Source organism: Rutidosis leptorrhynchoides, chromosome 10, assembly GCF_046630445.1.
Source record: "Rutidosis leptorrhynchoides isolate AG116_Rl617_1_P2 chromosome 10, CSIRO_AGI_Rlap_v1, whole genome shotgun sequence".
Lineage (NCBI taxonomy): Eukaryota > Viridiplantae > Streptophyta > Magnoliopsida > Asterales > Asteraceae > Rutidosis > Rutidosis leptorrhynchoides.
In genome coordinates this window covers 48906223-48978311 of record NC_092342.1, presented here as the reverse complement: position 1 = coordinate 48978311, position 72089 = coordinate 48906223, and the positions used below count along the sequence as shown (strand labels likewise).

At 32.4% G+C, this 72089-nt stretch overlaps 3 protein-coding genes, 1 long non-coding RNA gene and 1 other non-coding gene across 5 annotated transcripts; 3 read left to right on the top strand and 2 right to left on the bottom strand.

The window, feature by feature from the left end:
- The first annotated feature begins 30003 nt into the window (after window positions 1-30003).
- Window positions 30004-30110, top strand: LOC139873960 (small nucleolar RNA R71). Its single transcript, XR_011767669.1, has one exon. It is a non-coding gene; the product is annotated as a small nucleolar RNA R71 (small nucleolar RNA).
- A 6624-nt stretch (window positions 30111-36734) lies between these two features.
- LOC139872600 (heat stress transcription factor B-3) lies at window positions 36735-39356 on the top strand. Its single transcript, XM_071860515.1, has 2 exons — window positions 36735-37306; window positions 38788-39356. The coding sequence occupies exons 1-2, from the start codon at window positions 37064-37066 to the stop codon at window positions 39253-39255; spliced, it is 711 nt and encodes a 236-aa protein (XP_071716616.1). The 5' UTR covers window positions 36735-37063; the 3' UTR covers window positions 39256-39356.
- A 14580-nt stretch (window positions 39357-53936) lies between these two features.
- LOC139871534 (AP2-like ethylene-responsive transcription factor At2g41710) lies at window positions 53937-58966 on the bottom strand. The gene is made up of 9 exons (XM_071859235.1): window positions 58654-58966; window positions 57191-57273; window positions 57008-57016; window positions 56829-56917; window positions 56578-56651; window positions 56445-56495; window positions 56126-56190; window positions 54863-55461; window positions 53937-54155 (listed from the first exon to the last, which is right to left on the bottom strand). The coding sequence occupies exons 1-9, from the start codon at window positions 58902-58904 to the stop codon at window positions 54090-54092; spliced, it is 1287 nt and encodes a 428-aa protein (XP_071715336.1). The 5' UTR covers window positions 58905-58966; the 3' UTR covers window positions 53937-54089.
- Window positions 54880-56840, top strand: LOC139871535 (uncharacterized). Its single transcript, XR_011766669.1, has 3 exons — window positions 54880-54988; window positions 55222-55394; window positions 56423-56840. It is a non-coding gene; the product is annotated as an uncharacterized lncRNA (long non-coding RNA).
- A 1975-nt stretch (window positions 58967-60941) lies between the features above and the next one.
- LOC139871533 (pentatricopeptide repeat-containing protein At2g41720) lies at window positions 60942-67544 on the bottom strand. The gene is made up of 10 exons (XM_071859234.1): window positions 67094-67544; window positions 66200-66372; window positions 66024-66129; window positions 64463-65572; window positions 64271-64376; window positions 63122-63326; window positions 62746-62878; window positions 62543-62647; window positions 61767-61884; window positions 60942-61435 (listed from the first exon to the last, which is right to left on the bottom strand). The coding sequence occupies exons 1-10, from the start codon at window positions 67466-67468 to the stop codon at window positions 61407-61409; spliced, it is 2460 nt and encodes an 819-aa protein (XP_071715335.1). The 5' UTR covers window positions 67469-67544; the 3' UTR covers window positions 60942-61406.
- Between the last annotated feature and the right edge of the window lie 4545 nt (window positions 67545-72089).

The window sequence follows — 72089 nt, the reverse complement described above, 5'->3', positions numbered from 1 at the left end:
GAGGGCCATCACCCTCAGGAACATGAAGTTCGGGGCCAAGACAAGGAACTCTATCCTCTGCACCACGAGTAGGAGTGGTGTTTCCCTCAACATGAGGCTCCTTAACCTTCTCGCCCCCATGACGGGCAGTAATTTCGTCAATACTTTCATCTTGAAGCACAGTAATTAGCGGCATCACTGCAAAGATAAACACAGCAAAGTTAGCATGCCCTGTTAATAAATATCCTACATTACAAGTGTAAAGATGATTTGTGTTAGCCATCGTACCCTGCCCTTTGTACAGCAGCACCAGCGCAATGGCAGGATAGGTACATACTTGACCAACACGAAGAATGTCAGTCGCATATGTGCGCACCGGGAGTTTTTTCTTCTTACATATACTAAACATACTCTTCTCATCGGGTGTCATGGGGGGCTTGTCATTCAAATCCTTATTAACATCAGAATGCCATGCGCGGACATTGGCACAAGTATTGGGAATGAATGTGTGGTCAACAAATAAAAAGGAGTTTTTACACTTCTCACGCAGGCCCGCCTTTGTGCGATGGGCAAACCCCTCGTGATCTCGAAATCCAAACCAGGCATTATCATATGCCTAGTAAGAATAGAGGTTCCCGAATAGGTCCGTCGTAGGTCCGAAACCCTACGCCCTACACCATATCTCAAAGAGAGAGAGTTTGCAGGTGCTATAAGGGTGTAGCTGCCCAGTGCCAATACAAAAATGGTGAAGAATAGACAGGAAGAAAGAGGTGGGAGGATATCGAAGATTTCCGTATTGCATCACCTTCGAATAAATAGCCACCTTCTTGGTAGGAGGGTCATGAGCACGTTTCTCGCTATTAGGGGGAATAGAGTTTAAACCACGAAGAAGGGGATAGCCCCTGATGATCCTCTCAAGGTGTTGGAGAGTGATCACGGAGGAAATCTCATCGACGTTCTTGCTTTCGGTAGTAGAAGTAGAAGAAGACATAATTCTTTCGTAAGGGAAAAGGAAGGCGAGTAAAGAAAAACCCTAACCTGATGATCGTTCAAGTGAAAACTGGTAAAATTTGAAAAAGCGTCGAGTTGATTACACAAGGAAGAGAGAAGAAGAAGTTGTATAGGAGATGAGGAAAAAATACATAAAGCTAATGAAGTATTTATAGGGTAAAACCTTCGAAAACGTGGGGAGAAGGAAAACGTGCCATCGCCGTACACGTTTCGCAAATCCAACAAAGAGAAAACTGACACGCAACAGTAACCATGTAAAGGTGACGGTTGAGTTGACGGCCTCCCATTAGTAACAGACCGACAAGCCGAAAAAATGCCTGAGCATTTAATGCACCTCTGCAACACGCTATACATCATGATTAAAACTCCATAATACGCGCGTTTTCTCTGCATTAAACATGACCATTCGACGTCCAAAACGTCATCATTAGAAGTTCTACATCGTGCACAACACTTTGCATTAATACGCATCTTTTTGCGCATTTCATAACATGATTAGAGTTCTACATCACGCACAACAAGTTATGCGCAATATAGAACTGGGGGACTTAATGATGCGCATAGCTGCACATCTATATGCGCTATATCAGATTAGCGCGCATCACCCCACATAATTCGCATGGGGTCATATCTTACATTAACTAGCGCGCAATCACGCCACGCTTTAGCACTGATCTCACGAACATTGATTGCGCATTTGAGCACAGCGCCATACGCAAAAACAGATAAAACTAGAAAGGTACTATGGCGACACAAAAGAAGAAAGGACACCTGTGGTTGTACGATGCGATCCTGACATTGAAGGGCGGACAAAAAAGGACAGCATTTTATCAAGGGGACAGCACTAAGATAATGGCAGCAGTTTTTCAGCTTTTTGGAATAAAAGGACAGAGACAATACGACGTGGAAACAACATATCCCTTTTTTGTCCCCTTGCATGGCACTAAGGGATAAAAGCCAGGCGTAACTAGAATGAATTGGAGGGCGATCATCCAGAATTACATCACATTTCACCTACAAGAATACTAACAAGTATTTTCATTTTCACCTCAGCTAACCCGCGCAACCGGTATAGCACTCACAAAGACTTAGCGATTTCAGGTAGCGCACACCACGTAAATCCTAACATCGCCCTTGGGCCATCAACTCCGGTTAACCCAAATGATGGTGGGTTACGTTTAACCACCCTTTCTGAGATCATCATCTCGTATGAGGGTTATTCACGGTACTCCAGACTGGAGAGTTAAACTGAAAAAAACCCTTAAACCCCTCATTATTGTTGATCTTGCATAAACCGAATCCCTTGGACCATTTTATGCTTGATCAATTACAATAGTGGATACTTCTATTTATAGTAGTCCTTTTATCCATGTAATTAATCTATTATCCATTGGTACATAGGGTATCTGTACTTGTGGGGACAACTGTATCAGAGAGCGTGCTTTCCTCTTTCCTATTTGGTAGCTATGGGAATACCTCAATTCGGTTTGGCACCACTATTTGAATAAACAAATAGAATGTTGGGTTCCCTAGGCATTGACAAAGTATTACACATGTCTACACATGCATTAAACTTTTGCATTCAATGTGGTCTTGTAAGGTCACTTGTCGGCCGCCGACACGTGTCATTTTCTGTTCAACTTTGTCTTCGACTTTTGTTGAATAATATAATTGATGTAGACCACTCAAGAAACTACTATGTTTGTAATGGAGCATAACTGTCTAAATGTTGTTTGCTACTACCAGCCATGCTGGTTCTTCTTTACTGGTTTACTTGATCTTGATGATTTGCTGGGCACACATACTGTGCTGTTTAAAGTATACTGTCTATCTTGTGATGGTAGACGAGGCAATATACTCGAACACTAGATACAGCAACAAATGCTGTCTATACATAAATAAAACTATGCTGGCTGTACATAACATTTTAGTGTACATAATTGCTGTTTTGTCATAATTAAATCCTTAATTATTTTGGGGACTCAACAATCTCCCCCGTTTGATGATGACAAAACCTATGACTTCTAAAGAAAACACTAACGCCAACACTAAAGGACTTAATTAAAATAAGCAGTAAATTTGTCCCTTTTAGGTTTATTTTGAGATCTTTTGCTGAGTTTTCTATATCTTATAAATTGATATGATTTTGAAGATAAACTCATTTCACATTCATTATATGAATGTATGATTACAGACTAGTACAATGAATATGAAACAATAAAAGATACAATTTAAAACAACAGAAGGCTATCTATCTTTATCTTTCTCTTTTTGCCTTTCTTCTTCAGATAGCTCTTCTTCTTTAACTCTCCAGGCTTCAGGAAACAATTCAGGCAGGTCTTCAGGCTTGAAAGCAGGTATTTGAGGAGGTAGAATGATTGGATCTCGTCTGTATGGGCCACAAGTAGATTTCTTCCTCTTCTTCTTTTGAGATAGTACTTCTTCTACTATTACTACTGGTGCATTTCCATACTTAGCTGCTTTGTCAAATAGGTCTTGTAACTCAAGACTCAGTATACCCTTGAGATTACCTTTCACCCTTTCCAATGAAGTATTGCAGCATTTCTATCCATTCATCAAATCCAAAAGTTCTCAGATCTCTATAATCTACCTTCTCATGAACATTATTATCTCTGCTGATACTGAAGGTCCTCTGACTCCCTCTGTGACATTTGATGATCTTACCAGGATCAGATCTTCTGGTCATCATATCAACATATTTGATCCTATAAAACTGATCAAATAATTCTTTTGTTCGTTCAGTCTCCAGTGGAGTTACTTCAAATACTTTCTCATCAGCTTCAAACTTATCTAGAGCCTTGTCCTGAGCTTTGATAATGGCTTTTGCTAATTTGATTGATTTTGCTTCTTGAATCCTATCAGCAGCCAATTTTGCTTATTGTTCTGAAGCCTTACTCTTTCAAGGTACTCAGCATTATCCCTTGCTTTTCGTTCCAGTTGAACACTTGTAATATACTCATTCATTGTAATGTTCAAGGAACGTTCTGAGTGAATCAACTGCCTGCCCTCATTAGTAGCCATGAGGTTGCAATATTGTTCTAAATACATGCCCAGTTGCATGGCTTCATAGAATAATGCCTTTTCCTTACCAGTATGAACTCTCTGGCCATTGTTCTTTAAATACATGCTAATATCAATGTTTCAATCCATAGCTTTAATGTAAAATTGTTGATCAATAGGATGGTACAACATTCTGATTTGGTGTATTCTTTCTGTTCTCCTTGTTGCCTGTATGCTCAGCAATTCATCAACAGTAATTTCGAGCCTGTGAGCCTCCCTTTCATCTGGGTTCATCTTTCTGGGATCAAGCTTCTTTTGTGCAACTAGTTCATCTTCCCAAGTAGTATGTCTGTCATTATTCTTTGGAAAAGATGGAGGATATTCATATGGTAATTATGTTGTGCCAGAAGGACCCACTGGTTCATAGGGATGGTGATGCTGATAAATCAGCATGAATGACTGTAGTTAGTGGAGATAAGACAAAGGTTGAGTTTCCACTACCCCAGATAGTAAAGTTAGCAGCAGCAGTAGAATCATTATCAGATTTAGCTCCCAGCTCATCCTCCTTTGCTGGGTCTTTAACTCTTCTGTCATCCAGCAACACACTTCTGGCTGGGTCTTCAATCACATCACTCCTTGATGTGTCTTCATTACCAGCTGACTGATTAGTATCAGCTGGTACAACACTTACCTCACTACCTTCATTAGCTGCCTCGAATAAGGGCTCTTTCCTAAGGGGTTGGTTATCCCTAGGGGTAGATTTTACCATTTGTTTGATAATAGGCTTGGGTTCAGCTGATGGTTCTTGTGTGAATAAGGGTTCTTGTGTAGGAAAGAGGGGAGTTATAACAAGTTGCTCACCCTCAGTAGCAGACAGATTTGTATCTACTGGCTTCTCTTTATCATCTGAGAGATTAACGATTTCTACTGGTTGTAGTTGAGTTGCTGGCTGAGTAGGAACTGTTGGTTGAGAGAATTTGCTAGTTTGCATCATACCAGCCAACCATTGTAAGACACATTTGTCTTTTCTCTTCTGGACCTTTCAGAATCCATATACTTTTTAAGTCCTTAACCAGTCATGTTTCTTATTCTTTCAGCTCGCTCATCATTCATTTTAGACTTCTTCTTGTCATACTTCACCATAAACTTAACATTTCTTTTTCTTTCAGCCTTCTTGTGCTGGTCAATGCTGAGTATACGGTTGTGAATTTCAAAAAGATCACCAGAGAGACCTCTCCTATGCTCAATTTTCTGCTTCTTCTCTTCAGCATATGCCTTAAACCAGGTGTTAAAGGCATCATTGATTTTCTACTGTTTCTTCTGATGTCTCTCCAATTTTCGTTTAAGTCCTCTTTCAATAGTTTGAGAGACAGCAAAAGATCCAGCCAACTCAGTAGAAACAACTTTGCTGGTCTTACTTCCAGAACCAATATCATCCACAAATGTGGCAGGCATCCTGGGTTGAGATACACCATCACCTTCTTTAGTATGAGCGTTGCTGGGCTTAGGGTCAGATCTTCCTTGGATATTATCACCATCATCGCCACCATCTCTCATATGCTGTTTGGGGGCCTTTTCATGCTCATGCTCTCCCTCTGATTATTTTCTTTTCTTTTGCTTTTTAGATTTCTTCTCCCCTTTTTTGTCATCAGTAGGGGCAGAAGTAGAGCCTGGGGGAACATTAACATCCAGATCACTATCAGATTCAGGCATGGACCAAGCAAAACTATTCCATTCAGCATCAATAGAAGATAGATTGGCACCAGGATCAACACCATGTTGTTGGAGACACATGTTGGATGTTCTCACTTCATTTCTTGCCACACCCATGGCAATTTGATCAACACTAGCTCTAACATCAGCCTGTAGAGCAGCCATTCTGTGCATAGTCTCAACAAGTTAAAGTTAACGGAAACATACCATCTGCTGTTCATATGAATCAACTCTTAAAGAACCATATTTTCTTCATTCAGAAATCGAACTCTTGATCTTTCAAGATCCAACTTTGCTTGAAGTTAGGTGATACGATCAGTATATTCATTGTGAGAGATGATTCATTGCTTAAGTTCTTCTTCCTCTTCATAGTGTTGCCTGATGACATCGACCGCTAAGTCAGCAAATGCATTTGTTTGACACAGTTGGGCTTCAATAGATGAAGTGGTAATACTGCCAGCTCGTCAAATTGCTTCACCAACACAGTCAACAATGGTTTCCCTGATGGTGTTCATCACATCAGGGGTAATTCTGGTAACAGTCCTGTAGACAGCAACGGTAGAAAACCCTTTCATTTTAACAACATCAACTGCACTGGCTGGTGGTAGTGCAGTAGCAGCTTGAATAGGAGTACCACTATGAGGTGGTGGAGGTGGAAGGTCAGAATCTGACGCATCACCATGATCACCATCATTTTTACCTTCACCCAAAGGCTTAGAACCACTAGTATCCATATCAGCAAAATCAACTTCAAGATCTACTGGTTTGTCTTTAGAACCAGTAGTATTATCAGGAACTACTCGCTCATCCTTACCAGCAGCTTTATTAGCATCACCATCAGAAAAAGAAGATGATGAGGAAGAAGCTGAAGAATCAAAAGGTACTGGCGAATCAGGAAGATTTTGCATTATAACTTTACTAGTATCAGGATCATATTGAAACTTGAGAGGCCTCCAAATACCAGGCCATGGAGAAACAGCAGGAGCCATACCAAAGAAATGGTAGTATGGTTGCTCATTGATGTTTTCAAGTGTGGCTAGCCTCTCATAAACCTCCTATCTGGCTGGTTCATCCAGCTGGTGAATCAATTGAGTCGGCTCTTCATCAGGCAGTTTGCTAGCTGCAACTAGAGCACTCTGAGGGTCGATTGTCAGATGCGCTACCAGAAGAGCAATTTTAGGATCAGTGGATACTCCCTTATAAACAAATTTAGGCACAACTTCTTCTGGATCTAGTACTCTTGGAACAAATTCAGGCTTTTTGGCAGGAGCAGCCTTAGGAGTTTCAGATGTAGCAATAGTATTAGTACCAGCATCTACGATTTCATCAATATCAATAAATTCATGGGCAGTATCAGGGGCAGTAGATTGATCAGCAGCACCCAGATCACCAGTATTACCCTGAGGCTCAGTAACCATTGCTCCATCAGGAAAAAATACATCATCATCATCCTTAGTACCACAAGTAATGGTAGTATCAACAACCCGATCAACAACTACTTCAGAAGCAGTAATGGAGTCAGCAATGACCATCTCCTCATCAACAATAGGAACAGTTGAACCTGTATCAACCTCATCACCCGTATTACCAGCAGCAGCAGAATCACTAGGACCAACATTAGTACTAACATCAATAGGCTCACCAATACCAACATTAACACCAGTATAAACAATGGGATTTCTTTCAATAACTTCTTCTTCCCTGTCATCTGCCCTGCTAAGATCTGAAACAATGGAACATTTTATGTTTGGAAAAGCATAACCAAATAAATTTGACTCAACAATTGCATCGGATGTTGGTCTTTGGGGAAAAACTTGTGTTTTAGTTAACCCTTCGATTGAGACAGAGTATGATGTCTGTAAGTGCAGTTGTGACTCTGCTAACTCATTGACAACACATGTTGACTCAGATTGTGTAAGAGTTTTAGCTGGTTTAGATATGTTAATGTGACTCTTATCATGATCTAAGTTGTAAGTAGGCTGTGCAGTAGCTTGAGCTGGTTTAACACGATGAGGAGCTAGCTCAAGCCTGCTTTGGGGGTCAAGTATGTTCTCTGCTGGTTGTACTGTCAGCAGAGGATATTTCTTGAAGTATAGTTTTGAAAAATGTGGAAGTGCCTAGTTAGAGGAATATGGGTTGCTATTCCTCTTAACACTAGTTTTAAAACCAGTCAGCTTGGAAGCAAATGGTATACCTTTAACTCCACTTTCAACATTTAAGTTGGCAGATAAAAGATTTCAAATTACGTTAGTGATTACTGCTGTTTGGTCTAGAGATGCAATAGGTTCCATAGCCATCTCCTTTTCAGGAACAGCTCTTGAGACTGGTGCTTTCTCCCCTTTGGCAAGCTTGGAGCAATCTATTGATCGTTTAGCTTTGCCTGTTACTAAGAAATGGATGAGCAACGGATTTCAAAACTAGAAGTGGGTAGTTAGTATATAAGACTAGGGCTGTTCTTTATGATCAGAGAGCACTAGATTATAACATAACTACTGCTTTACCAGTTTCTAGGATGGTGGCTATTCCAGTTGTGGTAGCTGGACCCTTTTTTTGTGTAGCTGGATTTCGCTGAGGTCCCTCCCCCTCAGCTGGTGCAAGACCAGAGGCAGTCGATTCGGTAGCTCCATCCTTAGTAGCAAGGTACATGAGCATTGCTGGTGATGGACCAGTATGAGGAGCAGCAGGTGCTTCTTTTGTCATCCCCTTATTTTAATTTCAATTCAATTGAGGGGTCAGTGATGCTCCTATAGCCATCACCCAATTCATTTTCAAACACAAGGCTCAAAAACCTTGGAAAAGGTATTAATTCACTCCTAGGTTGTGCAACCACCATTTCCCCTAACCTTAAGAAGATTTCAGCAGCAAAATTGATTTTTCGATTGAAGATTAATGCATGACCTAGTTTTAGTTTAAAGTCAGAACACTGGTCAAAGCTACCGGATTTTTGACTCATGCATTGAGTCAGTACCCCAAAGAAGTAGTACCACGGAGGTGGCATTTGTTTCCTTAGTAAGTTGTGAGCAATTTCACCATCATAGTTGATAAACTCCAGCACCTCCCTCCTAAATTCATCACTAGTTGGTGAATCAATGAATGGTCCACCTGGCAAATGAAGAGCATGTCTGATGGCATCTAAAGTGATGGAACGAGTTAGGGTTTCAGTTACCATGCCTCGAATGCATGGAACACCCTGTTGAGTGGTGGCAAGTCTCGCCGTATACCAGAATCTGCCCAGACATGCAGGAATGAAACGTGAAGGAACACCGATGACAGATCTGGCAATTGGTGATTGCCTCAGATAATCGATAATGGACTCATAGCCTATATTTCCCTTAGCTTTAGGAATTGAGAGGGAGTGAGCAGCATTGCCTCTTGATAGGCGAATTTAATCATGATTTGGTACAGGTTCAACCCTAACAAGGCTTGGATGTAAAGCAAACAATGTTTCAGGTTCATCTTGCTCTTGTGGTTGTAGTTGTGCTGGTTCTTGTTGATATGGTGGTGGTTGTTCTGGTTCCTGTAGTTGCTGTTGTTGTTCCTTAGGTTGATTAACGATGGGCTGTTGTGGTTGTTCTGCCCTTGTTGATTGAAGAAAAAGATGAATGTTTGAAGATATGAAGATTTGGGGATTTTTGGTAGGGAATGGGAATTTTGAAAGTTGAATAACCGAAGGGTAAAATGGAAAATGGATCACCCTATTTAACCTTTTGGATTGGTGGAAAAGTGCTGGAGAAAGAAAATGGCAACGGTCATCTGCAGGCGCGTGGGCAGATGTGATAGTCTGGCACATTTTTGAGGGACATCAGACTGTTGACATGACGTTTAATCGGCTTGGACACTCATGTCTTCCATTAAGCATTAAATGCAGTAGGTTTTTAATTCAAATTGAAGTTAAAAACCATAAGAGTATTTTTGTATTCAATACAAAATTCCTTTGTTATATATAATATGTCGTGAGTTAAATTTAAATCATTGGAATTAAATGAGGTCCATTTTAAGGTATCAATTTAATGTTGTGAGCTATTTATTACTTCATTTTACAAGTTTTTAACCAACTTAAAAGACCTTGTTGTGCTGGGTGTTCTGCATATAGGCAGTAGACTGTGAAATGTGTCATACTGGTTTGCCCTATATGCTGTTGAACCAGCACACCAACAAAGTTGTCTTTTTTTTTAAGTTCAAGCATATCCAGCTCATAGATGAGATAGGTAAAATGTTTTTCATCTAAAGGCTTTATGAAAAGATCTGATAACTGTTGATCTGTTGATATGAAGTGCAGCTCCACATTTCCTTTTGAACATGATCCCTTATGAAATGATATCGAACGTCAATGTACTTTTTCTCTAAGTGCATCACATGATTGTTGGTAATGGCAATTGCACTGGTGTTGTCACAGTAGATTGGAGTTTTTATAACATGAATACCATATTCCTTTAGCTGACTTTGCATCCATAGTACTTGAGTAGTACAACTACCAGCAGAAATGTATTCTGCTTCAGCAGTAAAAGTGGACACAATATTTTGCTTTTTGCTTATCCAGCTGACTAGCCTTTCAACTATTAAATGGAAACCACCAGTAGTACTTTTCCTGTTTATTTTACACCCTGCAAAGTCAGCATCTGAATATCCAATTAGTTCAAAATCCTGGTCTTTGAGATACCAAAGACCACATTTGGCAGTATCTTTAAGATACCTAAATATCCTTTTTACTGCCAGCATGTGTGACTCTTTAGGATCAGCTTGATATCTGGCACAAAGACATGTGGAAAACATAATATCTGGTCTGTTGGCTGTAAGATAAAGTAGGGACCCAATCATACCTCTGTATTCAGTGATATTGACTGGTTCACCAATGGAATCAGCATCTATTTTAATGGATGCTGCCATTGGAGTCCCTATGTCTTTTAAACAAGTTAGACCAAATTACTTTAACATATCATTGATATATTTATCTTGACTTATAAAAATTCCATCATCCAGTTGTTTAATTTGCAATCCAAGAAAGTATTTCAAATCTCTTTGTAAACTCATTTCATATGTCTTTGACATAAGTTTTTAAAACTTTTGACAATGTTTTTCATTTTTAGAACCATAAATAATATCATCCACATATATTTGTATCAGCAAGAGATCACCATCTATCTCTTTTGAGAATAGAGTGGTATCAATTGTTCTAACTTTAAAACTTAAACCAGTGAGATACACATGAAGTGTCTCATACCATGCTCTTAGTGCCTGTTTCAGACCATAAAGAGCTTTTTCTAACTTGTAGACTTGGTCTGGATATTTACTGCTTACAAAACCAGGTGGCTTCTTGACCTAGACTTCTTCTTACAGCTTCCCATTGAGAAATACAGATTTAACATCCTTCTGGAACACCTTAAAGTTCATCCTAGCAGCATATGCCAAGAATAGTATGATTGCTTCCATCCTAGACGCTGGAGCATAAGTTTCTTTATAATCCAAACCTTCTTCTTGCCTAAACCCTTGAGCTACCAATCTAGCTTTGTTTCTGATCACAATCTCATCTTCATCAATCTTGCTCTTAAAAACTCACTTGGTACCAATGATTTTCTTCTCATCATCATCAAGTTTGGGCACCAATGTCCATACATTGTTCCTATCAAACTAGGAGATCTCTTCTTGCATAGCTCATGCCCAACTAGGATCTTTCATTACTTCTTCAGGACATCTAGGTTTAATGGTTGACATAAAATTAACATGCATACGAAAGTTGCTAGTTGCATGCCTTCTTGTTACCAATAACCTGCTCAACTGGATGCTCCTTTGTCCATCTAGTGTTATGAACATGTGAGATTGTTGTAGAACATACAACATCTTGTTCATCAGTTGGTTCAGCAGTATGCACAATAGTAGAATACTGCTGTACATTATTAGTGGAATCAGTACCAAACTGTGATCCTTCAGAACCAGTAGACCTCTGCTCAAGTTGCAGTACTTCAGTAGAGCTAGTAGGTTCAGTTGGTTTAGACACAGATGGAACAGAGTATTTCATCTCATTTTCAGAGAACCCAGCAGCATGGATTAGTGAGGGAGTTGCTGCTGATTCTTCTTCATCATCAAGAGCTTGCTGAGTAGGCTCTTCAAATAGTAACTCCTTATCTTCTTGACCAGAAGATAAGGTGGGGACAGTTTCATCAAATGTAACATTAATGGATTCTTCAAAAACATCCCCTTCTTTTGTTGTGAACCCTATATGCCTTTGACATGTTAGAAATCCAAGGAATATTCCTTCATCAGCTTTAGCATCAAACTTTCCAAGCTGGTCTCTATTGTTTAGAATGTAACAGGGGGTGCCAAATACATGAAGAAATGAAATTAAGGGTCTTCTTCTTTTGAGAACTTAATAAGCAGTTTTCTGATGTCTTTTCACTATTAAAGATATATTCTGGGTAAAACAGGCAATATTCACAACTTCTGCCTAGTATGAATTTTTTAAACCAGACTCAGCTAACATAGATCTTGCTGCTTTATTGAGTGTTCTGTTTTTCTTTCTGCAACACCATTTTATTGAGGTGTTCTCACAGCAGAAAAGTTTTGTGAAATTCCTTTATTAGCAAAAAATTCTTCCAATATTGCATTTCTGAATTCTGTACCATGATCACTTCTTAGCTGCTTCAGCAGTTTACCATTCAATAACTCTATTCTTTGGATAAAATTGATAATTTCATCATCAACTTCACTCTTTTGCTTCAAAAAGAATACCCAAGTGTATCTGGAATATTCGTTAACAATAACCAGTGTATACCTCTTCCCACTACATCATGCTACATTAACAGGACCAAAAAGATCCATATGAAGTAAGTGAAATGGTTTCTCAACAGATAAAATCTGCTTTGACTTCAATGATGCACGGTGATGCTTCCCTTTTTCACAAACAGGACACAATCTATCCTTTACATAAGACATGGTGGGTAGCCCAGACACTAAACTTTTACTTGAAAGTTTATGAATATCTTTATAATTAAGATGTGAGAGTCTCTTGTGCCATAACCACTTGAGGTTGTCTGATGTCTTTGAATAAAAACAAGTAGCAGTTGTTGTGACTGCTGTGTTCATGTCAATTTGATACATGTTCTCATGTCTTTTTGCTGTCAGCAGTGGCTTCCATGTCTTATCAAAAATAGTACCAATTTCCCTTCTGAATTGGACTATCTTTCTTTTGTTTGTCAATTGGCTTATGCTGAGTAAATTGTGTTTAAGCCCAACGACATATGCCACATTAGTAAATGTAACATTCCCATTTGTTAAAGTACCAAAACCCTTTGTATAACTCAATGAATTATCTCCATATGAAACAATTGGACCATCTTTTTCCTGATAGTCCATCAGTAGGAACTTACATTCGGTCATATGTCTCGAACATCCACTATCGAGATACCAGATTTGCTTGTTTCGAATGCCTTGCACAGTAGCTAAGAGATTAGTTCTTTTTGGGAACCCATCCAAGGATGGGTTCTGGAAGGGTCATTTTTGATGATCTCTTCCTTTCTGCTGGTCTGCTTGAAGAGACAGTAGCAGATGGGGTTAAGGTTTGAGTACCCTGGTGGGATATGTGAGCTTTGCTGCCACATTTATAGCATTTCCTCAATTTTGGTCTTTGTGGCTGGTCATACACAGATCCGATGGGTGCCGTTAACTGTAGCTAGCTTTGGGATATAGCCTGAATAATCATTTCTAGCTTGACAGTCATTATCTTAGTGATAGACAGACCAGCACATGAGTCCACAATTTGGTCCACTGTAGCTTTTCCCTTATGGGCAGCTTTCTTCTTGGAACCAGTACCATAAACATGGTATACTGCTTTGCCTTTGTCATTTGACGAGCTAGTGTGGGAAGTTACTGGCTTTTCTGCTAATACTGGTTGACCAGTATGAATCTTAACTATTGCCTTGGACTTACCAGAATTTGGTTTTACTGGCTTACCTGCAGTTACTGGTTGACCAGTACGATTTTCATCAGCTGACTTAGCATTTGTGGAACTTGAACATGAAGGAGTATTAACTGGTTTTAAGATTCGTTTATTATTTTCAGTAATTTCCTTCTTGATTCTTCTTTCTTTTGGAGTCATGTAGTAGATGCTTGAGGGATCAGTAGTCTCATCAATTGAGGTACTGGCTTCTTTTGCTCTTACTTCATCCTCCATAATCTCTTTCATGGTAGGTGGTGGGGTGTCAGTAGATCTAACAAACTTATTTGTAAAAAACTTTTTACAATTAACTATCTTAGCAAAAGTATTTGGTAAGACATCATCATGATCAGTTTCAAGTACAGGGTCCATGAAAGCAACTTCAGCATGGGCAGCAGCAGCAGCATAGTCACCACCAAAGAAGGCCTCAACCTGGGCAGGCACCTGCTCATTAATGCACTTTGTTGTGCATTGAGCAGATGTACACCAGGAGGCAACAACCTTTTTAAGGTCATTAAGCTGGTTCTGGACTACTGCTGTGTCTGAGTGAAGAGATCTTAAAGCATAATTTTGTTTTTCTAGTTTGGAAATTTAACCAGTTAAGGTCTTAATTTCATCATTTTTGCATTTAAGATTTTCATTTAAAGTTTTAATTTTAGTTTTGAAAACTTCTTCACGCTTGCTGCCTCTGCATAAGTCAATTCTCGGATACTCAAACACTTTAGTTTTTTCATCATCAGTATAAGTTCGAAAGTTATCAACCTTATACAGCATTTCAGATTTCTATTGAGGTCAATCCTTTTTCAGATCAGCTTCCCTCATGTCAGCCAAAAATGTACTACCACTTTCTTCCTCATCAAACTCCTCAACCTCTATGGCCATTAAACACAACTTTTTAACATAAGTATAACTAGCACAATATTCTTCAGTTTCACTATCAGATGATGAAGATGGACTATTTTCATCCCAATCATGATGTTCAGCAACTAGCACCTTTTCTGGTTTCTTTACCTTCTTCTCAACCTTTGAGTTCTCCTTCATCTGGGCCTTCATAGCTTTGTACTTGTTATTGTACTTTTTAGTCTTTGAAAAAGAATTAGCATGTGATGAAGGTTTTCTGAACATGCACTCAGATGCAAAGTGTCCTGCATTCCCACAATTGTAACACTCAAATTTGGGGCCCTTGATTGACTTACTGCCATACCTAGCACTTGGTTTCTTACTCACTTTGTATGGCTTACTGGTCCTACTACGGTTGAATTTCTTGAACTGCCTAGCCAGTAAATCCATACCTTCAGCAAACCCTTCAACATCATCATCATCACTTCTTTCCTCGGACCCAGTACCACTACCCTCATCATCTTCGGCTGCCTCTTCTTCTGCCATCAACTTTTGAACCAGTAAAGTTTTTTAAGCTTTCTTTTTAGCAGCAGCAACAAGAGCAGTATCATCTAACTTTACATATTTGAAGTGGTGCGGGCAGACTTAAAGTTTTCTTTCAAGTAAGTTCAAGTTTTGCTTCTGCCTTCTCATGGTTTCAAAGTGTACCATATGAGATGGAATGTCAAAATTCTTTAAGGTCTGTATGGTTCTTAGTGGGTCAGTGACAGGTTTTCATTTAGCAAGCAATGAGTCAATGAATTTGTTGACCTGTTCAAAAGTAGTATACTTGATTTTCAAACTATACATGTCAGCAATTAGGGAGTTAAATCTAATGAAGGTTTGTTTAAGGGTCTCACTCTTGTAGGCAAAGAACATCTCATATTCTCTTTTCAAAGCAATTATCTTATTTTTCCTAACTTCATCCTTACCATCATAGATGACATCAAGATAGTCTAATATGGCCTTAGCAGTTGGTTTTCCCTTAATCAGTTTGAACACATGGTTAGGTAAAGTTATGGCTATCATGGTTTTGATCTTAGGGTCAAGTCCAATACGACGTTTGTCCTCATCCACCCATCTAGATGGGGAAGAACAACCTCTCTACCAGGAATGAAAGGAGTATCTGTTGTAGCAGGCACACTATCAAGTGTTTCAGTTGGGATGAATGGACCATTTGTAGCAATACTAGCCATTAGTGGGTCAGTAGACTCAAGTTGGAACATAAACCTAGCTTTCCAGGTTTCATATTCATCTTCATCAAATTTAGGTGGTCTATTGGAAGAACCATTTTCAAAGTAAGCTGAGTTAGAGTATCCAGCCATGAGAGAATTCAAGTCCAAGATATGAAATTATCAAGACTAAAGCTCTGATACCAGTTGTTGGTCCCTTGATTAACAACAAGGTATTGTAGGGGGGATTAATACAATTCTTTTAATTATCTTAAGTAATATAGCATTTAAGTATTCAAACAGATAATTTAAATAGTAGTCAAGGGTAATTTTCAACGATTATTCTTTATTGATATAAATCACAAAGAATCATAACTGTTCTTATGCGGATAAACAGCTGGTTGATTATAGGTTACACCTAATTATAGCTAGAGAAGATATCTTAAGCTATTACACGTTTGAACTCTATTTATATAAACCCACACCACTACATCTTACAATAGTGGATACTTCTATTTATAGTAGTCTTTTTATTAATGTAATTGATCTATTGTCCATTTGTACATAGGATGTCTGTACTTATGGGGATAACTGCATCAGAGAGTGTGCTCTCTTCTTTCCTCTTTAGTAGCTATTTGCAGGAACACCTCAATTCAGTTTGGCACCATTATTTGAATAAACAAATAGAATGTTGGGTTCCATAGGCGTTGACAAAGTATTACACATGTCTGCACATGCGTTAAACTTCTGCATTCTCACGTGGTCTTGTAAGGTCACTTGTCAGCCGTCGACACGTATCCTTTTCTGTTCAAATTTGTCTCCGACTTCTGCTGAATAGTACAATTGATGTAGACCACTCAGGAAACTACTATGCTTGTAATTGAGCCTAGCTGTCTAAGTGTTGTATGCTGCTACCAGCCATGCTGGTTCTTCTTTACTGATTCACTTGATCTTGATGATTTGCTGGGCACACATCATGTGTTGTTTAAAGAATAATGTCTACCTTGTGCTAGTAGACAAGGCGGCATACTCGAACACTAGACACAGCAACAAATGCTGCCTATACATAAATAAACCTATGTTGGCTGCACATAACATTTTAGTGTACATAATTAATGTTCTGTCATAATTAAATCCTTAATTATTTTGGGGACTCAACAAAAGATTTGTGGATGGGTGACATATGACTCAAAGTGGCATTTCCACGTTTATACATATTAGAGTTATCTAGCAGTACATCGATCAAAGATATAGCGGATTTTGAACGGTTTCTGGACCTACATATGGTGTTAGTCAGGGAATTAACTGGCAGACTTCATGGTGAACTATTGAACCTTGTATCGATGATTAAAAGTAAAGCTAGAATCAAAGAAGAGTATAGCTCATGGTCGTGCAACCTGAGCGATAAAGGCGAATATATTCAAAAAATTGTTTCTAGAAAAGTTGAGAACTATTTCTACCGGGAAACACTTCATATATGGAAACATTTAGAAACATCTTTTGCCTCAAAAGATAAGTATATTTATTTGGAGAGTATTGAGAGATAGAATTCTAGTTAGATTTGAGCTTAACAAACGGGGCATTGATCTCGGCTAATTATTGTGTCCCATGGTCCACTGTCTCGAGACAGTGGAGACAGTGGACCATGCTAATATTTCATGCAAGCATGCGAAAGAGGTTTGGGATGGCATCTACAAATGGTAGGGTTCCAACACACCTACTAATGCAAATATCAAAAACTCATTCGTGGGTGTTGGCTACAGTGGATTATCAGGGCATTATAAAAATATGTAGCAAGCGGTCGAGTGAGCTATATGATACCTTTTATGGTAAAACAGAAACCTAAAGGACTTTCTTAATGATGTGTGAAATCTAATCTATAAAAGCACAAGTTTTTTATCATTAGTTAACTCACATTAATTAATCAACAACCTATCTAATTTGAATTAAAGTAACAAACAATCACAATAATAGTTTTTTTGATCAAACTCAAATAATATGAATCATACTTGATTAAAATATTGAGATTCAATTTAATTTTACTCACATAATACCTAAATCACAATGATTACTCAAAGTAATTTCACGATTATGTAATTTAGTAAAACATACAATTACCGAATAGACACATAAAACAATCACTGAATTTATATATTTATCCGTCTAGATCACCTAAGTGTTGAAGCATAAATTATATATCAATAACTAATTCACATTAATTAGTCAACAATACATGTAACTGAATTGTAGAAATGAGACATAATAATGGTTCTTTGATTAAACTCAATAAAATTAATCAATTCAAATATTATAATCCATAAGATAATACAATCCAACAATTAAAAGCTTCAGATCTAAGTAAACACGAGATTTTAGCCTACCATGTTCATGAAACAATCAATCAAACAAAGGATAACAAGACAATTTAAAATTGAATCACTAAAATTAATGAAAACTGAAGTACCAATGATGATCTTTGATTTCAATCTTCAATCTTGATGTTAACCCCTTGAAAAGCACTTGAAACGGCCTAAAAACCCTTGAAAATTTGTAAGTAACTCTCCAATTCGTCCTCCAATTCGTGACTTGCTGGCCAATTCGAGACACGATGTGGCACATCCCTATAGATGGTGGCGCTTCTATGTGTTGATATTAATGTGATGCGGAGCATCTTGAATCAACTGTTAAAGAATTGATCTCTTGATGAAGGATGATGTGAAGCATCCTGAATCTGATGTAGAGCATCAATGCTGAAACATGCGTTTTCGTGAAATTTTACACTTTGAAGATGAAATCTTTGACACTTTTGACCACAATGTTTCCTTTTAACATTCTACGCTTGAAATCGACATTTTAACCAAATACTCATCACATATTTTCAAAAGCTTATCAAATACACCAAGATATGAATAGATAACGTGTATAAAAATATGTATAAAAGGCGCATTATCACCTAACGACGGTTAGACGTCTTAAAAAAAGCTTTCGAATGAATTAACAATCGTTCGAAGATAAAATTTCTTAATCGGCAACAATGGCTTCTACATCCAAACAACTTGGGCTTAATATCACTTAAAATTTCAAATTAAATAAAAACTAAAACTAATTAATTTAAAATTAAAACCTAATTAATATTAATATTAATATAATTAAACCCTAATTTCGCATTAAATGAGTACCAGGTTTGACCTGTCAGAGGACCTCCGCGAGTGCGGTATGGTCCAGTTCAAATTCTCTGCGAGTCGCGGAGGGTTCAATTTCAGCTCAGAAGGGTTCGATTTCTATAGGTTCAGTTTTTTTTTTTTAAACTTATATTTTTATAAAAAGAACTTGATAAAAACTTTTATTTTTTTTTAAATATAGCGTTGCGCTTTCGACGTTTATGATCCCCGGCAGCGGCGCCAAAAATACTTGATGTTATGCGAGGCGTATATGAAATAGCTTATATTTTACTAGGAAATACTATTAAATACGATACAATTTTACACAAGATATTTATTTATTTATAGAATGGATATACTTAAACCTTGCTACAACACTTATAGGCAGTGTACCTAATCGTACAGTAGTGTAGTTTTTAGTAAGTCCGGTTCGTTCCACAGGTAAATCTTTTAAACAAAGCTTAACGCTATATTATTTTTAATTTATAAAAATACAAATATATATAAGTAATATTATTATTATAAAAAGGGGGTTTTTACCGTTTAATGACCGGTTTGTCGATTTTAAAACTTTAGTCGCAGTTAAAACCTAATGTAAAATATTAAATATAAATATAACTTAATTTAAAGTGTAAAGTAAATAACGATAATAAAATTGCGAAAAAAATAAAATTACGATAATTAAAGAGTACGAAAATTAAAAGTGCAATTAAATACAATGACAATAAATAAAAGTGCGATAATTAAAAGTGCAATTAAATATGAAAATAAAAGAATTATGCTTATTTAAACTTCCATAATCATGATGTTTGACGTGTTGATTTTAGTTTATTCACATGGGTTAATTGTCCTTTGTCCTGGATTATTCGATATGTCCATACGGATTTATCCATAATAGTCCATCAGTCATAAATATAAAGTGCAAAAGTCTTCGTCAAATTATTCTTATTCCCGAAGTCAAATATTCCAACTAATTGGGGATTCGAATTGTAACAAGGTTTTAATACTTTGTTTAGTGAATACACCAGGTTATCGACTGCGTGTAAACTAAGGTTTTACTACTTTGTTAACAATTACACCAATTACCCTTGAATGTAATCCACCCCTGTTTCAACAAGTCTATTAACTATTAATCCAGTTCCGTGTCCGGTAAAATGAACAATTATTGGTATTTATAGATATCCCGCCCACCGTACCCAGTCAAGCGTATGTGGTTATATATAAATACGTCAAATTATAAGTTTATATATTAAATTAACAAGGTATTGTTTAGTTAATATAAAACCCATTAATAGCCCATAGTCTAATTTCCACAAGTGTCGTTCTTTTGTCCAAACCCCAATTATGGTACAAAGCCCAATTACCTAATTTTAATATTTTTAGCCCAACATCATGATTACTTTGGTATTAAATAAGCATAATAATAACTTAGCTACGAGACATTAAATTAAAAAGGTTGAACATAACTTACAATGATTAAAAATAGCGTAGCGTTACACGGACAGAATTTCGACTTACACCCTTACAACATTCGCTAACATACCCTTATTATTAGAATTTAAAATTAAAATTAAAATTAAAATTAAAATTATAATATATATATATATATATATATATATATATATATATATATATATATATATATATATATATATATATATATATATATATATATATATATTATGAAGGAAGAAGAAAAAGATGTAAATAATCCGTCGAATTGCATGGCCTTTTATAGGCAGATTACTGTTTTTGTGTGCTCCGCGAGTGCGGTGGGTTTTGCCATTATAAGCTCCGCGAGTGCGGAGCTGTGGAATCCAGCTCACATAAGTTTGGCCCCTAGCTTGCCGACGGATTTTATTATATAAATATAATATAAATATATAATTTATATAATTAATTATATACTATATTATATTTATATACATAATTAATTTGTAACTTTCGGTCCGTTGCGTCGTACGTTGAAAGCTGGTTCATGTCTCGGTTCCGGATTTTCGAACCTCCTTTCGTATAATTTAATATCTTGTACTTTGCGTTTTGCGTCTTGTACTCTTGTAATTTTGAGACGTTTCTCATCAATAATTTGAACCACTTTGATTGTACTTTGTACTTTTGAGCTTTTTGGTCGTTTGCGTCTTTAATTCGTCGAATCTGTCTTTTGTCTTCACCTTTTAATTTTTAAACAAATATTCCTTGTAAATAGGACAACTGCAACTAAAAGCTTGTCTTTCTTAAGGGATAATGCGATGAAATATATGTTCGTTTTTAGCATTATCAAATATTCCCACACTTGAGCGTTGCTTGTCCTCAAGCAATATAGTCTTGAATAAAAACATACTAGAATCACTTCTTTATTCTTCACACTTTGTACATCAGTGATTTCATTACGGCGGTATGAACAATGGTAGTAATGTTGTGGTTTACAGCCCCACATGACTATAAAAATTTAGATCCTTTAAGGAAATTGGATCTTTATGAAAACATTTGATCTTTTTGAAAATTCAATCTAGTTTTTACCCTAGATAAGTTTTCCAGAATAACCCATCACCGGTGTTTGCAAATTGTTTTTGTGGGTTTGGTGGGTTTCAGATTTGAAAATTTTAGCTCAACACTTGCGGTTTTGTGTTACCCACTTACTAACCTTGTATTAGGAAAGCAACACGTCCAGTATACTTGCTCCGTATATTACCTTTCGATAAACTACCGTCCGGTTGTAAAGGAAAGCATTGAACAAGCAACTGTTAAGGCAATGTCCCATGACATGCTTTTAATTATGGTCTATAACGTGTCGGATGCAATTACTATCCTTGGTAGGAGCAATAGTAAAGCTCACCCTTATAATTTTCCGGTTTGGCACAAGGTCCTGTCTTTGACCATACTATGCAACCACCGTTCTTACGGTTGACATCCGATTTGGTTCAGGTGACCTAATGAATTCCAGGTGAATTCCTAGGATTTTACGTTCAATGGTAATGAACGCATTAAAAATAGGTTTTCAGAAAATAAATCGATTTGTAATTTTGATCAAAATATTTTCTCGTTCAAGCTCGAGTTTAGATATCATTGAATTCCATGAGTTTGTAATTCTCAATCTTTAAGGTCAATCTCTAGGATTGAGTAATATCAGGCTTAAAAGCTGATTTTTGATCTTTAAGGAGATTATCCTTTCTGGAGATCTGATTCATTAGTCTTATCCAGCTAATTTGCACGGCGTCCTCCCCATTTTACAAGACAGATCCTCTCATGATTAGGATAAGTCTGACCACTTGGCGACCCTGTTTTATGCTGAGGTCCGTGGATTTTCTACTGATTTTAGTGATGATTTTTCTAGATTTTTCGTCAACCTACAGCTGGTCTGGACGACAACTTCATGACCTAAATCAAGAAGCGCGTTTCTTTTTCGGAAGACTTTACTTCCTTTTAATGATGGAATTGATTCATCGTGTAGATCCATCTTTCTTTCAAATATATTAGAGTAAATCGGGTAAAACTGATTAAAATCGTCCAAAACAAAAGTATCTTCAGTTATTTGTCACAAAAATATGTGACTTATGTTTTAAATAACTTGGTAAATTTTCCCACACTTGGCTTTTATTTTCTTTTATTTGCCTTTTTATTGTCCTCTATTCTATTTTAAATGAATTCTAACATTTTGGTTTGTTTCTCAATTTATGTCCTTTCCGAGGTAACAATAATTTCGGTGTTAACACTTAGTTTTATCGTTCATAAATATGTATAAACATGATTTTGAATTCATTTAATTGAAAATTTTGAAAAATTTTATTAGAATTGGGTAGTCAGTATATAAGACTAGGGTTGTTCTTTATTATCAGAGAGCACTAGATTCTAATACAACTACTGCGTTACTAGTATTCTTAAAGGTAACCAAGTGTTTAAATCAAAATTTTTTTAAAATCCGGAAGAATTTAACCCCTTCCCACACTTAAGATCTTGCAATGCCCTCATTTGCAAGAAATCAGTAACAATTTAAATTATTGAGGGTGATTAGCGTAGAAAATTGATTAAATTTTACCAAAGTTTCCAAACATATTGGCGTTTGTTTTAAAAGCAAAGATTTTTGGTTTTTTTTTTTTTAATGTTTTTGGCATACTTTAATTCAATAAGGCTAAAAATAATGATAATAAAAGTTCTCGTCCCTCTCTTGGGTAAAGCAATTTCGGTTCAATGACCTAGTCTTCAACTTACGACGAATTTTAAAAATCATATTTTTAACTTAACGAAATAAAGTAAATTTTGTTTTTAAATTTACACCAAACTTAAATTTAAAATGCATAAAATTAAAAATTCATTTTAAAAATTCACACCAAACTTAAATTATATTTTTATTTTTATATATACAAACTTATATTAAAAATATTAATTTTTCAAATATTTACAAACTAAATATATTGATTTAAAAAGTTTACAATATTATTTTAATATTAATTTTAAAAACAAAGTAAAAATAAAATTAAAAATCTTTTTGGTCTTTTGTCCCACTTTAATTAATCAAATATTATCAAAAATATACGCCCCTCTTTTTGGTAAAGTAATTTCGGTTTCATAACCTAGTTTAACTCATGAAGAATTTTTGAAATATTTTGGGTTGATTGATTAAAGATATTTATACCTTAAGAATAAACGGTAAATTTCGTAGTGATGTAATAAATTTTTGTATGATATCAATAATTTCGGTTACGCATACCTAATTTTATCGAATACCAATTTAATACTTTATAGCGAACAAATTAGCGTTTATTATCAAAAAAATAAAAAAAATAAAAATAAAAACTGTACATACTTACCTGTGAGATAGTATTCTTAGTGATATGCTCTAGCCCACTCATAAGTTAGTCGGACTAATTGATTTTCCATAGCTACATAGGCGTAACCTCGAGCATTCAATTTATTCTAAACATATGAACGGTCCATCTCTGCATAAAGTAACAAATTCGATGTTTGAATAGGTTTGATTATTTGAACATTTACCTTCGTGTGACCATTTTCCGCATTTGTGACATCTTTCAAGGTGTCGAGCTCTCCTTTTCGCTGCGGATTTTGATTTTCCTTTACCAAATTGTAACTTATTATTTTCGTTCCTGGATTCTTTTCTTACTCCGTCCAATTTACCTCTGATTAATGATACTATTTCACTTGGAAGGGTGTCATTATTACGTTTAGTGATCAAAGCGTGTAGCATTAGACCATGGTTTAGTTCACAGGAAGTCTTCATCTCATAAAACCTAAAAAAAATAAAAATTCAGAATGGGGGGAGAAGACTAGTTCTTTAGGGTCTGCTAGGGAAAGACCATTGGGATTCCATTCTCGAGAACTACACGAAAACAGAAAATCTAACTCTAACAGAAATACATATTACCCTAAAAAGATTCGAACCTCCCCACACTTAGTTGAAATTGTGATTAACGTTATTTTCAATTGGATCATCAACAACTTGTATATCTTTGACTTTTACTTCAATCCATTTGTTGATTTCCTCCGTAGCTTTCACAAATTCAACTAACATCCCCTTTTCTTTTGGCGATAAATTGGATACTAATCGGCTACATAACTTAAAGTTTCCCTTAATCTTAGCATCGTGAATCCGTTTATAAAGTTTCTTCATTGAACTGTTAAAAACGGGTTCATCTAATTTCTTATCATCAACGGCATTCTTTGTGATTGGATCATCATTAAGTGTTTCTTCATCTTCCCCACACTTATGCGTTTTTATTGGTTTAACAGTTTTGGTTGGTGGAGATCTAAACTTTCGGTTCACAAAGGTGATCGATGTATCACCATCCCTAAGTGTCATTCTACCTTCTCTTACATCAATGAATGCCTCGGTGGTTGTTAAAAATGGGCGACCTAGAATTAGAGGAATATCAAGGTTTTCCTCCATATTAATCACTATGAAGTTTGCAACAAAGGTCAAACTTCCCACGTTAACAAGTAAATTATTTGCTATTCCAACCGGGTGTTTAATGGTTTGGTCAAATGATTGAACACCTATTTTGGTTGGTTTTAATTTACCCATGCCTAATCTTTTGTATAAGGAAAGAGGCATAATATTTGCACTTGCTCCTAAATCTGCGAGTCCATTATATACAGCACCATCATTAAGCAAGCAAGAAATGATAAATTCACCCGGGTCTCCTACTTTAGTAAGTCGAGTTGGTTTGTAAACCTTTTTCCGGTGTTCTTTTCTTGGTTCTTTCACTTCTATTTGAACTTCTTGTTCACATTTTTCTTCGTTTCTTGGAATGGGAGGTTTGTATAAGAATTCTTCTTCATCACTCAAATTTGAATCCTCCCTATTTTCCAATTTTGATTTTTCATATGTTGTTGATAACATATTTATGTTTTCATTTTGAAGGTTTTCTTGGGTGGTGAAATTATGATTAACTTCATTGTCAACTTCCATCGGACCATGTATGTAATGTTTAACTCTGTAACCATTAACATTAAATTCAATCCCATTTGAATTTATTAATTCTACTGTTCCGTATGGGAAAACTCTTTTGACTATAAATGGTCCAGACCATCTTGATTTCAATTTTCCAGGAAATAGCTTGAATCGTGAATTGAAAAGAAGAACTCTGTCTCCTTCTTTAAATTCTTTTGAACTTCTGATTCTTTTATCATGCCATTTCTTCGTTCTTTCTTTATAGATTAACGAATTTTCGTATGCTTCATGTCTTAATTCTTCTAATTCATTTAATTGACTTAACCGTAGACGTCCAGCTTCATGTAAATCAAGATTACATGTCTTCAAAGCCCAAAATGCTTTGTGTTCAATTTCTACTGGAAGACGACATGCTTTTCCATAAACAAGTTTAAAAGGTGTGGTTCCAATTGGAGTTTTGTGGGCTGTTCTAAAAGCCCAGAGTGCATCCTCCAATTTAATGGACCATTCCTTCGGATTTGATCCTACGGTTTTCTCTAGAATACGTTTTAAAGCTCGGTTGGTATTTTCAACTTGTCCACTTGTTTGTGGATGATAAGCGGTGGAGATTTTATGAGTTACTCCATATCTTTTAAGAACTTTCTCAAGTTGGTTATTACAGAAATGAGTTCCCCGATCACTTATTAAAGCTTTCGGTGTTCCAAACCTTGCAAAAAGACGTTTTAAAAAGTTGACTACAACTCGTGCATCGTTAGTTGGGAGAGCTTGTGCTTCCGCCCATTTAGATACATAATCAATGGCAACGAGAATGTAGAGATTATTATGAGATTTTGGAAATGGACCCATAAATTCAATACCCCAAATGTCAAATACTTCACATACTTGAATGATATTTTGTGGCATTTCATCACGTTGACTTATTTTTCTGGCCCTTTGACATGCATCACAGGATTTGCAAAGAAGGTGTGCGTCTTTGTAAATTGTAGGCCAATAGAATCCAGCATCATAAACTTTTCTTGCTGTAAGTTGAGGCCCATAATACCCTCCTGTTGGTCCTGTGTGACAATGGTTTAAAATTTTACTAGCTTCATCTTCGAATACACATCGGCGTATTATTCCATCGGGACAACTTTTAAACAAATGTGGATCTTCCCAGAAATAGTGTTTTATATCACTAAAGAATTTCTTTCGTTTTTGGTACGACAATCCTTTTTCAAGGAATCCACATACTAAATAGTTTGCATAGTCTGCAAACCATGGAATTTCATTATAATCTATCTTCAATAGATATTCATCAGGAAAGTTGTCTTGTATGGCCGATTCATTTAGAACTTCTAATTCGGGATTTTCAAGACGAGAAAGATGATCAGCGGCGAGATTTTCTGCTCCTCTTTTATCTCGGATTTCAATATCGAACTCTTGTAAGAGTAAGATCCAACGGATTAATCGTGGTTTGGCATCTTGTTTTGAAAATAGGTATCTAAGAGCAGAATGGTCGGTATAGACCACCGTTTTAGCTAGAACGAGATATGAACGAAATTTCTCAAAAGCAAAGACAATAGCAAGGAGTTCTTTTTCAGTAGTTGTATAATTCGTTTGTGCTCCTTGTAATGTCTTACTAGCATAATATATAGGTTGAAATCGTTTTTCAATCCTTTGTCCTAAAAAGGCTCCCATTGCAAAATCACTTGCATCGCACATAAGTTCAAACGGTAGATTCCAATTTGGAGTTATCATGATCGGCGCATTAGTGAGTTTTTCTTTAAGAATATTAAAAGATTTGATACATTCATCTGAAAAGATAAATGGAGCATCCTTTTCTAGGAGTTTATTCATAGGAGTGGCAATTTTAGAAAAATCTTTTATGAAATGTCGGTAAAAACCGGCATGCCCTAGAAAACACCTAACTCCTCTAACATTGGTAGGATGTGGAATTTTAGCAATTACATCTACTTTAGCTCTATCCACTTCAATTCCTTCCTTTGAAATTTTATGTTCAAGAACGATGCCTTCTTTAACCATGAAATGGCATTTCTCCCAATTAAGAACTAGATTTGATTGTTCGCATCTAATAAGCATTCGTTCAAGATTAACTAAACATGATTCAAATGTATCACCGAAGACTGAAAAGTCATCCATGAAAACTTCCATGCATTCTTCTATCATGTCGTGAAAAATCGCCATCATGCACCTTTGAAAGGTTGCAGGGGCGTTGCAAAGTCCAAATGGCATACGCTTGTAAGCAAAAGTACCATAAGGGCACGTGAATGTGGTTTTATCTTGGTCCTTGGGTGCTATTGGAATTTGAAAATATCCGGAAAAACCATCAAGAAAACAATAGTAACTATTTCCGGCTAATCTTTCCAACATTTGATCAATGAAAGGTAAGGGAAAGTGATCTTTTCTGGTGGCGTCATTTAATTTTCTATAATCAATACAAACACGCCATCCTGTTACAGTCCTAGTAGGAATAAGCTCATTTTTCTCATTTGTAATGACAGTCATGCCACCCTTTTTAGGCACGCATTGAACTGGGCTTACCCATGGACTATCAGAAATTGGATAAATTAAACCTGCATCTAGCAGTTTAATAATTTCTTTCTTAACAACATCTTGCATATTTGGATTTAGTCTTCGTTGGCGTTGCACATACGTTTTATGACCTTCTTCCATAAGGATTTTATGTGTGCAATACTAAGGACTTATTCCTTTAATATCATGAATCTTCCATGCAATGGCTGGTTTATGAGCTTTTAACACAGAAATGAGTTGATATTTTTCATTTTCAGTAAGAGAAGACGATATTATTACAGGTAATTCAGATTCACCATGTAAATAAGCATATTCCAAATGGTTTGGAAGTGGCTTTAACTCTAATGTCGGAGGTTCTTATATCGATGATTTGTATCGATATCTGTCTTCTTCTTTTATCATTTGAATTTCTTCTGTTGTTGATTCATATCCATTAGCCATAAGTGTAGCTAACATTTTAGTTTCATCAATTGGTTCAGTTCCTTCTCCTAAAGAACATTCTCCTGTTCCTTGTAATTCTGGAAATTCTTCTAATAATTCTGCATGTGAATCTATAGTTTGAATATAATAACATGTATCATCTGCAGATTGTAGTTGTTGCATGGCTCTATCAACAGAAAAGGTAACACTCTCGTTCTCTATACTTAGGGTCAGTTTCTTACCAAACACGTCTATTAATGCTTTAGCCGTGTTTAAGAATGGTCTTCCTAATATGAGAGGTACTCGAGAATCTTCTTCCATGTCCAGGATAACAAAATCTACTGGAAATACTAAAGTACCAACTTTAACTAGCATGTTCTCCATTATCCCTCTATGATATTTTACTAATCTATCGGCTAGTTGTATACTTATTCGTGTTGGTTTCAATTCTCCAATGTCTAGTTTAGCGTATAGTGAATAAGGTATTAAATTTATACTAGCACCTAAGTCTGCCAATGCTTCTATTGAACTAAGAATACCCAGAAAACATGGAATTGTGAAACTTCCTGGATCTGATAATTTTTCTGGTATCTTATTCAACAGCACTGCAGAACAATTAGCATTTTCTTTCATTTTGTGATTAGATCTTTCAAGAATTTAGCATATCTAGGCATTCCTGAGATCACATCAATGAAAGGAAGATTGACATTTATCTATTTAAACATATCCAAAAATTTGGATTGCTCGGCTTCAAGTCTCTCTTTTCTCATTTTACTCGGGTAAGGAAGTGGTGGTTGGTATGGTTTAACATAAGGTTTAGCCTTAACTGTGTTATCTTCATTAACCTTTTCAACTACCGGTTATTTTTCCTTATCTTGTTCAGGTTGTGGTTCTTGTGGAGTAGGAATAGCTTCATCAGAAATTACAGGTATTTCAGGTGGTTTAAGTGTAATACCACTTCTCGTGGTAATGGCTTTAGCTATTTCATTCCGGGGGTTAGCATTTGTATTACTAGGTAGACTTCCCGGTTTTCTTTCACCTATTAACCTTGCTAGGTTACTTACTTCTTGTTCCAAATTTTGAATAGAAGCTTGTTGATTTCTAAATGCTTGAGCATTTTGTTCATTGGTTTGTTTCTGAGATGTGAAAAACTGTGTTTGAGATTCAACTAGCTTCGTCATCATATCTTCTAAATTCGGCTTTTTATCATCGGTTGGTGGTGGTTTGTTTTGAAAATTAGGTCTTTGCTGATTGTAAGTATTATTGGATACCTGTTGATTACTAGGACCTTGTTGATTGTTGTATGGAACAGTTTAGTTATAATTCTGGTTTTGATTGTAAATTGGTCTTGGCGGTTGATAATTATTCTGATAATTATTTCCAGGCCTTTGGTTTATGTATGAAACATTCTCTCTTTGTTCCATTGTTAGTTCAATACTGAGACAATCTTTTGTCAAATGTGGTCCTCCACACTGCTCACAACTAATTCGTATTGAGTGAATATCTTTAGTCATCTTTTCCATTCGTCTCTCGACAGCATCTATCTTTGCAGAAATGGAATCTAAGTCATGGCTAGAATCGGCTCTAGCTGCTTTAGATGATCTAACGATATCTTTTTCTTGGTGCCATTCATGTGAGTGGAAAGCAGTGTTATCAATAATTTTGTAAGCATCAGTTTCTGTTTTCTTCATAATGGAACCACCAGCTGCTATATCTATGTCTTTTCTTGTAGTGATGTTGCATCCTTGGTAGAATATCTGTACTATTTGACAAGTGTCTAAACCATGTTGCGGACATCCTCTCAATAACTTTCCAAATCTTGTCCATGCTTCATATAAAGTTTCATTTGGCTTTTGTGTGAACGTAACAATTTCTCCTTGAAGTCTCACGGCTTTAGATGCCGAAAAGAATTGTTTAAGAAATTTTTCAACTAAAACGTCCCATGTATCAATCGCTCCTTCAGGTAACGATTCCAACCAATCTTTGGCTTCTCCCTTTAAAGTCCAGGGAAATAACATGAGATATATCTGTTATCCTCCACTTTTCTTATTTTAAATAGAGTGCAGATCCTATTAAAGGTACGAAGATGTTCATTTGGATCTTCCTTCGGTGCACCATTAAATTGGCATTGATTTGTTACCTTGTGTAGGATTTGTCCTTTGATTTCATAATCTGGCGCATTAATATCAGGTTGAGTAATTGCGTGACCTTGGCCAGTGCGTTTAGCTCTCATTCGGTCTTCCATACTTAAAGGTTCCAGATTCTCCATAATTGAATTTGTTGAATCTGAATCACTAGAGAATTCTGATTTAATGGTTAGTTCCTCAACAATCTCTGTTTAAATGATTGGTGGTTCCGGAGGAAAGATTAGTGGTTCAGGATCTATGAATTGTCCCTGAATATTCTCCAGATTCTCAATTGTGAGGTCGGGTTCAAAAAATGGATTATCGTAAATTTGAATTGGAGTACTTGGTCGACTGGATGACGATTCTAAAGAAAAATCAACGACGACAATATTTGCTAGATGTCTTGATCGAGTTAAAGGTGGTGAACGTACAAAAGGTGGTGAACGTTTTGCTCGGTGCATTCACTGAATATCCTATTAGTTTTTAAAAAGGAAGAAAAATTATATAAGTTATCAAATTAATAGACTTTTCTGATATTGCCCACGTTTTGAATAGCCAAAATATGCAACAGAGGGGCAGGATTCGTTGTTCTCAATATAATTGAGTACTGTTTGGCTCCAATAACCCGGTCCACGTACAAATCCAACTATTACTATGAACCAGAAAATTTTAATGTCTATCAATTTAACCACTTAAAATAAATTTTCGTAATTTAAAGAAATTTTAGAGAAGAAGATAGAAAATTCTATGTCCTAAAACTAGAATAGCGAGAAATAAGAGAGAAAAAGAGCGCGTCGAAAAACGTCAAAAAAATAAAAAAGCGAAAAATAAAAGGCGTCGAAAAATAAAAATAAGAAAGTAGCGCGTCTAAACTTAAAAAGGCACTAAAAACTAAAAATTAAAAGTTGCGTCTAAAAATATTAAAGCTTAATAGAAAAACTATATCCCAAATGGCAATATCTTAAAAAGGTACTAAAAACTTAGAACATCGTCGCAAAATTCTAAAGCACCTAAATCTTAGTCTAAAGAAAAAGCACTTAAGGGATTTTACGGCAAAGCCTAAAAATCTAGAAGTAAAAATAACTATGGCAAAAACTATGACTTAAAACTAAATACGAGCGAAAAATACAAAAATTACGCTAAAACGAATAAAAAGATACAAAATATAAAAATATATACTAAAAGTTGTAAAAAGTACAATTTTTATAAAAATATTATTTTTATATAAAACTATTAATTTTATATATTTAATAAAACTTAATATAACTTAAGAATACAAATTAAATAAAAACTGAAACTAATTAATTTAAAATTAAAACCTATTTAATATTAATATTAATATAATTAAACCCTAATTTCGCATTAAATGAGTACCAGGTTTGACCTGTCAGAGGACCTCCGCGAGTGCGGTATGGTCCAGTTCAAATTCTCTGCGAGTCGCGGAGGGTTCAATTTCATCTCAGAAGGGTTCGATTTCTATAGGTTCAGTTTTTTTTTTTTTAAACTTATATTTTTATAAAAAGAACTTGATAAAAACTTTTTTTTTTTAAATATAGCGTTGCGCTTTCGACGTTTATGTTCCCCAGCAGCGGCGCCAAAAATACTTGATGTTATGCGAGGCGTATATGAAATAGCTTATATTTTACTAGGAAATACTATTAAATACGATACAATTTTACACAAGATATTTATTTATTTATAGAATGGATATACTTAAACCTTGCTACAACACTTATAGGCAGTGTACCTAATCGTACAGTAGTGTAGTTTTTAGTAAGTTCATTTCGTTCCACAGGGAAATCTTTTAAACAAAGCTTAACGCTATATTAGTTTTAATTTATAAAATTACAAATATAAATAAGTAATATTATTATTATAAAAAGGGGTTTTTACCGTTTAATGACCGGTTTGTCGATTTTAAAACTTTAGTCGCAGTTAAAACCTAATGTAAAATATTAAATATAAATATAACTTAATTTAAAGCGTAAAGTAAATAACGATAATAAAATTGCGAAAAAAAATAAAATTACGATAATTAAAGAGTACGAAAATTAAAAGTGCAATTAAATACAATGACAATAAATAAAAGTGCGATAATTAAAAGTGCAATTAAATATGAAAATAAAAGAATTATGCTTATTTAAACTTCCATAATCATGATGTCTGACGTGTTGATTTTAGTTTATTCCCATGGGTTAATTGTCCTTTGTCCTGGATTATTCGATATGTCCATACGGATTTATCCATAATAGTCCATCAGTCATAAATATAAAGTGCAAAAGTCTTCGTCAAATTATTCTTATTCCCGAAGTCAAATATTTCAACTAATTGGGGATTCGAATTGTAACAAGGTTTTAATACTTTGTTTAGTGAATACACCAGGTTATCGACTGCGTGTAAACCAAGGTTTTACTACTTTGTTAACAATTACACCAATTACCCTTGAATGTAATCCACCCCTGTTTCAACAAGTCTATTAACTATTAATCCAGTTTCGTGTCCGGTAAAATGAACAATTATTGGTATTTATAGATATCCCGCCCACCGTACCCAGTCAAGCGTATGTGGTTATATATAAATACGTCAAATTATAAGTTTATATATTAAATTAACAAGGTATTGTTTAGTTAATATAAAACACATTAATAGCCCATAGTCTAATTTCCACAAGTGTCGTTCTTTTGTCCAAACCCCAATTATGGTACAAAGCCCAATTACCCAATTTTAATATTTTTAGCCCAACATCATGATTACTTCGGTATTAAATAAGCATAATAATAACTTAGCTACGAGACATTAAATTAAAAAGGTTGAACATAACTTACAATGATTAAAAATAGCGTAGCGTTACACGGACAGAATTTTGACTTACACCCTTACAACATTCGCTAACATACCCTTATTATTAGAATTTAAAATTAAAATTATAATATATATATATATATTTTACGTATGAAGGAAGAAGAAAAAGATGTAAATAATCCGTCGAATTGCATGGCCTTTTATAGGCAGATTACTGTTTTTGTGTGCTCCGCGAGTGCGGTGGGTTTTGCCTTTATAAGCTCCGCGAGTGCGGAGCTGTGGAATCCAGCTCACACAAGTTTGGCTCCTAGCTTGCCGACGGATTTTATTATATAAATATAATATAAATATATAATTTATATAATTAATTATATATTATATTATATTTATATACATAATTAATTTGTAACTTTCGGTCCGTTGCGTCGTACGTTGAAAGCTGGTTCATGTCTCGGTTCCGGATTTTTGAACGTCCTTTTGTATAATTTAATATCTTGTACTTTGCGTTTTGCGTCTTGTACTCTTGTAATTTTGAGACGTTTCTCATCAATAATTTGAACCACTTTGATTGTACTTTGTACTTTTGAGCTTTTTGGTCGTTTGCGTCTTCAATTCGTCGAATCTGTCTTTTGTCTTCACCTTTTAATTTTTAAAAACATATTCCTTGTAAATAGGACAACTGCAACTAAAAGCTTGTCTTTCTTGAGGGATAATGCGATGAAATATATGTTCGTTTTTAGCATTATCATAACTAATATTATAATGTTAATAAAGAAATATATATTTTATATTTTATATTTTATATTTTAATAAAAAACATTGTAAATAGTTTTCAATATATGACCATTTATATACATAAACATTATCAATATTTATATTAAATCAATGTATAGTTGGAGTACTACGTATTATTTATGATCATTTAAAATAATTTTATAAAAATAATATAATATATAATATTATTAATATAATTATAATATATGTTAATATTAATATAATATTATAAGGTCATATAATTTAATATAATACTATATGATAATATAATATAATATTTTAGGTAATGAAACATGTATATTAAATTAAATTAGAAAATCTAATAATGCAATTAATATATTGAAATAATTGATAGACTGACACGTGATAGGAATAAAGGAGGAGTTGACACGTGACAGGAATTAACCCGGAGTTGACATGTAGAATTATTATCACACACTTTATAATATATATATATATATATATATATATATATATATATATATATATATATATATATATATATATATATATATAAACCAAAAGTTTTTTCTTGATTGTGGTCAAAAGTTATTTTTGGTATATATATATATATATATATATATATATATATATATATAATAATAAAAATAATAATAATAAAAATTACGTACAAGTTACCTCATGCTCTTCCGTTATTGATGCTACATAATGATCAATCCTACAAATGTTTAAAAATCAGTTTTTGTTTAAAATGATATATAATATTAGAAGATTGCTATTGCTATCATTATAAATTTTCTCTTTTAAATCCCTTTATTTATATTTATAAATAAATAAATAAATTTAGTAATTTAAATTCGTATATAACTTATATAATTATTATATAATATGAACCTTCAATATAAAAAGTTTAGCAGGGCTATTCGGTGATATGATATTCATATCTAATTAATTGAATATTAGATTATTACTTAATGGTATTTTCTATTTTCCAATAAAATAGTTTAAAATTGAAATATATATATATATATATATATATATATATATATATATATATATATATATATATATATATATATATATATATATATATATATATATATATATATATATATATATATATATATATATATATATATATATATATATATATATATATATAACTTTTTTAAAGTTATGTTAATATTATATTATTACCAATTAAAAGATGACAATCATTAATTTATTACAATCTCAATATTAGTTGATAATACTTAAAAGAATAGACATTTTATTGTATTTATTTTGCTACTTAATTAAATTATTTACATTTATTGTATTTACCGAGGTCGATATCGCATGGGTTTAATGAGATTTTGAATGTGATATATCATAACTAAACTAATCTTTAATTGATTTATCAACGACCGTACATAGCACATAAAATAGTTTTCTTTTCTTTCTGTTACATCCCTCTCAACTAAGTGTAACATATATTATAATACTTTCCTTCCCATTCATTCCCATCTCTCCCGTGCAACGGACGAACTCAAAAATGTAGTATATATACATATATATAAACTAAAAAGTTTTTATTGATTGTGGTTAAAAGTTATTTAACGATAATATATATATATATATATATATATATATATATATATATATATATATATATATATATATATATATATATATATTACAATTATTATTATATAAAATAAAATATAAAATATAAACTAATAATAATAATAATAATAATAATAATAATAATAATAATAATAATAATAATAATAATAATAATAATAATACTTATCGTATATATCTATAATCTAATCTATTTACGGACTATTATTTTTGGTATACATCTATAATATCAAAATTTTTATATGTACGAAAATAAAACCCACTAAAATTTTTTAACAAATTTATTTTTCTGTTCGCCGCGAGTTAGGTTCCACCGCCATCACCAATACCAACGGAGTATTTTTTTAGCAATAAATATGAAAGTGATTTTAATTTACAATTTAAGTCCTTAAAATATTTATGAACACTGAAATATAACTATTATAATATTAATTATACACGACGACTCCCCCAAGTACCATTATTTTGCTGAAATGACTAACAACTTTTTAAAAATTTAAACTCGCGGGTTACACTTTAAAAAAATTTGTATCTAATAATTCCAAAATAACATAACTTAGAATTTAAACTAATGTTACGTTCCATGATAAATTTTCAATATACTCATATTTTCTCTAAATGTTACGTAATATATAATTTATGTATAATTATAAAGATATTAATGGTGAGAAAATAATTGTAGACATTAAGTTACTAACACCTCCCAAAATCACTTTTAAAATTTGTCAACACCATGGGCTCTTAAACTCAAAAGAACTTTTGAAATATGTCAACACCACAGACTCTTAAACTCAAAAGAATTTTTAAAGTTTGTAAACATCACGGGCTCTTAAATAACAATATGAACTGTAAATTACATTTTTTACACGGCTTTTTACACACACGTGCTTAAAAACCTAGAAAAATAAAAGATGGATTAATTATTTATAAAAACGCGAAAGATGAAGAAAGAGCTTCCTTTTTTCAAACTTGTGCATGTTCAAAAAGATGAATTAATTATTTATAAAAACGCGAGTAATTGGAATATGATAAAGTCATGATTGTACATAATTAAATAATGTTTCTAGAAATCTACATATATCTATCTATCTATATCCATCTATAAAAATAATTATAAAAATAACAACGCCATAAAAGGAAACTAAAAGGAACCCTATGTTTTTCTTACGTTAACGTCTCAACCATTTCATCTCATTTCTCTCTTTCTTATTCACTAATATTATAAACTTACCACATACTTCACATATGTACATAAGAGTTCCATAACAAATTAAATAGAAGTTTTTGTGTGTGTTTTATGTGTGAAAATACAAAATTTCGCTTAAATTAATAAATTTGCATGCAAAAATATCATGAACAATAAAGGAGAAATCGTGTTGGGTTTCTATGTTTGGGATTGGGAGTTCTTAACTGCCCTTCTTCTATTCTCCTTCTAATTAATCAACCCCATGTTAATTTCTCATCTTCTTTTTCTATCATCTAATTTTAATTTAGTTTAACTTTATAAATATTATTATTATTAATAAGTTATAGTTATATAGTTATAGTTAATTATGGTGGTGGAAAAAGGCTATGAAGAAGAATTGGTGGTGACAAATAATAAGTCATCTCCGTCACCGTTTCTTTTGAAGACGTACATGTTAGTTGATGATACGGCAACTGATAACGTCGTGTCATGGAACTCGGATGGAACCGGATTTGTGGTGTGGCAACCGTCCGAATTTGCTAGAGACTTGTTACCAACGCTCTTCAAACACAGCAACTTTTCGAGCTTTGTTCGACAACTCAATACTTATGTATGTATACTCTCTCAATTCTAGCTTTTGATATTTTGATTTTAAATATTTTTATTTATGTTATATAATATTTGATGAATATCATACGAGTAGATTCGATTTTATAATGTGTTTTCATTAATATAACTTTTATCAAATATTATATATCACAAATAAAAAATTTGAAGTCAAAGTTTTATAAGAACAACTGCGAAAAATCAAACAAGACGATTGTTTTGGGAGATGAAGTATTATATACATATACACATATAGATATAGATATTTGGGTCCGGAGAGATAGGGGATTTATGATCTCGATTAATATCCATTTAGTTTTTAAATTCTATGAATAATTTTTTTTTTTTTTTTTTTTTTTTTTTTTTCTCCCTAAAACCACAGAGGGATATTATTGTCATTTAAATATTTGCCTGGGGAGAATGTAGTATCATTCTGGTCAACGAATATTAACTAAATAAATTCAATTCACAAAAAAAAAAATTAACATTTATAATGATAAATGTTATAATTTATTAACACGTAGAGTATTGAAATTGAAAGAGTTGAATTATGATTGGTTAATTTTAATCGCATTGTGTGAAATTATTTTTGAGAATATTGACTGAGTGTAACATCGCTCATGGCCAAAATACATTATACATTAAGGTCCTTTTATAAATTGATCTGATTATGTGGCTTTAAACTAGTTTATATTTAGTGTCTTAATTTTTTTTTTTAAATTTATTATATTGTCAAGGGGTGAGGTATAGTTTTCAAACATAAACACCAGAATTTTTTTGACTTTTGGTGACCTTTGAATAAGAGTGGTAGTTGCATTGTAAAATCAGAAGGATCGGATATTTAATTTTATTATTTTAACGGCAAATATTGTATTGAACCTAGCAGATATCTTGAGATTATTTATAATGAGAAACGTTTTCAGTCAATTTTTTTTTTTATTTGTTTTTTAACACTCCCTACTCAATTATTTGTTATTGTATGTTATGAAATTAATGTGATTTTTCTGGACATACAAAGACGATTTGGCTTTTTGCTCTTACTAGTTTATGTAGTGGAATATAGTTATTATTATAATATAATAAAAATAATACAGATTATAATATTAATTGTCTACCATACTTGTTGCACTTGATAAAGCATACCAACTATTAGTGTGGTTTTATATTAGTACATGTAGTATTTTATTTTGGTATGCATATAAATATTAAATATTCTTGACTGAAATAGGAATTTTTATCCAATTATCTATTATCTATATAGTATATTCTTCTATGTGTGAAATCAGATACGTTATGACACGCGCTTGCATGGTTTTTTTTTTATTGGTTTTTACTCGCACGTAAAATGATCAAGTACCAAAGCAATGTAATTATGATTTTAAATATGTCAAGTTAGAAAATAAGTAATATTAGTATGTTAGTAAAATCCTGAGTAGCACGTACTCGTGGACTAATGTAAACATATATACACCGATGTGCATGTAGGGTTTTCGTAAAGTTACAACAAGCCGATGGGAATTTTGCAACGTAAGGTTTCGGAGAGGTCGGAAAGAACTACTATGTCAAATTCGTAGAAGAAAATCATGGGTCAACAAACCCAATCCAGTCACCCAGACTATAAAGGAATCGGATGAAGATCAAAGATCTTCATCCACGAAATCCTTATCCTCAGGATATAATATCCTGATGGGCGAGAATGATAAACTAAAGGAAGAGAATAAAGTATTGTACTCGGAGCTTTTAAGCATGAAAAAGAAGTGCAAGGAGCTCATAGACTTGGTTGGTATGTACACGAGTAAGTCCACGAACGATGACGAAGAAGATCTAAGGCCCAAGTTGTTCGGAGTGAGGTTGGAGGTAAATGGTAATAACAAGGAGAGAAAGAGAAAGAGGATTGAAGATGTTAGTGAAAGTGCAAGAAGAATTTTACTCTCACTAAATGTAAACAAGTAGATAGTTAGCTATACACAAATCACTTTGATTAAATTCACTTTGAAAGGAATGTTTAAAGTGTCTTTATGCATAGGACTAATATCGTACATGTCTTTCTTTTATGTAACTTCACATAACAAAATTTGAAGCATTAAAAGATTTATGTTAAATTTGAAGCATAAAGTGTGTGATTACTACGGCACCGCAAGGCCAATGGCCTTTTGGTGGAAATTTCGTTATAAATTGTTCCAAATAAGTATTTGTATGATGTTTAAACCGACCGATTGATCAAGCATTTAGTTACCTATAGATACTTGCAATATATGGGGTTTTAAGGTATCATGATTTCGAGAAAATGGTTAAATGTAGCATCACCATCAAATGTTAAAGGGTAGTTCGATTGCCCAAATTAACAGGTGTAAGTGTTAGAACTGTAATTTTTAACTGTAAAGAGTAAGAAGTTAAGGAATGGATTCGTTAGAGCAAGAATATCTCATTACATGTGTGTCTAATGGAAATATAGGGTTTGTATTATATTGGTGCCCACCCTCGTTCCGTGCTGAATTTCGCTCTCGAGGGTAGATACTACCACCTCCGTCATCACTCGCCCTCAATATTTTGCGCCTCACTTTGTCATCGTATAGCATAAATGAGGACGTGAGTTTTTGGCCTTTTTTCAAGAATTCAAACGGTAAGAATGTGACGACCCGGAAATTTCTGACTAAATTTAAACTTAATCTTTATATGATTTCGATACGATAAGCAATGTATGTAATGTTGAGTCTAGAAAATTTTGGAACAATGTTCATATATTCACTTGACCTTCGACTGCTCTCGACGATTCACGAACAACTAATTGTAAATAGATATGTATGTATGTATATATAAATAATACTTCGAAATATAATTTAGATATTAGAAATAAATATGTAAAATAAAATACAAAGTAATTAGGTGCAATTTAAATGAACATATATATAAATATATATGATTTCTAGGTATAATTATTATTATATGCATATTGTAATGTATATTAACTTGTTTAAAAATTCAATACTCAATATAAGTTATAGTGTAAAGTATATTATATAGTTATATTACGTAATCAATAATATGTAATACAAATATATTAAATTTAATAAAGTTTTATTATTATTATTTTCAATTTAAATACTAGTGTCATTAATATTATTTTAAAGATACAAATTTGATATATATAAATGATTATAGTATTAGTATTACTGATATTATTAGTATTAGTATAATTAATATTATTATAATTAGTAATATTATAGTTAGTGTTATTATTATCAATAATAAAATTAATGTTATAAATTTTATAATTATTATTATTATCATTAATAACAATATTATTATTATTATATTAATTTATCACAACAACAACAATGCCCAATCCCGCAAATGCGAGGTATGAGAAAGATTAAGAATGTTATTATAATTGTTAATTAATAAGATTAATTAAAATATATAAACACATCGCAGAAAAATATCAAATTCAGATAAGATACAAGTATAAATAATTATTATAAATGCAAATAAAAACAGATATATATGTAAATACGCTTAAGGGATATATATCCTTATCAGTTCTTACCTGCTTCTCTTTTTCTGTATACTCGTGATCTCTCTTTTGTCGATTAAAAATTTATATAAAACAATAGAGTAGTTCAAAGTGTTGGATAAAATCATTTGAGTATTCTCTATCAATTATCAATTATCAATATTTTTTTTAAACTGGAATGAAGAACAGGTTCGATATCCTTTTTAACCATAACTCAAATCTATATCATTCTCCAAAATCTATCAATGCAGAAGTGTCCTAGATTATGTCGTGATTATTTCCTCAAATTTTTAGGTATCCATTCGCCTTAACGAATTCGAATTTGAAGAGTCAAAACTCGAATTCAAAAGTCAACTGAAGTGTTTATGGTTAAATTCGAGTTCATTTTTGTATTATAGGATCAATTGATAAATCATACAGTTTACACAAACGATTTAAAACATTTTTCATGTTATAATTTAAGTCTGAAACGTCATTAAATTTTAAATTGAATATTGAGTTCATCGGGTTCATACACTGGTACCGTAAGTGTATATATTTTCTTTTTTTCTGCTAATTTAAAATCCCAAATATAAGTTGTTATATTTAAATCGTTCCTGTTTCAAATCAATGTTTTAATCCAAATCTGTAAAGAATTAATATGATTTAAATTATGTCGAATGGGTCTTGATGAAGAAGGTAAGACATGAAGTAAACGAGTTCTTACTTCTGCTGCTGTTTAATTTTCTATTTTTTTTTTTTTTTGTATTGTATTTACAATTGATCGTTTCCAATTTTATTGAAAGTCTTAAATTAAATCAAATATGTTATTGTTTTGGTTAAAATACACTGCTGGTTGAATTAATCTGTGGTGAAGAAGAGGAAATAGGGAAAACAGATAGATAGGGGTTAAATAAATAAAGGGTTCAGATAATTTTAGAAAAACAAGACAGAAGGACTGGTTTGGGTGTTAGCGGGTGGACGAGAGGTCGCGGGTTCGAACCCAACTGATGGCAGCTAATTTTTTTAAAAAAAGCTTTTTGAGGTAGTTTTTCAAAACTATATGTTTTTATTATTATTGTTGGTATTAGTCTTAAAAATTATTATTATTGTTATTTAACAATTATTACAACTATAGAAATTATAATTGCTATTTATATTGTTATTACTAATATTACAATCATCAATAAGTATTATTAATTAGTATTATTGATTTTAATTATTATTATTATTAGTAGTATTATTATTTAACACTCATTATTATTATTATTAAGATTTTAGCTATTATTACTATTATTAGTAGTATTATCATTATTAGCGTTATAATTATTAATATTATTATTTATCATTTATTATTAGTAATTATGATTATAACTACAAGTATGAATATTATTATTATTATTATTATCACTAATAGTTGTATTATTATTATTGTTATTATGATTAGGAATATTATTAATATTATTATCATGAAAATAATACAAATTATCATCAATTTTATTAATATTAGTATTAGTATCACTTTTATAACTATTAGTATTATTGTTAAACAAAAGTATCATTATTAACAATATCATCATTATTATTAATATTATCATTTTTAATAAAGTTATTAATATTATTATTAGTAAATCATTAATATCAAAACTTTCATTTTTAAACCAATAAATATTTTGTACATAAGACATACTTATTACATATACTACAACTATATTAATATTCCATATAATTATATACAAATTTTATTAACATTACTTATATAAAAACTTTCATACAACAAATTATGTATTTTTAATATAATAATAACTATATATAGATATGAATATAACCATATTAGTCACTTTAAATACATATACAAAATAAAGATATATAACAAATAATTTAAGATACAAAATAAAGTATATGTTTTTAATTGGAATCTAGTATAAATCTTATAGAACCACAAAATATATATAAATAATATATACTAATAAATGAAATTATGATATTTCTATTATTTGTTTTAATAGATACACAATTGATATAGGTTCGTGAATCCGAGGTCAACCCTGCATTGTTTAATGTCGTAATATGTATTTTACTACAAAATACAGTATGGTGAGTTTCATTTGCTCCCTTTTTAAATGCTTTTGCAATATATATTTTTGGGACTGAAAATACATGCGCTTTTATAAATGTTTTATGAAATAGACACGAGTAATCGAAACTACATTAAATGGTTGAATGATCGAAGCCGAATATGCCCCTTTTACTTGGTAACCTAAGAATTAGTAAACCGGTCTACTAATTGACGCGAATCCTAAAGATAGATCTATTGGGCCTAACGAACCCCATCCAAAGTACCGGATGCTTTAGTACTTCAAATTCGTTTTTATCATGTCCGAAGGATTTCCCAGAATGATAGGAGATATTCTTATATGCATCTTGTTAATGTCGGTTACCAGGTGTTCAATCCATATGAATGATATTTTTGTATCTATGCATGGGACGTTTATTTATGAGAAATGAAAATGAAAATCTTGTGGTATATTAAAATGATGGAAATGATTATTTATGTTAAACTAATGAACTCACGAACCTTTTGGTTAACACTTTAAAGCATGTTTATTCTCAGTATGAAAGAAATCTTCCGATGTGCATTTGCTCATCTTAGAGATATTACTTGGAGTCATTCAAGACATATTTCAAAAGACGTTGCATTCGAGTCGTTGAGTTCATCAAGATTATTATTAAGTCAATTATAGTTAGATATATTATGAAATGGTATGCATTCCGTCAACTTTCGATGTAATGAAAGATTGTCTTTTCAAGAACGAATGCAATGTTTGTAAAATGTATCATATAGAGGTCAAGTACCTCGCGATGTAATCAACTATTGTGAATCGTTTATAATCGATATGGACTTCGTCCGGATGGATTAGGACGGGTCATGAAAGTTGGTATCAGAGCGGTAGTCTTAGCGAACCAGGTCTTGCATTAGTGTGTCTAACTGATAAGTCATTAGGATGCATTAGTGAGTCTGGACTTCGACCGTGTCTGCATGTCAAAAGTTTTGCTTATCATTTCTAGTCGGAAATCATCTGCTTATCATCCTTAGAAAATTACCTGCTTATCATTATTAGTCTAGACACGTCTTGCTACATTAATTGCATGAGTAGTGTATAGACAAAACTTCATATCTTAGCGTATCTGCTAAATCATATCTTATCGTATCTGTTACTTTAAACTTTGCCTGACATATCCCGCAAATTCCTCCGTAATCTACAAAATCTTTTGATCTATATATATAGATATCCTATGTAAATAGAATACCACCCGATAGCCAGAAAAATCACTTTATATCGCAAAATCCTTTATCCAATCGTACGAAATGGAATTCGTCGTTAGTTCAAGTCACTCGAATTCCGAAATATAATCTCACTCAAGCTCCGAAAGCAGTGTGACCGGAATGGATCAACCAATCAGTCATCACCTATTCTGGATGAATTGGGGATGAGTTCGTAGCCTCCTCAATCATTGGATACAAGAAGAAGGTAATCCTTTCCATCCACCACATTGCCCTCTTAACGAAGAACCCGAAGCACTTACCGGCGAACCAGTCCGAAATACCATTTTCACCCTCATTTCCCGAATATCTCGCCACGATGATATTCTATCCACAATTCTAAACCTTATTCATTCGCTCGTTCCTACCGACAATCATCCCGGAGTAATAAGTCAACGAGCTTCGCACCCGAGTTGTAGCCTTGGAAAATATGGTGCAAAATGTACCAGCTTCAGCAACATCATCGGCACCAACAGTACCATCAGTAACAGCACCAGTACCATCAACAATCCATGCCTCAACATCTCATTCTGTACCTCAAGCATAATCATCGTTCTACGAATCGTTCTACATAAACTATCTTCGTCCTTCATGGTGATTCTGTAATCTCTAATGTTTTAGAGATTACGTACTCTAGTTCTAGCCGTAAATCTGATGAGTTTAATATAACATTGACTCATTAAATCCATAATTACGTCTGAAGAAAATATATATGTATATATGTTTTCATAAAGATTGTAATTAAAATTTTTATTGTACAAATTGTTAATGGTGAAAATATTTTAACGGGTAGGTAATACCCGAGGAATATTTAGATTTCGCATTAATAAGTTACACTGTACATTCTTCGAATCTGATTCAATAGTCATTTACTATCTTACTTACAACCACAGCTATACAAATCCGTTCACCACAGAATAACCATTTTCATTCAATTTCATACTTGGATTTTGACCTATCAGAATTCAACAAGTGGCATAATGAAGAAAACATTGAACAAAATAAAATTTGTTAGAAACAAACAGATTAACTATGAGAAATTCTGTTAAGAATCCACGCTAAAAAAATCCTAGCTAACTGTTCCTAGCTAACTGATTACATTTTATTTATCGCAATTTAATTATCGCAATTTATTTTATCGCAATTTTATTTATCGTCATTTAATTTCTGTATTTATTTTACGCACTTTAAATATCGGGACACGTATACAAGGTTTTGACATATCATATCGACGTATATATATATATATATATATATATATATATATATATATATATATATATATATATATATATATATATATATATATTATTTGGAATAACCATAGACACTCTATATGCAGTAATGATCGAGTTCTCTATACAGGGTTGAGGTTTATTCTATAATAATATATATACTTTGAGTTGTGATCGAGTCTGAGACATGTACACGGGTCACGATACATATTAATTAATTTGAATATTATATATTAAACTATATATGAATTATTGGACTATCAACTGTGGACTATCGACTGTGGACTAATAACATTGGACAATTGAAATGAATTAAAATATTGATTATAATATATGAAACTAAATAATTCTTCAAGTTTGCCACTTGATTTCATCTTAAACCTCATTTGTATCTTTACGATTACAATCTGCATTCAAACCTTTCATGATTCTTGAAAACACCTCAATCGAGAGGATAAACCAACTGCATCTCATCTAAGGAAGAAAAGATCGATGCATATAGTTATGCACCTGAAAACACTCGGAATCTGAATAAACGTTTAACACGTATCTGTGCTAGCTCCTTTGGCGTTATTATTACCGAAAATAACTTTACAATCCCTCTTCAAAGTAGCAAATATTGTCACAGCTTCAGCAAATCAACTTCGAATTTCATTCGAAGTAGCCTTATTATAACCTCGATATATAAGTTTGCCTTTCATCATCGTTACCGGAGAACCTTTTATATCTCACCACATTAGCAGTAAACTTACCAACAACTTCATTGATCTTTGACTTTCCGAAAAATTATTATATTTATCAAAACCCTATCATATATCCATCTATATCTTGTATCAATAAATGCCATACCAACAACCGGAAATCATCAATCATCAATCTCGAATCTCGCAAGCGTTTTCACTTCAACAGTTATATATATATATATATATATATATATATATATATATATATATATATATATATATATATATATATATATATATATATATATATATATATATATATATATATAACTTGTAATTCCTGGAAATTTTGATCTTCAATTCTGAAGTTTTGAAAAGCACCCAATCTACGAATCAATACTCTGAATATTTAAAAAGTGGAATGAAGCAACAAAAACTGTAAATGACCTCAACAGCCAAAAATTGATGATAAAGAATAGTATGTTGGCAAGGCTCAGAAAAAGTTTGAAACTGAAAAACTGATTGAGCAAACTACGAAGGAGTCTCTGAACAAATCACAAGGACTAAACTTGTACATTAAGAATCCTGATGATTATGTTTCTGATGAAATCTTTAGCGAATACCTTGCTTCTGACTCCAAACTCTTGCGGACAAATTTTCTTCACCATCCTTCGATATTAGAAATTCCAAGATATCATTGTATCTTTCATTATAAATATCCTCTATATTTCTGAAGATATTTTCATAACTATTCTTATCTGAAATCATTAATCTCTTCGTGCTATCAGTGTTACATCATATAGAAACTGTTAGTTTCTATATTCTGTAAACTTTCGAGCTTAAAATATGAATGTTTTTGAAGTAATGTTGGGAACTGAAGCATGAGTTAGTATAATATAATGACACTTGATCAACGTGATTATGTTACAGTAAGTCATGCTGAGTTGCTAATGAAACGTGGTGATTCACATATTATAACGTCATCATGTGCCATATTACATGATTCTTATATTCTATCTAATCTATAGACATATCAATAACCTATTTTCTTGATATTTCTATCTTTTCTCTTAAATTCTGGTAATTTAACCAATCAAGCTCGTACTATTACAATCTATCTCTTAGAACATTAATCATGTTCATTCGAAACTTCGTACATACGAATTCTGGACCATTATTCATTTGACTTAAAGTCGGGAAGAGAGAACAAAAGGATGGAACTCTAAAATATAAAGGAAATAAAGAGGGTGGATTTATAGTGAAGTATCAAACAGAGAAATCTAGATAGATTATCGTATTTAACCAAAGAGAATCCTAATTTCCTTATTTACCGAAGAATCAAATCTTATAGATTATAATAATTTTCTTTAATTCCTTGAATTCCGGAATTCAACCCTGATTCCGTCAAAAGTTAAGACGAATCATTACTTTTCCTATTTCAATCTTTTGTGATAACTTCATTCGTGCTCTTCGAATAATCGAATTGTTTTATCCATATTACTCAATGATAATAAAACTCTATTTATCAACTCATATTAGTCATGAAAACATTTTTATTCTTAGCCATGACCACCTCACTCAAATTTCGGGACGAAATTTCTTTAACGGGTAGGTACTGTGACGACCCGGAAATTTCTGACTAAATTTAAACTTAATCTTTATATGATTTCGATACGATAAGCAATGTATGTCATGTTGAGTCTAGAAAATTTTGGAACGATGTTCATATATTCACTTGACCTTCGACTGCTCTCGACGATTCACGAACAACTAATTGTAAATAGATATGTATGTATGTATATATAAATAATACTTCGAAATATAATTTAGATATTAGAAATAAATATGTAAAATAAAATACAAAGTAATTAGGTGCAATTTAAATGAACATATATATCAATATATATGATTTCTAGGTATAATTATTATTATATGCATATTGTAATGTATATTAACTTGTTTAAAAATTCAATACTCAATATAAGTTATAGTGTAAAGTATATTATATAGTTATATTACGTAATTAATAATATGTAATACAAATATATTAAATTTAATAAAGTTGTATTATTATTATTTTCAATATAAATACTAGTGTCATTAATATTATTTTAAAGATACGAATTTGATATATATATAAATGATTATAGTATTAGCATTACTGATATTATTAGTATTAGTATAATTAATATTATTATAATTAGTAATATTATAGTTAGTGTTATTATTATCAATAATAAAATTAATGTTATAAATTTTATAATAATTATTATTATCATTAATAACAATATTATTATTATTATATTAATTTATCACAACAACAACAATGCCCAATCCCGCAAATGTGAGGTATGAGAAAGATTAAGAATGTTATTATTATTGTTAATTAATAAGATTAATTAAAATATATAAACACATCACAGAAATATATCAAATTCAGATAAGATACAAGTATAAGTAATTCTTATAAATGCAAATAAAAACATATATGTATGTAAATACGCGTAAGGGATATATATCCTTATCAGTTCTTACCTGCTTCTCTTTTTCTGTATACTCGTGATCTCTCTTTTGTCGATTAAAAATTTACATAAAACAATAGAGTAGTTCAGAGTGTTGGATAAAATCATTTGAGTATTCTCTATTAATTATCCTTTTTTTTTTAAAACTGGAATGAAGAACAGGTTCGATATCCTTTTTAACCATAACTCAAATCTGTATCATTCTCCAAAATCTATCAATGCAGAAGTGTCCCAGATTATGTCGTGATTATTTCCTCAAATTTTCAGGTATCCATTCGCCTTAACGAATTCGAATTTGAAGAGTCAAAACTCGAATTCAAAAGTCAACTGAAGTGTTTATGGTTAAATTCGAGTTCGTTTTTGTATTATAGGATCAATTGATAAATCATACAGTTTACACAAACGATTTAAAACATTTTTCATGTTATAATTTAAGTCTGAAACGTCCTTAAATTTTAAATTGAATATTGAGTTCATCGGGTTCATACACTGGTACCGTAAGTGTATATATATAATTTTTTTCTGCTAATTTAAAATCCCAAATATAAGTTGTTATATTTAAATCGTTCCTGTTTCAAATCAATGTTTTAATCCAAATCTGTAAAGAATTAATATGATTTAAATTATGTCGAATGGGTCTTGATGAATAAGGTAAGACAGGAAGTAAACGAGTTCTTACTTCTGCTGCTGTTTAATTTTCTATTTTTTTGTATTGTATTTACAATTTATCGTTTCCAATTTTATTGAAAGTCTTAAATTAAATCAAATAGGTTATTGTTTTGGTTAAAATACACTGCTGGTTGAATTAATCTGTGGTGAAGAAGAGGAAATAGGGAAAACAGATAGATAGGGGTTAAATAAATAAAGGGTTCAGATAATTTCAGAAAAACAAGACAGAAGGACTGGTTTGGGTGTTAGCGGGTGGACGAGAGGTCGCGGGTTCGAACCCAACTGATGGCAGCTAATTTTTTTAAAAAAAGCTTTTTGAGGTAGTTTTTCAAAACTATATGTTTTTATTATTATTGTTGGTATTAGTCTTAAAAATTATTATTATTGTTATTTAACAATTATTACAACTATAGAAATTATAATTGCTATTTATATTGTTATTACTAATATTACAATCATCAATAAGTATTATTAATTAGTATTATTGATTTTGATTATTATTATTATTATTATTAGTATTATTATTTAACACTCATTATTATTATTATTAAGATTTTAGCTATTATTACTATTATTAGTAGTATTATCATTATTAGCATTATAATTATTAATATTATTATTTATCATTTATTATTAGTAATTATGATTATAACTACAAGTATGAATATAACTACAAGTAATTATGTAATTATTATTATTAGGAATATTATTAATATTATTATCATGAAAATAATACAAATTATCATCAATTTTATTAATATTAGTATTAGTATCACTTTTATAACTATTAGTATTATTGTTAAACAAAAGTATCATTATTAACAATATCATCATTATTATTAATATTATCATTTTTAATAAAGTTATTAATATTATTATTAGTAAATCATTAATATCAAAACTTTCATTTTTAAACCAATAAATATTTTGTACATAAAACATACTTATTACATATACTACAACTATATTGATATTCCATATAATTAAATACAAATTTTATTAACATTACTTATATAAAAACTTTCATACAACAAATTATGTATTTTTAATATAATACTAACTATATATAGATATGAATATAACCATATTAGTCACTTTAAATACATATACAAAATAAAGATATATAACAAATAATTTAAGATACAAAATAAAGTATATATTTTTAATTGGAATCTAGTATAAATCTTATAGAACTACAAAATATATATAAATAATATATACTAATAAATAAAATTATGATATTTCTATTATATGTTTTAATAGATACACAATTGATATAGGTTTGTGAATCCGAGGCCAACCCTGCATTGTTTAATGTCGTAATATGTATTTTATTACAAAATACAGTATGGTGAGTTTCATTTGCTCCCTTTTTAAATGCTTTTGCAATATATATTTTTGGGACTGAGAATACATGCGCTTTTATAAATGTTTTACGAAATAGACACAAGTAATCGAAACTACATTATATGGTTGAATGATCGAAGCCGAATATGCCCCTTTTGCTTGGTAACCTAAGAATTAGTAAACCGATCTACTAATTGACGCGAATCCTAAAGATAGATCTATTGGGCCTAACGAACCCCATTCAAAGTACCGGATGCTTTAGTACTTCGAATTCGTTTTTATCATGTCCGAAGGATTTCCCGGAATGATAGGGGATATTCTTATATGCATCTTGTTAATGTCGGTTACCAGGTGTTCAATCCATATGAATGATATTTTTGTCTCTATGCATGGGACGTTTATTTATGAGAAATGAAAATGAAAATCTTGTGGTCTATTAAAATGATGGAAATGATTATTTATGTTAAACTAATGAACTCACCAACCTTTTGGTTGACACTTTAAAGCATGTTTATTCTCAGGTATGAAAGAAATCTTCCGCTGTGCATTTGCTCATCTTAGAGATATTACTTGGAGTCATTCATGACATATTTCAAAAGACGTTGCATTCGAAAAGTTAGTAAAGTGGGGGTTCGATTTGTATTTTAATAAAAGTTAGGGGGTTAAGCTTGTGAAATTTGGGGGGAAATATACGTGTAAAGTGGGGGGTTCGTCGTTGAGTTCATCAAGATTATTATTAAGTCAGTTATAGTTAGATATATTATGAAATGGTATGCATGCCGTCAACTTTCGATGTAATGAAAGATTGTCTTTTCAAGAACGAATGCAATGTTTGTAAAATGTATCATATAGAGGTCAAGTACCTCGCGATGTAATCAACTGTTGTGAATCGTTTATAATCGATATAGACTTCGTCCGGATGAATTAGGACGGGTCATGAAAAAGAATACCGTTGCAAACAACAAACGGCTATCTTCAGAACAATATCATCTACGTCCACCAGATCGTTCAAGTTCCAAGAGTCAAAGAAGTTCAAGGTCGTCCGACGCAGTATCACGTTTGTCGTCAGAGGAAGCCCGACAATCGGTTGTTGATTCCACAAATGCTACAAAGCGCACTATTGATATGATATACCAAGAAACCGAGAACCGTACAATGGTAGATAGTTTAAAATTTCTCATTAAGCCGGTTGCAACCGACTTGACTCACGAACAATTTCTCATTAAACCGGTTGTAACGTCTTAGTTTTATGTAATGGAATTTTAGCTATTAAAAAGTGTTTTATTAAAAAATCTTGTAATAATTATTAAATCTTAAATTTAATATCAAAAATATTAATAATTAATAACAATAATATTAATAATTAACGATAATAATAATAATAATAATAATAATAATAATAATAATAATAATAATAATAATAATACTAATACGGGTTCGTAATAAATATAAATATTAATATAAATATAAATATAAATATAAATATAAATATAAATATAATAAGTTTAATTAAATAATAAAATGTGAGTCCATGTGATGGTAAAAAAATATGTTATGGGTAATTGGGTATTAGTAAAAATGTCTTTATGAAAAAATATTGATGTGACGCTAATGTGACAATCAGTTTTGATGAAGAAGTATTTCATAGATCGGAGTGATCTTACATGTCTTAGAATAAATCAATTGAAAGAGATTTTAGTATAGAGGAAAAAAAATTTATCAGTAAAATATAAATTTGTTGTAGTAGAATTTATTAATACTTTATAAATATTTATAAGTAGACCGTTATAATGGAACGAATGGATTATATTTTATATCTCTCAAAATAATCCCCTAATGTAAGAATCATTTCACATACATTTGACGAATCAAAAACGACGTTAGTTTGAGAGGAAACAATCTTTGTAATATTATGTTTTATTTGGTGTCATTATTAGGATTTTTTTTTTTTTCTTTTTAATGGTTAAATGCTAGAGGTAAGTGTTGGATGGTGAAGAAGATTGAAAGAAGTAAAAAATTGGTGTCACTGAAGTTTTGGATTAGAATTCCTTGTTATCTTTGGTTTTGAACTCTTTTATACACAATAAGTAGACATTGTGTATCTCATAACTTGTATGCACGAAATCAATAATATACTTTCTAGTTTGGTCCATAAATTAAAGTAATCTCATTTATTACATATAACCAGATTATATCTCGTTTTCTTTTAATTTTTGCTTATTACTTTCGTTTGTCATTGTGAGTGATTTTACTTAATCACCTGTGTTGTTTGGGTCTTAAAATACCCTGAAAGTAAGTTGATACGATTTAAACAATTTTATAATCCTTGTAATTGTTTGTTTTTCGCTAACTTCTTGCTAGCCTATTACTAAAATCATTACCGTTCAAATTAAAAAAACATATGTATAATAATTAGATTACGCATGTTTTACATGCAAAACGTTTCTCATAAATAAGACAAGACATATTTTTCAATACTACGACATATTTTTCAATACGTGGGATAAGAAAATAACAAACCAAAGAAGATAACGAAAAAGTTGAAAAACCAATATGCTCTTTTTCTATATTTCCTAATTGTTGATTAAATGGCAACGGGTTTTATTGTTTGATATGAACACGAATCGAAGAATTTGAAACCCCGTATAAAATATGTTTATTTTGACAGAGATGTCTCGAGTTTCTTAGGTTTATCCAATTGATGTGTACGTGAATTTAATCAAAGTCCAACTTATATTACCCATTTTTTCCAAATTAGCTATATAAATAAAAACTTAAAATTTAATTAATAATTTTCAAGTTAATTTAATATTAAATATGAATATTAATATTAATACAATAGAATTGTATTGTGTTTGACTCTACTATGCAAGATAAAAAAAAAATGAATAGGTTTGGACTCGATCATTTGTAGTGAGCTTAATACATTTCTTCCTTGCGTTTTCTTATTTCCACTCTTCTCACATTTATTTATTAAAAATAAAAATATACACGAAATTCATTAGCCACATACGCATATCTTAAGGAGTGAAGACATGATCCATGCTACGGAAAATAATTTCACTCTATAACTTCAGACGAGTTATCAATCAACGACAATCGCGTGTTTGATGAATAAATTTGTGTTCGCAAAAGAGCAAGCTCGAAATGACGACCTCTCTTCATAATCTTTCACAAGACTCGAGCATACATCACAACGTACTCATTAAGAGTTTGCATTTTAACTTGAAAAAGCTTGGCTCATTTGCAACCCTATTGAACTCTAGCAAGATCTTTTCAACAAATACCAAAACCATTCATCATTTTCCTATACTTCATATCTATCTATTGTACTCTTTATAAATACTTCTTCTATATTAAATGTATACTTACATATATTATATTGATTTCAAGCAACTTTCTTTAAACCAAAACTTACCTAACACACCAATTGCACATCTAGCAACATTTTCTTGTCTTAAGTATGCCGTTTTACCAAGAGAGTTTGGACAAACATCGCACCTCTTACTTAGATCATGAAGGTAGCAAGTCCTCTTGTTGGAAGAAACTATAATCTGAACTGGTTTCAGTCTTTGTTGCCTGACGATAAATATTCAATATGTAACGAGTTAGATTGCCAGAACATGTCGGTAAATAATAAAAACTTCGGCATACATTTTTTTTTTTTTTGAACGGCGATTAGGCAGAAATTTTCATGGCAATTAAAAGCATTAAAGAACCTAATAACCGGCTGTTATAGGTATATCAAATTAACCCTTTGAGAAAACTAATTCTAACATTTCAAAATCACCTTATCGGGTGGTGATCCCAAATTTTTATTCGATTGAATGGTGTATATTACCAATGTTTTTGAAAAAAAAAATGTATATTGTTCTAACACTTTATAAAAAAGTGTATATTTGTCAATTTTTCTACTATGCTAGCTAATTTAGAATTTCAGAACCATCCATTTGAAAGATGGGTTTAAGTTTAAAGTTGTCTTTTTCGTTGAAAAATTTAAGATTAAGAGTGGTTGAATTGATATTTCCGATATTTCTTCAGTCCTACAACTAAGGTTTCATACAAAAAGATTAGAGATGCTAACTTTGACCCAGTTACTTACAAATGGGTCAAATTATTATTTAATTTTTTTAAACCGGGGCCCAAATCTCAGGCTCGTTTCCAAAATACAAGTGACCCATTTCAACCCAAACAGAAACAGATCAGATCAACTAGTTAACCCAAGCATGTGATACCTACAATATTAAACAAAAAAAACACTCATATATATTCATGATGGTACTAACCTCCACTGGCTGAGAAGATCCAATACGAGGAGAAGGGACCAAGGATGACCAAAGAATTGGGTCCGTCAACGTGTCAATAGTATTGTAATTGGTCAAAAGTGGGGCCGACAAAAACGGAGCCAGTGGGTACGTATTTCTCTCCATCCCTGATGCAACTCCAAATCCCTCATCATGAGTTGACTTTTCAGCTGCCTTACCGTAATCCATTTTGTTAATGTTACTTTTATTTTCATTTTCATCATTCTCAACTTCTTCCTTTTCCTTTTTGGAGGCTTTCTCTTGTAAGCTTTTGTAGGCTGCAGAACGTGACAATATACTCATGGCAGATACTGAAGACCCTTTTTGTTGTTTTCCTTCAGGGGACACACCCAGACGAGGCAGTTTATAGGGCTCGGTGGATTGAGTTACCCACTCGGGTGTTTTAAGGTCACTTCCAATGTCCTCTGAACTACCATGAGTTGTTTCATCTGATGATTTCACGTGAGATTCAGTTTGGCGAGACTTGTTGGGTCCCCACCACTTTATGTATGGTGTAAGATCGATTTTCCTATCCATATAAAATCCACCAACATATTCATTCTCTGTTGTTGTATCATCCCCTGCATTGCACCGGATTAGGAAACAAGTACTCTCGATATAAATTATGAGGGTCGGCATATATAACTATGTCTTTGAAGTATTGGGTGCAAAATAGTATCTTTTGTGGTTTTCCTTTGGATTGCATTGAACTGAAACACGTTTTGGTCCACTAATTCTGTTATAATTAATATAAATAAAGTATCTTTATTTGTTCAGCCAATCTAATCCTTTCCCTTTTAGGCTACTTTGATCTTTAACCAGACAGAGATAAAAGATAACCTGAATCGACCCATTAATATAGGTAAATGAGTCGAGCGCATGAAGCATATAAGCCATAGAAGAAAAGAAATATTATATTATTTGAACGAGTAAACAAAATAGGTTTTCCATGTAACCTAGGTTAGTGGGGAAAGGAGAGTATTTTGCTTTAGATGTAAGCGGCCTAACCGGGTTATCCCATGCCTGTTTTGACCCTTTTCCCGCCCACCCAAAATGACTCATAGTGAGCTTTGAACTTGAAATCTTGAGACCTCTTGTGAAGATACGAGGACGCCAACCACTATGTCATCTTGTGATTGTTAAATATTTTATTATTTATGCTTTGTAATTGCTATGGTTTCAGGAAGAGGATGTGCATAAGTTACTATTTACTAAGATCTATTTTGGTTGTAAACTCTTGCTTACCATGATGCGTGCAATTTTGGTAATCAGCTCCAGCAATACGACCCAGGGGCGAGTCCCATCTAGTACTGATTTATAGCAAAAACAGAAAGCTAAAAAATATTATGCATGATACAAAATCTTAGATATGCATGGTAGAATGTGATTAGTAAACGACTATAGTTGGTAACTGGATTTTGCGCATGGTAGGTGTTTGAATGATTTATTTAGTTCCAAAAATAAGAAATTTGGAGCATTGTATTGTCGGAAAAAAAGTGTCAACAACCCTAGGTAAAATACTGATACTTATTGCTTATGCAGAACAGTAACACTATCAGCATACCTGGTAACTCCACGAGATTTAGAGGTTCCCCTTGAGAAACCACTGCCTTTTCTGCAACGATGATGAAACAAATAAAAAAAGGCAAGCAAGGGGAAATAGATGTGCACATGTGTTTATTAGCTGCGTTTTATACCTACGGAGTGATGCAAGGTAATCTTCTCTTGATAAATTTTGCATCTCTTCAAGGTCTCTTGTATAGTCTGTGACCTAAGACCAAAAAATTGACACTTCGATTTCAATAGAAGGAAACAAGAAACGGAGAAAAAGTAAGGAACGTTATCTTACATATGGGACTGTATGATTATAAATCAATCAATACAGTACCTAAGAAGTTGGTACAGAGATATGATACCATAAATGAAATTTCATATAAAAAGTTCTAACCGGAAAATTAATGAGGGTCCCAGGCCCCCAATACTTCAAGGCAGCAAGATCGTATGCTCTGGCAGCAGCTTCCTCATCATCATATGCACCTAAAGTTATGTATCAATCGATAGCCCTTAATAGAGTAGAAATGAATGTAGACATTGAAGTTTATGGTTATATCGAATTAAAAACCTTACCTAAGTAAACTGTTATACCAAATGTCCAGAATGATGCCCATACAATGCATAAGAAAAGAGTAATCACGTTAGAAATTACAACACTTAACTTGTGTATCTGACAAGTATACAAGAACATATTTTCAATCATTTGTGGCAAATTTAGGTACACTTACACAAAACATGGATACATAAAGATGATACCTTGCTTTCCTTTCTTATTCTGATTCTGATTCCAGGTACTTTTATCCCATAAATGTGCTTCATAACGACCTGTCCATCTATGCCTGGGACCATTTTTTAACACATGTCAGAACTCTGAATGAGAGTGTAAAATCTAGTTATTTTACAATGAAAAACACCACTAACTATGGCAGTGACAAAGGTTGCAGAATTGGTTATAGCAGCACTTTTAAACTGTAATTCGGTGATAAGAAACAGCCTAGGTGCTCGACTGCTTATCTCTTGAATACTGCTAATTAGCATATGTATTTCCTTAAAGGATTAAAACCAACTTCTGTGTGATTATACGTATTAGTGTAATAATTTAGTATCTTGGCATAATAAAGCCACTGATTATCGCTGTGATAGAAGATTAAAGAACTATTTTAACACATACTCATTGCTCTGATTTCCTCAAAGAAACTGTATATGAATACATTTCTGCAAATATTTGAGCTGACCTAGCTGAGTTGCTAGAGGACAAGGCTTTACACCCTAAGGTCAAGGGCTCAAGTCTAACACTCTGTAAACCATCCTTATTGCTTCAAAATGCTAAGAAAGGTCATTTCATACATAACTCATTATCTATGAACAGTCCATGAGGTGTAACGAGCCTAAGCCTGGGTCAAAGGTATACATCCCTCCCTCCCTACTTCAGCAATTGTCTCTTCATTGATCATATTACAACACTTCAGGATGTAAGTAATCTCATCTTCGGTTGATTTTGTCTTAACCACCACATAAATATATAAAGGTCAAAATTGAAGAATACTTTGAAGGGTTATGATTCCATTATAATTGAATTTTCAACAAATTGAGTTCGTTATTGATTATTCAATGATTGATATATGAAGGACGAGATACTGGATGGAGGAGAAGCTGACGCAATACTGTCGGAGTTAATTATGTCATCTTTAGACCAGCTAAGAGAACATTTGTGCCAAGAAAGGTAGTGCAGCATAGAAATTTTTCTACAAACATGTCAGCATTTTATCAGGCGATTCAAGGTCTAACGTTATAGACTTTATTTTTGAATCGAAAAGAGCTTCACACAATACAAGGTTTCATCGAGTTCATAACATCTCGACTCGACTAATTAAGTTTTCCAAACCCTGTGTATGTGTTACTATATCTATAGGTCAAGCTAGAATAAGGCCTTATGTACACACTTTTAAGCTATTCGAGCTATCAAACGAATTGAGCTCAATATATGTATTAGCCTAACACCAACTAGTCAATACATTGCTGATGAAGAAACTAACCAATTCCAGTAATAAGCAGGTGGCATATCTGAGATTATTCAAATTTAACTACATTTATTTACTGATATATTAAATTATTATTTTCTAATACTACTCCATAGAACATTTAATACAATTAACAATCAAAATTCAGAATACATACATAACCAAAATCATAATTTAAATTTGATATTTGATATATACCTAGTAACACCACGGTAAATAGAGCTACGTTTTCCGGCAGCACAAGGAGGCATTTTACTAATACGTTCTCTAGCCGTACAACCTCTATCCTTCTTCGATTTCTTCAATCCTCTATACTTCACCATTAACTGTTGCTGCTGATAATTATTAACTTTACCTACCGACGCAGATGCCGTCATCGCCGCCGCGTCGGAAGTTTCACCGCTACCTTCGGATTTCATTACTGGATCAGAAGATGACGCGGCAGCCATCTGATTAGAAACCCTAGGAGAGAGAAAGAGGGGATTAATCAGAGAGTATTATAGATGTATGTAATAACTGTGTGTGTACGTATTTGTGAGGGAGTGTTCATTTGTCAGCAAAGGGGGAAAAACAGTGATGAGGGATGAGGGTGTGGAAAATGACGAAAGTGACCTTGGATTTAGTGAAGAATCCTGCATAACGGCTAGAGAGGGTAGAAATGTAATTTTGCAGGTGTTTAAAAACTGTTTGTCAGGTGCTTAATGTGGCGTCAGCTGTACACGTGTCTTTTGTCGCCTAAAATTCACAAATGCGAATCAGGAATCTCTGGTTGGTTTGACCGTAAAATAAGGGGAATAATTAAGAGAATCGGTGATTTTATGTTTATTTTAACGACAACGCTAAATCTAAAATAGCTACATTCAAGTTACTGGGTGTGTTTAGAAAGTTTTTACGAGTTATTGAGATTAAAGAAAAAATTAGGTCGATAGTATCTGTTGTTTGTTTTGATTTTCATCACAGCACCTATACTTTTTTTTTGCTTCATTAGGACTTTAGTTTTGTTGGACAATCGTGGTTAGTACCCAACACTTCACATGTGCAATGCATGTGAGAGTAATTTCGTCATTTACGTATGATAAGTAAAGTTTGGGTATCACTAATGCAAAAGTATACAAACCACGGGTATCAATGGCGTAATTTTTTCTATCATTTACTTTAAATAAATTATTTATTATTATTATTATTATTATTATTATTATTATTATTATTACTACTACTACTACTACTTTCAATATATTGTATAATACATAATGAACGTTGTATCAACAAAAATATATTTAAAAATCAATCCATTAATATAATTTTTATCGAATAATATTTAATACAAATAAAAATATTCAAAGTCAAAGTTAAAAATAAAAATAAAAAAGTTGCAATGTCAAAACAGTGCAAAACAGAACTATTAATATGGAACAGTGGAGTAATTTAACAAATAATTATAGGAAATGATAGGTGGAAAGAGAAGATTTAATTTAACAAATAATTAGAGGAAACTAGTTGTGGCTCCCTCGCGATGCAGCGGAAGAACGTTAGCTAAATTCGATTATAAAGTAAAGAAAAAAATAGAAGCAAATGACATAAACTGAAATGGCTAAAAAAAACTCAAAGTATAAAAAAATCAAATAATAACAATAAAATAAAAATAACAATTATATTAATAGTAGCAACATTAACGATTTGTAATAAGTGAAAAGTTATGTGGTTGATTATTAGTAAATAAAATGTTATGTGTTTGATTTCTAATAAACGTAAAGTTAAACCATAATGATAATAATGGTTGTGGTTGAATTACGGAAGATTGAAAGTTTGTTGTAAAATTATAGAAACCATAAAGTTCACTATTTATAAGGTTTTACCTTTTAGTAAATAGGTATAATATAATTATGTGGTCGATTTATAATGAGTGAGAGGTTTTATGTTTAAATTATAAAATGTGAAAAGTTTGTGGTAAGTTTATAAAAGCAATAAAGTTAACTATTATAAAGGTTGTGGTTGAATTTTTTTAAAAAAAAAGTTTGTTGTAATTTTGTAAACCTTATGAACTTCACTATTCATTTTCCCTACTACTATTAGATAATAATAATAATAATAATAATAATAATAATAATAATAATAATAATAATAATAATAATAATAATAATAATAATAATAATAATAATAATAATAATAATAAATAGTTATTAGATAGTAAAAATTGTTTGACGGGTTTATAATGAATGAGAGGTTTTGTGTGTGAGAAGTTTGTGGTAAAGTTTGTGAAAACTGTAAAGTTAAGTGTCAGAAAGGGTGGAGTTGAATTGTAAGAAAAGAAAAGTTTGTTGTAAGTTTGTAGAACCTATTAAGTTTACTATTTATTTGGGTTTCATTTCGATATGTAGATAGAATGATAGGTGGAAAGAGAAAATTTAATTTAACATCCAAATTAAGCTACTTTGTACAAGTTGACATCGTCATCCAAAAGCCAACCTTATACTGGTAAATACAAATTCAACCTGATATTCATGTCCCACTACTAAAAAATTTCATCATAAACAATTAAACATTGATTTCTACTGTTGTATAGTACACATGACTCTTTTCACATACATTGAACACGTTAGAAATTCACTAAAATTGGTATGAACAATTGACCCAAGATATGTTATCCTAATAACACTTAAAATTATACAAATTTAGAAGAATCCTTTAACATATTTACAATACTTGTAAATTAGAGCCAAAGAATGCATGCTGCATCTTTCTCATGCGTTTCTATTATTGTCTGCACACAACCTCGGTCCACTTGGTTGCACCCTTAAGTCACCAACCTCTGCCACTACGGTTCAGAGAATTCATATACATTTAAGGCTAGCATCTTTGTTCTGATTCTCTAAGCTGCTTTGCGAAACTCGTGTTGAATCAAGGCCTCACAAGAATGATAAAACCCGAGTGGACTACTGATTGTTTTGACCTCATACATGTGTTTTTCGTCTCAAGCAGTCTGTAAAATTCATTCATAAGAATGATAAAACCCGAGTGGACTACTTTGTGAAGGACCAATACAAATCAATGAGAAAAACAATGGTATTTATTATCATATATTTTAAGATTATGATCTATAAAAAAGTTTGGTGCTTTAAAGGATATACTGAAATGAAATGGAAACGGAATGAGCGAAATTGTTTTCATCAATTAAAGCAGAAGAATTTTTTATTTTTTTCGGAAGACGAGGTCTTCTAGATAATTTGGATACTAATTCCAAATTTTAACGGCCAAATTAAATAATACTAATGATAATACTAATAATACACAAATAAAAACAAGAAGCATACCAAGTCTATCTTGTATGATAACAGAAAATTCACCCCCACTAGTTTGTGCAAAGGCATGTATACTTTGATACATTTCAACTGAAGGTTGTACTCCAGAATCTTCCATCCACTCCAATACCTAATAAGATACCGAGGATCATCATAAATATATATGGTATACAAAAAATAAAGGTGACAATCTCGACCTAGTTATTATATTCTGGTTATTCTTATCTCTAACCGGTCAAATGGGTAGAATTCAAAAAAATAAAAAATAAAAAAAAAAAATCCTTAGATGTGTTAGTATAAACGGGTAAACAGATAAGATTTTCCCTACTCAGGCTACCTAGGGAAGGGGTACTTTATCCAGATGTACACAACCAAACCGAGTTATCCTGTTCCCTAGCCACCCAGGAACTAGTGAGGTTTGAACCCGAGACCTCTTGTAAGGAAATGAGGGCCCAACCACTAGGACATCTTGAGATGGTTTGTATTATCAGTTTAAAATTCATCAAAATCTATCAAAGTATATATACTACTATATAGAGCTTCCTGAATCATTTTAGTCAACATACTTGATCATTATTGCAATGCTATAACTTTTCAAAACATATTTGAACACTGATAATTTACAAAAACATTTTAAAACATTGAAAAGTAAGTGGTATAGGTCAATACTGACTGGACTCATTCCAATATGTACGGTGTACCAATGTTACCCAATTTGACTGATTATCCAGCCCGTTAAAATTCTGACTTAAAAAATAATATTTCTATAAAAAGTTTGAGAAAATTACCTCAAGGTACTTTCTCCAATTTCCTACCGCCAGAAGATTCTTTAGCAACACTGTATATGTAGAGTTATTAATTTCAGCACCTGTTGCCACAATTTTATAAAATACCTGCATAAATTATCAGACAAACGAATCATGAGACAGATGACCTTTACTGATCATGAAGTTAGTTTATTTCAATTTTTTTATATAAAATAAAAAATCACCTTCATCATGGTTTCTGTCTTCCCTAATTTTCCGATCGAATGCAGAAGTTGATTCAAAAGTCCTATCGACATTACATTGAACGATGGCTCCATCAATCCAATTAGTTCAATCGTCTTTCTCCAATCTCGTTGACTAAATCAGATACTAGTATTACTTAGAGCAAAAAAACATGATGAAAACAAAGGTGGTAATTTCAACCCATTTACCTTACACTGGGTCAAAACAGGTTATATCCAATCTCTAATGGGTCAATTTAAAAACTTAGCTAAGAAGGAATCGAATGGTCAAAATAAACCCAACTTTCAATGCAAAATCCTCTTGCATATATAGTGTACAGTTCTATTTAAAAAATTAACATAATTATATGAAACTTACATACTACATGCGGACAACATCTCGTAGTAGATGGTGTCGGTCATCGGTATATTCCTCTCTTGCATAAATTCGGCTATGACAATAACTTTAGCAGGTTGGTTCCCTTTATTACAAGCTCTCATTAAAGCTGAACAAGCTACAAGATCTGGCTCAACACCATTCATTTCCATTTCTTGAAACAACGCAAATGCATTATCCCATTTCTCTGCAATAAGACAAACAACTTAGCAGCTTTCTGATCCATATTTAGAAGGTGTTTCATATGTGTTTTCATATCTTCGATTGCAACCGGTTGTAAAAGTCGCGAGTCAGGGACGAGTAGGTCGTGACCTTGAAAGGAAGAGTCGGGCGTTGAGCAACGTTTACTTTTAGTAATTAACAAATTAAACATATATGTTTACACATAAATATATTAAACACAGTATATAAATATTTCAAATATAGATATATGGTACAAAATCTAGTATTAAAAAATATATTTTTTTACCCAACTTTGACTTTGACAGACTCAGATCCGACTTGGCCAACTCAACCAGACTTTGACCCAGTTTTCTAGTGTTGACCGACTTTTTAAGGCGTTATTTGGCGAGTCGAGACGGACTAGTCCCCAAACCTAATATATAAATATTTCAAACATAGATATATGGTACAAAATCTAGTGTTAAAAAATATAATATTATACCTAACTTTGACTTTCACAGACTCAGATCCGACTCGGCCGACTCAACCAGACTTTGACCAGACTTTTTAGCGTTGACCAACTTTTAAGGCCTTTTTTGGCGATTCGGGACGGGCTAGTCCCCAAACCGAGGCATCAACCGAATCGGCCGGCTTTTACAACAGTGCTTCAACTTCAAATTTAGGTAACCTACTCAAATTTCCATTTAGGGTCCGAATAACAAATCTTGAATGATAAGTTGCATACTGACTATCAAAGAAAACTGTATCATTTCATTCAAATTTTCAGAATTTTTGGAACCCTGACGTAATGAGAAGTAATCATTACAGATTAAAGACATCCAAATACCATTTACAGCATCCGATTTCATAATACCGATTATCTGTTTATGATTACTCTTTTAGAAAATTTATTTTAGATAACACACCCATCTTGATTGTCATTGATCAAATGTAAGAACACTATAGTACCTGCAGCACTATACGCATGTAGCATTGTTGTATACGCAACAACATCAGGAACACCATGTATCATCTTCATTTTCGAGAACAACGACTCTGCCTCCAAAAGTTGACCCTGAATATGTGTGAATTAAAAAACTGGACGCATATTTGATTAAATGATAAACGTGATCGAAATGCATAATTCTTCTAAGGACTAACCTGTTTACTATACACAGATATTGCAGACGAAAAAACTTCATTAGACAAGGGTATATCCAAATCCACCATTTCATCAAGAAATTCAAGAGCTTCGGTATATTTCGACATCTTTGAACAACTACTGATAAGAATAGTATACGTAACCGTATCAGGTTTAACATTTTTTTGCCTCATCGACTTATATAAAGCTACTGCTTTATCATATTCTCCAATGTTCATATAACTGCCTATAGCCGAATTATACGCAACGGTATTCAGACAAATTCCCCGTGAATCAGCCGCAGCAAGTATGCAGTCGATCTTGACGTTTTGACCATAACGACCACAACACGCTAACAAAGTACTAATCGAGACAACGTTCGGTTGCAGACCGTTGGATTCCATTTCGGGCAGCATATCGACAGCTGTGGGCAAAAAACCGTTGGATCCAAAGGCGTCAATTAAAGCATTATAAGTGACAACATTTGGCTTCAGATTATTCCTTTTCATCAAGTTAAATACCTCCATGGCCTTTTCGGGTTGTTGTGATCTTCCATAGGAATTGAGTAAAGATGTATACGATACAACATCGGGTCGAAACCCGTTTTTCTTAATATCATTAAAAACCGATAATGCTTCATTACTCATCCCGCGAGAAGCGTACGCCCCTAAAAGTGCATTATAAGATACGATATTTGGTTTAAAACCTTCAGCAATCATTGTGTTGAAAACAGCCTTGCAGTTTTCAATTTGACCCGAAACCGAGTACAAATGAATGATACTAGTAAACGTCACGATATCTGGATCACATTCAGTTCTTTTCTCCCTCATTGAGTGAAAAAGTTCAATTGCTTTTCCGAATTGTCCCAATTTTACAAGACAATGGATCACAATGTTTAAAGTTGTGGTATCGGGTCGAATCTTTGTTCCTTTCATCAACTCGAAATAAGAAAGTGCTTTCGAATACTGAGACCCTGTTTTAAAAGCGGATAAAACTATATTGTGAGTCACCAGATCCGGCCCCACCCCGTTTTCTGTCATTTTCTTGGAGACTTTTAGAGCCTCTTTCCAATTCCCACTTGATCCACATGCATGAATTAAATTGTTATACGTTGAGCGAGTAGGAGGAACCTGGGATACAAAGAGATTAACTTAAATGAGGATCGTGCGCAATTTGAATAACAACAAACAATATGGTCCAGTTAACAAACAATATCTAGGTAGTACCTTGAAAAAAAAAAATTATAAATAAGGTGGTCGATTTTGACAACAATAAGGTGTTGTTTGTTTTTAAGATGTTCTTGTATGAAGATCTGTGGTCAGTAGAGAAGATGTAGCCTAAATGTTTGTGTGCTGAGTAGTATATTGAATAATGAAGACTGTGTGTTTTTATGTCTGCAAAATCACTTAATGTCTGCAGACTTAGAAGTATTCTTCCAAGTCTGCAGGACTTAGAAATATTCTTCTAAGTCTGCAGAATAAGACATTATTTTATCTTATGTCTTAAAAAAACATACTGTAAAGAAGCAAACTTGATGAAAATATATAAGATCGGTTCTAAGGGAAGAAAAAAGATACACACAGCTGCACGCAGCATGTCTTCCATGATATTCGTGGCCCAACGCCATTGACCAGCTCGACCATGTGCACTTATGAGAGCATTAAAAGTGTCAGCATCCGGCTTGCACCTGAAGAAAAGAAAAAACTAAAAAAGTGACGTTTTTTACATCCATATGAAATGATGATAAAAAATCTTACCTCCATTTTTGCATTTCGAAAAACAAGCCACGTGCCTGATCTGTTTGATTATGCCTCGCATGTAACCTGATCATCATGTTGTATATATCATTGTGGGCACAATAATTCTTCTGATTCTTTATCCATTTGAAGACTTGATTACTATGCTCGATGGAACCTGTTTTGGTAATTTCCTATACTAGCAAATCAACATTACAAGTATGAGAGTGAGCTTCACTTATGACTAATTGGATCATTAACATCTACGAGAAAAATTAACGTCAAGATCGTTTAGAGTCCTATTTCACGTCATTTTAGGCATAAAACAGGTTTTCAAAAATAAACATATCCATAATATATGTACAGTTATATATAATAAATTCCAATTCATATATAATACTGAAAAGGTTGACCTTTTTGGCTACAGATTTACTCAAACTAAACACAAAACCATCTTCTAGTAACCTATATATAAAAAATGAAATGGGGTGTTTAGGTTAGCTTATTCACACACCTTATCAACATATTGCATTATCTGAATTCAATAATGTATCCAAACAACTTATGGTTTAACAGCTTATTTAAGCCAAATAAAATAAACTGTATATCACAAAGCAGCATACATATAAAGTGTGATTAAAAATATAACATAGAGGAATATAGGACATTAGGCTAAAGCTTAAGCACAATTATAATGGCATGTGAGCTTATTTATTAATTAAACTCACTCCTAAATAAATAAACCTTATGAGTTGCTAAAAAAAAGCTTAATAACTTTCTCACATTTCACTAACCTTTGAATTTCAGCTTAACTAAACACCTCAAATATTAAAAGTTTGTAACTTTATGTTATATGTTATATTTATATTTAGGATAAAAATAAAAATTAATAATAGAGTTAAGAAATTGTACAACCTTAATAAGAATAGGGTAGTTTTTGTGAGCAAATCTGCCAGCCCAACAATTAAGCAAGCCATCAACATCTTCATATTTATTAAGCTTTAAAATCTTGAAAACCAGTTGTGAAATATTCCAGTCTTTCTGAAACGGGTCGGATTGAATCCGTATCCGGTGACGTTTGGGTAAATCAGACTTCTTGAAACCGGTTACCTGTACCGATACTTGCCGTTCTCCTTTATTATAGTCTACAAAACCGACTTTTTTTAGGTTTTTGGAGGTGTGTTCGCCGGAGCAACACCGGAGTTCAAAAAGTTTCGATTTTGGTGTTTGTTTATTATTAGTGGAAAGGGGTGGGGGAAGCGAGTTGAAGAAATGAGAGTGTAGCTCCATTGTTTGGCTATGGAAGTATCAAAGGTTTTTAAGATATCATGGAATATCCTGTATATTAGGTTTGGTGTCCAAAATGTAAATAGTGATAGGGACAGTATAAAGTATAAGAGTGTAATTTGTAATTAGGAACCATTAAAAAGACCCGTGAAATCAATCACGGGTGTATTAAACAATTCAAGTTTGAACATACTATTATTGAGAATACTTACCAAATCATTGAGAAAAAAATAACCAAATCAATGAAGTTTATAAAATGCATGTAACAAATAATTACAACGAAAACGTACCATAACTATTTTGCATGGAACATATGTAACCGAAATAATTAAAGATAATATACAAACATATTGGACATAATAAATGAACTACCTTCATTCTCCAACCACCATCTTTCAATTTTCATCACAATTATTATTTTCCTTGTCATAAAAGCATACATTACAACCTTTTATTGACACATGTATTTCGCATACATATGTAATAGGGATGAGCACGGGACGGAACCGGTACCGAACCGTACCGGAACCGAAAAGTACCGGTACCGAATTTACCCAATTTCGAATACCGATACCGTACCGTTTTTTCAATACCGGTACCGGTTCGGTACTGGTAATTTTCGGTATTTTACCTGTTAGTACCGAATTTTGACATAAAAATATAAGATAAGATATGTTTTTTACACTAAAAAAAACAGACGGGTGGACTTAAAAGCATACTGTTAAGTGTTACATCTGTGGCTCGGTAATTTTGGAGTTGATATTAATATATAGTGTACACAGTGCGCTAGAAAATCAAACAATGTGTATAATTTAACATATACATCCAAAATTATCAAGATATCAACGAAGCCATCATGTAGATCACGTATTATAAAAGGCCGCCTTTAAGGCTCATAAGAAACAGATAATCGACTTTCTTTTATGTGGGTTGGTATTTGAACATAATGAATATATGTGAAGCCATTCCACAATTCAATCCTAATTTTGTTACATTGAGCCATGATTTCAAGCAGGCTGTTATGGGAGGGAAAAAATAAAATTGTCAATTAAGTAATTAAAACATGTTTTCGTAATCAACGCGATAAATTTGAATTTTTTTTGTTTTCAGTTGGTTGTACAATTTCCTAAAAGACAATGGCTGCATTTTTAACATTTACAGGCTTTGTGAGATTCTACAAGTTCAAATTTACAAAATATTAAAAGACACATCCACTAATCCAGCCTTTTAAAATTTAAAATATGGGTAATGAAATCGGTACTAATACGGGAATTTCCTGGTACCGTACCGGTACCGCATCTTATGTACCGAAACCGAAAAGGCAAAAAAATGGAACCGGAACCGGTCCCGTTTACCATCCGGTCCGGTAAAACGGTACCGGTACCGGGTCGGTACCGGTACGGGATCGGTAAATTGGTACTTCTGCTCATCCCTAATATGTAACATATTTAATCCCGTAAAGAAAACGTATATTTGAATATAATTATTATATGAAGGTTGTACAATATGCTTCAAAGTTTGTACTTGTGTTTATGAGGTGTTTTGTAAAGAATTTTACAATTTGTTTTAAAGATTGTATATATGGTCATTGAAATGTTTTATCGTAACGTTATACATAATAATGATTCAAATATTGTACATATAATCATTGGGGTGTTTTAGCATAAAGTTTACATAAAGTTTACATAATGCTTCAAATATTGTACATATGATCATGTGGGTGTTTTTTCCATAAGGTTGTACATAAGGCTTTTCATATTGTACAATTAACATGTTAATATTTTTATTAAATAAACAATTAATTATTTTAATGACATCATCATGAATATTTTAGAATATTTTTTTTAAGTTTTTGTTTTTGTTTTTTGTTTTTTTTTTTTTTGCTTGTATAATAATTTTTTATGACATCATCAAAGTCCTAGTTTAATAGATAATACAGAAGTATAAATTATATGCAATAGTTGTTAGAAGTTCTTAGTTTAATAGATAATATAGAAGTATAGATTATATGCAATAAGTTGTTAGAGTGTTTCTAATAGTGTCGGGTGTGATGGGGTTTTTTTGTAGAGTATAGTGGCAGGGCCGGACCTGGGGTGAGCGAGACGTGCGACCGCACTGGGTATCACAAGACGAGGGGCATCAAAATTTAAGATCGACTATGAGACTTTTAGAATAAATTTTGTAATTTTTAACTTGGGTTAATGGAATTGTATGTATATACTAAATGAAGAAGTCATAAGAAAAGGAAAAGTAACTTTATAGGTTTAACATCATTGATAAGGTCGAGAGATAGACGTCACGTCCGGACAAAAGGAATGGGAAAAGTCCCTTTTAGTTATAATCGTTTTTTTCTTCTTCTTGTGTTATGTGTTTGTTGTTGTTCTTATTTTGGGTTATGTTTAGGGTGTTTCGTCGTTATGTGTTTGTTGTTGTTCTTATTTTGGGTTGTGTTTAGGGTGTTTCGTCGTTATGTTTAGTTTGGAGGTGGTTGATTGTAGCTTGTTTTATTGGATGTGGTTGCTTTTTAGTGGTTGTTCTCGTTTTGGTTCGGATTGAGTTAACTGTACTTTAGGTCTTTTTAGATTGTTTACTCTTTTTTAGTCTTAACGATCATCGGTTTATAGAATCCTTCATTTATTGATGAAGATATTATAATTTTAATAGTGATCGTTATTTTAGTAAAAAGAAAAATAATACTACCCCAATATAATGTGCGGATTATAGTTTTTTTTTTTTTTTTTTTTTTTTGTTGCTAAAATAACGATTACTATTAAAATTAGGAAACCTTAATCAATAAATGAAGAATCTTATGAACCAATACAATCAATCCGAACAAACGGCTCATAATTACTTTATGAGCCCCATAACTATTTTATAAAATTATCCATTTTTAATTTTATTGACATATTTCAATAATATTTTTATAAATTTAATATATGATAATATACATAGTTCTTTACATTTAAAAGGTTAACATTCATGAGACTATAATTTATTTATTCATTAAATTATAATACAACATTCAATAGTCTTATATTTTTAACAAGTTTTATGATACGTGCTCGATTCATAATTGGTACTCATTCAGCATCTCAAATTAAAAATTTTATTGATCTAATATTACTTACAACAAACTTTATTATTTAAAGTTTGGAGGACATATTTTGATCTTTTCGCACTGTGCATCACAATTAACAGGACCGGCCCTGTATAGCGGTAATGTAATAAATGTGATAAAGAAAAGATAAATAGTGGGAGGGGTGATGAAGCATGATGAAATGTCCCGTTCATATCGATTATAAACGTTTCATATTAATTGATTTCGTTGCGAGGTTTTGACCTCTATATGAGACGTTTTTCAAAGTCTGCATTCGATTTTTAAAACAAACCATAACCTTTAAAATATTACGACGATTATCAAATAATGATAATCTAAAATATAGCGTTTTTACACGACCATTACATAATGGTTTACAATAATATTACACAACAATATATATCTTCGAATGCAGTTTTTAAACAATATTATACAAGCATGCTGACACCAAATCTTGTCCATATTTTAGCATGCAACAGCGGAAGCTCTTAATAATCACATGAGAATAAACATGCTTTAAACGTCAACAAAAATGTTAGTGAGTTATAGGTTTAACCTATATATCAAATTGTAATAATAGACCATAAGAGTTCATATTTCCATTTTTCATAAACATCATCCTATACATAGAGATAAAAATCATTCATATGGTGAACACCTGGTGACCGACATTAACAAGATGCATATAGAATATCCCCATCATTCCGGGACTCCCTTCGGACATGATAAAATCGAAGTACTAAAGCAGTTCAAATTCTCTGACTGGGGCTTGTTAGTGCCCACAGATCTATCTTTAGGATCCGCGTCAATTAGGGTGGCTGTTCCCTAATTCTTAGATTACCAGACTAAAAAGGGGCATATTCGGTTTAATAAATTCAACCATAGAATGTAGTTTCACGTACTTGTGTCTATTTTGTAAAACATTTATAAAACTGCATGTATTCTCATCCCAAAATATATTAGATTTTAAAAGTGTGACTATAACTCACTTTCACAGATTATCAATTCGTCGAGAATTAGACTTGGCCACGGGTTGATTCACGAACCTATAACAAATATATACATATATATCAAAGTATGATCGAAATATATTCACAACATTTTTTATTACGTTTTTATGATTTAAGTTTGTTAAGTTAGCAGTCCTCGTTAGTAACCTACAACTAGTTGTCCACAGTTAGATGTAAAGAAATAAATAAATATATATATATATATATATATATATATATATATATATATATATATATATATATATATATATATATATATATATATATATATATATCTTGAATCAATCCACGACCCAGTGTATACACGTCTCATGCTAGATCACAACTCAAAGTATATATATTTTTGGAATCAACCTCAACCCTGTATAGCTAACTCAAACATTACTGCATATAGAGTGTCTATGGTTGTTCCAAATAATATATATAGATGGGTCGATATGATATGTCAAAACATTGTATACGTGTCTATGGTATTCCAAGATTACATAATATGTATAATACAATATAAATTAGTTAG

Coding starts and splice junctions, on each gene's coding strand:
- LOC139871533 (XM_071859234.1), bottom strand. CDS start 67,468: ATGGAGCTACACTCTCATTTCTTCAACTCGCTTCCCCCACCCCTTTCC. Junction 66,373..67,093: donor ACTACCCTATTCTTATTAAG/GTTGTACAATTT, acceptor TTGCTAGTATAG/GAAATTACCAAAACAGGTTC. Junction 63,327..64,270: donor ACATGCGTATAGTGCTGCAG/GTACTATAGTGT, acceptor GTCTTATTGCAG/AGAAATGGGATAATGCATTT.
- LOC139871534 (XM_071859235.1), bottom strand. CDS start 58,904: ATGGCTGCCGCGTCATCTTCTGATCCAGTAATGAAATCCGAAGGTAGC. Junction 57,274..58,653: donor ATTTACCGTGGTGTTACTAG/GTATATATCAAA, acceptor AAATGGTCCCAG/GCATAGATGGACAGGTCGTT. Junction 56,496..56,577: donor TACCTTGCATCACTCCGTAG/GTATAAAACGCA, acceptor TCATCGTTGCAG/AAAAGGCAGTGGTTTCTCAA.
- LOC139872600 (XM_071860515.1), top strand. CDS start 37,064: ATGGTGGTGGAAAAAGGCTATGAAGAAGAATTGGTGGTGACAAATAAT. Junction 37,307..38,787: donor TTCGACAACTCAATACTTAT/GTATGTATACTC, acceptor ATGTGCATGTAG/GGTTTTCGTAAAGTTACAAC.